A 72,089-nucleotide genomic window follows, 5' to 3' on the forward strand; every position below is an offset into this window, starting at 1 on the left:
TATATGGAAGTGTTGCATCATTTCCTTTTTAATATTTGGAAGAATTTGCCAGTATAATTATCTAGGCATGGAATGACTGTATTTCTCCTGGGCCAGTGTAATCATCTGGGATTGTATACTCTTTATTTTACAATAAAGAGAAACTCATTCAGGTTTGTTTTTCTTCTGATTTCAGTTATAGCAAGTTGTGTTTTTCAAAGGAATTTGTCCATTTTCTCCAAACTGTTATATTTATTCACAACAATTTGTTTGTATTTTAGATATATTATCATAGCAGTATTATATATTTTTCATTGACAGTATTGATCATTTATCTTCTCTCTTTGTCCTGATTAACTTGAAAGAGGCTTTTAATTTTTATTAACCTGATAAAAGAATCATCTATCTCTGTTGATTATTTTGACATGTATTTGCAATTAGATTTTATCTTTATACTTTATTTTTATTTTTATTATTTCCTTCTTTCTACTTCCTCTGGTTTAAGTTTGCTCTTCTGTTACTATCTTCTTAAGTTGGAAGTTGATATCTTTGGTGTCTACCTTTTTGTTAATGTATACAATTATTATCATAAATTTCTCCCTGAACAATGCCTCAGCTCCTCAGCTGAATCCCTGCAAGTGGAATAATGCCCTTGTATTATGAGGGTTAATTTTACTAGGCCTTGAATTGTTGTGGGCTATGTGGAAGTAATAAATGTGCTTAAATGGTAGTCATTACTGGTCAAGAGATGAATATACTGATTAGTGTTTTTTTGTAACCATGTGTCCAAGGTGTAGTCTGGGATGCTTTATAATGGTTTGTCAACATTGTTTATTGATAACGGGGAGACTGATTATTTGTGCCTGATCTTAGGTAAAACCTTGGAGGGCTCTACCATTGAGGATGTCTATGCAGTATGAAAATGCCTACATGATCAGAAGGAAATAGGTTTTGCACTCTATTTTGGGCTCCCTGGTTTCAAGGGTGTTCCATCCACATGTCGGTGCTTTAAGATCTGAGAGAGAAGAATGTCAATTATGACCCTACATAGGGAGAACAATTGGAGATTGTGCCTATCCTCTACAGACTTCTAACTGTGAAGCAGTCTTTGGCTACTGTGTTTATTTTTACTTGTTCCTATTTTGTAATATTTCCTTACAATAAATCATAGATTTATAAACATTGTCATTTGGGGTCCTGTGAATCTTTAACAGTCAAATCCTATTTAACGACTACCATTAGAGAAGACCTGTTTTCATTAACATTCAGTTCAATATATTTTCTCAATTCCATTGTGATTTAGTCTTTGACCCCTAAGTTTTTTTAGCATAGTGTTGTCCAAATATTTAGGAGTTGTCTATCTTCATAACTTAATTTCTATTTTAAGTTTACATAGATAGAACATCATTTAAAATTTTATTACATTTCAACATATGGCATATTTTAATAACTTTCTATATCCACTTGAATGTGTTATATATTTGTTGGAAGTCATGTTTTATGTATTCCAACTGGATCAAGTTGCTAGCAATAATAATAATAATAATAATACATAATCCTTATTTGTTTGATCTACTCATTCTACCAGATACTGAGGTCATTGTGTTAAAATATCAAATACAACTGTGGATTTGTTTGTACCTCCCTTTATTGTTTCATATTTTATTCTTTTGTTTTTCAGGTGCATCCAAATTTAGCATTGTTACGTCTTCCTTTTGAATCAATACACTCGTCATTATAAAATGTTCCTCTTTTTTACTAATTGTATTTCTCCTCTCAAAGTACTCTCTCTTATTTTAGTAGATTAGCTTTCCTTTTATTTAGTGTTTGTGTGGTATTTTTTTTCTGTCCTCTTATTTTCAATATTTCTGTGTCCTTAATATTTATAGTATGGCTTATATATATAACTGCATAAGTTTCCTTTTTTCTTATCCAGACTAAAAATATTTGTTATAGTGTTTAACAGACACACACATACACACAGACACACACAATATGTTTTAGTCATATATTGTATTATTCTTTAATGGTTAACCTATGAACTACAAATATACACTCTTCATTTACTATAGCACTTTTACTATTTTACTATTAGATTGGTGCAAAAGTTATTGTGGTTTTTGCCATTACTTTCAATGGCAAGAAACGCAATTGCTTTTGCACCAACCTAATATTTTTCTAAAGACACTAGAATCATACAACAATTTAATTCCATTTATTCATGACTGCACACTGCATGTTTTTTCATATATTTTACTTTCTCGTGTGGTTTATATTTTATATCATTTGCTATTGTTTTTAAAAGTCAATACAAATTGAAGAATGTTTGCTATCAATATAATATTAACTTTTTTTTTCAACTCACTCATCTTACTCATCACAAAATTGAATACCAACAAAAATAAGTAATTTATTCAAAGTCACACATCTTATTTTTAGCAGAGCCAATACTTGAAGTCTATTCTATTACGCCAGTCCTCATATCTTTACAAAAAGTGCCTTCAAATATTTTGAAACTGACTCACAGGTTTTAAAGCTATGGATATATATATAGCTATGTTATACATAGAGACTAAAATTCATTTTAATATTTATAAGTAAAATACTTACTGAGCAACTTTTATGGGGCCAGGAACCACACTATGCACAAAAGTTATAGTAATGAGTGAAACAACAAGATTCTTGCCAAAATAAGGCATTTTTCTAATTCAGTTTTAAAGTGAAGGAGTTAAGAATATGCCATCCATAATCTGTAATTATTGCATATTAATTATTTAAGTTAAAGGCAATTGAAAAATAGCAAGTATAAGAAGATGACTTTGACCTTTGTGCGTTCTTAAAAGCAAGAGATGAAAGTCTCATGTGAAAGATGTTCTCCCTATCTTAGAAGAAAAATCGCATTATTATCATCAAAAATGTAAAACTGAAGCCAAAGAAAATTTGTGCAAACCTTGTTACACTTAATTCCTATCTTCCTGGCCACTTTTCTACCCAGTTAACTATCCTGGCTCAAGCCCCTTTGCCTTACCACATTTTCATAATTGATTATTCTTTGTCAAATTTGGTATATAAGTGATTGATTCTAATTCCTTCTTTGAGTCTTTATTTTCTTGTGAGGGCTTCATGATCTGTAAAACTTGTATTAAGTAAATTTGTATGCCCTTCTTCATTTTAATCTATCTTATGTCAATTTATTTCTTGAACTGGAAACCCTAAAAGGATGGAGGTGGAATTTTGCCTTCCCTATAACAATTTTATTATCGTTTGCTAAAACCTACTTTATACCAGGCAATATGTTATATCTGTCAATATTTATCACCAGCAACTAGATATCTAATGTGACAAGGTATATAATTCTATTGTTCTTGTCCTGGATACATTGTGGAAAATAGAACCAGAAACTTTAACCTAAATACTAGATCTGTACTCCTAACTTTTTCAAACTTAATGCCATATGAAAGAAAATAGCTTCCAACAGAGTAAGCTCAGGGAACCAGAATCTGGTGTTAGCATTTTATAATTCAGTATTTGTTTTTCTCCTGCCAAGAGGAATTCAACCAATCACTAAATGAGTTTTGTGAAATAGTTCACCAAGTATAACCTGAGAAAAAGTTCCCACACTTCACTTGTCAAATGCCTCATTCCTAGAGGGACTTTGGGATCTCTAAGAGAAATTTATTTATAGATCACAGATGCTCAGTATTGCTTAGAATATGGACATACGTATGCCAGACTTGTTATATTTAAAGATCTTATAATTAAATGTCATATGTGACAGTTTCATGTTGGCTCCCACCATGGATGTTACATGTAGCTTTCTTTGAAAACCAGGTTTCTCAACTTCAAGAATCAATTAAAAATATCAAGTTGTCAGGAAACCACTTCAAGGCATGACAGCCTATATAGATGCTACTCTCTCTTAATATTATATTATTTATAACAATCACTAATCTAATGTGCAACCAAATCATCACCAAGGCAGCAACTTCTCAAAGGGAAAATAAAATTCTACTTTCTGAAGAGCTGTGCAATATCTGAAAATATCATTTGAAAGATGAAGATAATAAAAGAGTAAAAGGTTATTTATAAGAAAGTCTAACAAGGCAATATAGTAAAGTGCAGTTTATTTGAAAAGCATTAGGAGCTCATCTAGACACTAAGCAAATGCCAGGTAAGCAAATGCCTTGATTCAAGGCAGAAAAACTGACTTAGTATTAAACATTCATGGCAAGTAAGGGGAATGGTAAAAAAAAATTATGAAATGTAACATTAAAAAAGGAGGGAGGAAAAACATTTTCTTTTTAAAAGTTACCATATTTTCAAAAGTAAAGTAAATGGGGAAAATATAAATGTGAGATATGATTTAGAAGGTGCAACTCAAGATCTTAGATTATATAGACAGGTATTCCTAAAACACAAAGAAATGTATAATTTTATGGATAAATCAACTATATTTTTTAAGTGTTTACTTTTAGTTGTTATGGATATATACTAGTTTTACATATTTATGGGGTACGTGTGATATTTTGATACAAGCATATAATGTATAATCATCAAATCAGGGTAAGTGGACTATCCTTAACCTCAAACATCTGCCATTTCTTTGTGTTAGGAACATTCCAATTAGATTCTTTTACTTATTTTGAAATACATCATAAATTATTGTGAACCTTAGTAGCCATATTGTGCTACTGAATACTAGATCTTCCTTCTAACTGTATTTTTGCACCCATTGACCAATCCCTTTTCATCTCTCCCTCACCACTACCCTTTCAAGCCTCTGTAATCATCATTCTACTCTCTATCTCCATTATCCAGTATTTTTTAGCTCCCACATATAAGTGAGAATATGTGATATTTGCCTTTCTGTGCCAGGCTTATTTCAGTCAACATAATCTTCTCCAGTTCCAACCATACTGTTGCAAATGACAGGATTTTACTTTTTTATGGCTAAACGATATTCTATCGTGCATAGGCATGACATTTTCTTTATCCTTCAGTCACTGATGGACACCTTGGTTGATTCCATATTTTGGCTATTGTGAATATTGCTTTAATAAACACAGGAGTGCAGATATCTCTTCAATAAATTGATTTTTTTATGTTTACCAGCAGTAGGATTGCTGGAGCATATGGAAGTTCTATTTTTAGTTTTTTGAGGAACTTCCATACTGTCTTTTATAGTGTCTGCACTAATTTACATTCCTGCGAACAGTGTACAAAGGTTCCCTTTTCTCTGTATCCTTGCCAGCCTCCTTTATTTCCTGACTTTTTGGTAAAAGCCATTTTAAAGTGTGTGAGATGATATCACAATGTAGTTTCAATTTGCAGTTGCCTGACGATTAGTGACATTGAACTTTTTTTATGCTTCTTTGTCATTTTTATGCCTTCTTTTGAGAAATGTCTATTCAGATCTTTTGCTCATTTTTAATTTGCATTATTTTTATTGTTATTGAGTTGTTCAAGCTCTTTATATATGCTGGTTATTAATTCCTTGTCGACACATGGGTAGTTTGTAAATATTTTCTCCCATTCTGTGAGTTGTTTCTTTATTGTGTTGATTGTTTCCTTTGCTGTGCAAAGCTTTTTGTTTTGCTTGAAGTGACCTCATTTGTCCTTTTTCACTTTGGTTGCTTAGATCTTACTCAAGAAATCTTTAGCAGTCTTAAGAAATCTTTGCCCAGACCAACATCCTGGGGTGTTTTCCCAATGTTTTCTTATGGTAGTTTCATATTTTCAAGTCTTAGATTTAAGTCTTTAATCCATTTTCATTTGACTATTTATATGGTGAGAGACAGGGGTCTAATTTCAATCTTCTGTATATGGATCTCCAGTTTTCTCAGCACCATTTATTGAAGAGACCATCCTTTCCCAATGTATTTTCTTGGCACTTTAGATAAAAATCAGTTTTCTGTTCTGTCTTATTGGTCTTATGTGTCTATTTTTATGCCCGTCCTATGCTGTCTTGGTTATATTGCTCTATAGTATAATTTGAAGGTTATAATTTATATTGCTCTATAGTATAATTTGAAGGTTATATTGCTTTATAGTATAATTTGAATATAGTATAATTTGATTCCTTCAGTTTTGTTCTTTTGTTCAAGATAGCTTTGGTTTTTCTGGGTCTTTTGTGGTTCCATGTAAATGTTAGCATTATTGTTTTCTATTTCTGTGAAAAATATCATTGGTATTTTGATAGGAGTTCTATTGAATCATTAGATTGCTTTGGATAGTATGGGAATTTTAACAATATTGATTCATCTAATCCATGAACGTTGAATAGCTTTCCATTTTTTGTGTCCTCTTCCTTTTCAATTACTTTCATCAGTGTTTCATGGTGTTCATTATAGAGATCTTTCATTTTTTTAATGAAGTTTATTTCTAGGCATTTTGTTTTATTTGTAGCTATTGTAAGTGGGATTATATTCTTGGTTTCTTTTTCAGACTGTTGGCTGTTTTAATATATAAATGCTACTGATTTTTGTATGTTTATTTTGTATCTTAAAACTTTTATTTTGTATCCTAAAACTTTACAGAATTTGTCAGTTCTAATAGTTTTTGGTGGAGTCTTTACATTTTCCCAAATTTAAGATAATTTCATTTGCAAACAAGGAAAATTTGATTTCTTCCTTTCCAATTTTGGTGTCCTTTATTTCCTTCTCTTGTTTAATTGCTCTGGCTAGAACTTCTAGAACTATGTTGAATAAAGATAGTGAAAGTGAGCAGCATCCTTGTCTTATTTCAGATCTCGGAGAAAAGGCTTTCCATTTTTCTCTGTTCAATATACTAGAGCGGGTTTGTCATATATGGTTATATTTACCTTAGATATAGTCTGTTCCAATCTCTTTATTTTATAGACAAAGGCAACAAATCTTCGAGAGAGTAACTCATTCCCTGAAGCCCTAGAACTAAAATATAATAAAACCAAGCATAGAACCCATAGGAATCTGTAATATTGTGTTACTCCTGTCATACTTTTCAACATAGAACATTTGTAAATATCCCTTTTGAAAAATATTAGACATTTTATCCTTTTTGAGAACTAGATAAACCATTTTGACATGACTAAGTAGAACATTTTTGCTTTTTGGCTTCTAATATTGCTTGGAACTATGTTGATTAGATGTCTTTCATTTTCTTTTTTCTTTTTTTTTTTAATTATACTTTAAGTTCTAGGGTACATGTGCACAACGTGCAAGTTTGTTACATATGTATACATGTGCCATGTTGGCATGCTGCACCCATTAACTCGTCATTTACATCCCTATCTTGTGCCAATTTTCAAATGCTTCAGTTTTTGCCCATTCAGTATGATATTGGCTGTGAGTTTGTCATAAATACTTCTTATTATTTTGAGATACGTCCCATCAATACCGCATTTACTGGGAATTTTTAGCATGAAGGGCTGTTGAATTTTGTTGAAGGCCTTTTCTGCATCTATTGAGATAATCATGTGGTTTTTGTCATTGGTTCTGTTTATATGATGGATTACATTTACTGATTTGTGTATGGTAAACCAGCCTTGCATCTCAGGGATGAATCCCAAGTGATCATGGTGGATAAGCTTTTGGATGTGCTGCAGGATTCGGTTTGCCAGTATTTTATTGGGGATTTTTGCATCGATGTTCATCAGGGATATTGGTCTAAAATTCTCTTTTTTTGTTGTGTCCCTGCCAGGCTTTGGTATCAGGAGGATGCTGGCTTCATAAAATGAGTTAGGGAGGATTCCCTCTTTTTCTATTCATTGGAATTGTTTCAGAAGGAATGATATCAGCTCCTCTTTATACCACTGGTAGAATTTGGCTGTGAATACATCTGGGGCTGGACTCTTTTTGGTGGTTAGGCTATTAATTATTACCTCAATTTCAGAGGCTGTTATTGGTCTATTCAGGGATTCAACTTCTTCCTAGTTTAGTCTTGAGAGGGTGTATGTGTCCAGGAATTTATCCACTTTTCCAGATTTTTTAGTTTATTTGCATAGAGGTGTTTATAGTATTCTCTGATGGTAGTTTGTATTTCTGTGGGATGGGTGGTAATATCCCCTTTATCATTTTTTATGTGGATATTTGATTCTTCTCTCTTTTCATCTTTATTAGTCTTGCTGGCAGTCTATCAATTTTGTTGATCTTTTCAAAAAACCCAGCTCCTGGATTCATTGATTTTTTGAAGGGTTTTTTTGTGTCTCTATCTTCTTCAGTTCTGCTCTTAGTTATTTCTTGCCTTCTGCTAGCTTTTGAATGTATTTGCTCTGGCTTCTCTAGTTCTTTTAATTGTGATGTTAGGGTATCGTTTTAGATCTTTGCTGCTTTCTTTTGTGGGTATTTAGTGCTATAAATTTCCCTCTACACACTGCTTTAAATGTGTCCCAGAGATTCTGTTATGTTGTGTCTTTGTTCTCATTGGTTTCAAAGAACATCTTTATTTCTGCCTTCATTTCGTTATGTACCCAGTAGTCATTCAGGAGCAGGTTGCCCAGTTTCCACGTAGTTGAGTGGTTTTGAGTGAGTTTCTTAATCCTGGGTTCTAGTTTGATTGCACTGTGGTCTGAGAGACAGTTTGTTAAAATTCCTGTTCTTTTACATTTGTTGAGGAGTGTTTTACTTCCAACTATGTGGTCAATTTTGAAATAGGTATGATGTGGTACTGAGAAGAATGTATATTCTGTTGATTTGGGGTGGAGAGTTCTGTAGATGTCTATTATGTCCGCTTGGTGCAGAGCTGAATTCAAGTCCTGGGTATCCTTGTTAACTTTCTGTCTCATTGACCTAATGTTGACAGTGGGGTGTTAAAGTCTCCCATTATTATTGTATGCGAGTCTAAGTCTCTTTGTAAGTCTCTAACACTTGCTTTATGAATCTGGGTGTTTCTGCATTGGGTGCATATATATTTAGGATAGTTAGCTCTTGTTGAATCGATCCCTTTACCATTATGTAATGGCCTTCTTTGTCTCTTTTGATTTTTGTTGGTTTAAAGTCTGTTTTATCAGTGACTAAGATTGCAACCCTTGCTTTTTGTTTTGTTTTGTTTTCCATTTGCTTGGTAGATCTTCCTCTATCCCTTTATTTTGAGCCTATGTGTGTCTGCACATAAGATGGATCTCCTGAATACAGCACACTGATGGTTCTTGACTCTTTATCCAATTTGCCAGTCTGTGTCTTTTAATTGGAGCATTTAGCCCATTTACATTTAAGGTTAATATTGTTATGTGTGAATTTGACCCTGTCATTATGATGTTAGCTGGTTATTTTGCTCATTAGTTGATGCAATTTCTTCCTAGCATCAATGGTCTTTACAATTTGGCATGTTTTTGCAGTGGCTGGTATCGGTTGTTCCTTTCCATGTTTAGTGCTTCCTTCAGGAGCTCTTGTAAGGCAGGCCTGGTGGTGACAAAATCTCTCAGCATCTGCTTGTCTGTAAAGGTTTTTATTTCTCCTTCACTTATGAAGCTTAGTTTGACTGGATATGAAATTCTGGGCTGAAAATTCTTGTCTTTAAGAATGTTGAATATTGGCTCCCACTCTCTTCTGACTTGTAGAATTTCTGTCGAGAGATCCACGATTAGTCTGATGGGCTTCCCTTTGTGGGTAACCTGACCTTTCTCTCTGGCTGCCCTTAACATTTTTTCCTTCATTTCAACTTTGGCGAATCTGACAATCATGTGTCTTGGAGTTGCTCTTCTCAAGGTGTATCTTTATGGTTTTCTCTGTATTTCTTGAATTTGAATATTGGTCTGCCTTGCTAGGTTGGGGAAGTTCTCCTGGATAATACACCAAAGAGTGTTTTCCATCTTGGTTCCATTCTCCCCGTCACTTTCAGGTACACCAATCAGATGTAGATTTGGTCTTTTCACATAGTCCCATATTTCTGGGAGGCTTTATTTCTTTTTACTCTTTTTTCTCTAAACGTCTCTTCTCACTTCATTTCATTCATTTGATCTTCAATCACTGATATCCTTTCTTCCACCTGATCGAATTGGCTACTGAAGCTTGTGCATATGCCACGAAGTTCTCGTGCCATGGTTTTCAGCTTCATCAGGTCATTTAAGGTCTTCTCTATGCTATTTATTCTAGTTAGCCATTTGTCTAATCTTTTTTTAAGGTTTTTAGCTTCTTTGTGATGGGTTCAAACATCCTCCTTTAGCTTGGAGAGGTCTGTTATTACTGATCGTCTGAAGCTTTCTTCTCTCAACTCATCAAAGTCATTCTCCATCCAGCTTTGTTCCATTGCTGGTGAGGAGCTTTGTTCCTTTGGAGGAAAGAGGTGCTCTGATTTTTAGAATTTTCAGCTTTTCTGCTGTGGTTTCTCCCCTTCTTTGTGGTTTTATCTACCTTTGGTCTTTGATGATGGTGACATACAGATGGGGCTTTGGTGTGGATGTCCTTTCTGTTTGTTAGTTTTCCTTCTAACAGTGAGGACTCTCAGCTGCAGGTCTGTTGGAGTTTGCTAGAGGTCCACTCCAGACCCTGTTGCCTGGGTATCACCAGCAGAGGCTGCAGAACAGCAAATATTGCAGAACAGCAAATGCTGCTGCCTGATCCTTCCTCTGGAAGCTTCGTCTCAGAGGGGCACACGGCTGTATGAGGTGTCGGTCAGCCCCTACTGGGAGGTGTCTCCCAGTTAGGCTACTCGGGGGTCAGGGACCCACTTTAGCAGGCAGTCTGTCTGCTCTCAGATCTCAAACTCTATGCTGGGAGAATCACTACTCTCTTCAAAGCTGTCAGACAGGGACATTTAAGTTTCTGCTGCCTTTTGTTCAGCTATGACCTGCCCCCAGAGGTGGAGCCTACAGAGTCAGGCAGGCCTCCTTGAGCTGTGGTGGGCTCCACTCAGTTTGAGCTTCCTGGCCACTTTGTTTACCTACTCAAGCCTCAGCAATGTTGGATGCCCCTCCCCCAGTCTCACTGCCACCTTGCAGTTTGATCTCAGACTGCTGTGCTAGCAGTGAGCGAGGTTCTGTGGGTGTGGGATCCTCCAGGCCAGACGCGGGATATAATCTTCTGGTGTGCAGTTTGCTAAGACTGTTGGGAAAGTGCACTATTAAGGTGGGAGTGTCCCGATTTTCCAGGTACCCTCTGTCAGGGCTTCCCTTGGCTAGGAAAGGGAATTCCCCAACCCCTTTCACTTCTTGGGTGAGGCAATGCCCTGCCCTGCTTTGGCTCACACTCCATGGGCTGCACCCACTGTCCCACAAGCTCCAGTGAGATGAACCGGGTACCTCAGTTGGAAATGCAGAAATCACGTGTCTTCTGTGTCCCTCATGCTGGGAGCTGTATACTGGAGCTGTTCCTATTCGGCCATCTTGGAAACGGACCTCAGACAAAATAGATATCTTTCATTTTCAAAAGGCTGTAAGTTTATTGAGTTCCATTGATGTTATTTATCTTTGATTTTGCCAGAGTCCAATATCATACCTTACACATAGTAAGTGAACAAGACGTTTGAAGTAAATTATGCTTTTGTTCACTTAGTGATTGGTTGAATTTCCTCTCAGCAGAAGAAAAGCAACAGTGAACTATGAAGCGCTACCACTAGATTCTGATTCCCTGAGTTTACTCTCTCTGTCGCTATTTGCTTCCATGTGGCATTTACTTTTGAAAACTGGAGTAGAGATCTAGGATTAGATAAAGACTTCTAAATTACTACATCTGTAATTATTTAAATTAACTTATGTATCAGACTCTGTTCATAAACCATTCCAGATCTGCTCCAGCTGTGTTCTTCCTTGGCCCTAGCAGCTTCTTCATAGGAGACGTTGGGCCACTGTCCTTATTGTCTTATCTCCTCTCACTGCTGGCACTCAGCCCTTTCCAAGTGAGAGGACGTCGGCAGGAAGTCTAACCACACTGGACTCACTGGCTTTTTGTTTTTTTTTAACCACTTCTGAGCCCTGATGAATTGTCTCAACATGGGGAATAAAAAAATGGGATTCTCAAATATGTGTTCAAAGATACCAGATAATACCAACTGCAAATGTATCTGAAGGATAAGACTACTGCCTCTCAGAGTAAGATATGAAGATAGGAAGGAACTGACAGATATTCTTTCCTTCCTTCTCTGTGATGGACTGTTCCAAAAAACAACAGTTTCATATAAACTGACTGGAAGAAGCCATATATGTCTGAGGAGGCAGCTGCATTTTCTTGTGATACTCTGGCCAGCTTAGGAATTCAGCACCTTGTATTTGTTTTCTATCCTCTACCTCAGCATGTCTGTTTTTCACCGACTGTGTTTCCCAGGGAACATAGTCTAAAAGAATTTCAATATGTAGTGGTTCTTATCAGTTGAGCTTCATGATTTTTTTTTTTTTTTTTTTTTGAGACAGAGTCTTGCTCTGTCACCCAGGCTGGAGTGGAGCTTCATTAAATTTATAAAGAGGTTAGTGACCAGTCATAATTCAGAGACCCTTTTGTGTTTCCTTATAATCCTTATAAGATATAAAGTGAATTTTCCATTTGAAGCTTGCTTAAAATAAACGTAAACGTATTCTTAACAAGTGTTTTATGTGTTCTATTTGGGCCTCAGTTTATTTTTATTTAACTGAGTATAAATAGGTAAGCATTTTTTATAATTCATAATTGAATTATGAAGTTTATCTCAGATGTCTCTAGATAATTAAAATGAGTAATTCATGGCATCACTATTTTAATCCTCTTGAAAATTTTAAAACGTTGCTTGAAGCATGAATGACAAGGCCTATTGAAATAAGTTATCTCTTGTGAAGCATACTGTTTTTGTTTTCAACACATAACCCCTCAGTTCATAACTTATTCATATGAGGATCTTGCAAAACAGCTAATAGCAATGCTAAGGGAGGTGGGAGTGGGGTTATCTTAGTACATCTTGCACAATCTCTAACACCTTCCATTTGTTTGATACTTTTCACATTATGTAAAATACCCTTTTACTCCAGCTTCAGTGTTTACCTTCTAACCAGAGTACTTGTAGTTCACTCCCCTGCAGAAATTCTTGAACAGTCACTAGCAAAAAGCTTAACCTCCAAGTCCCATTTATCTAATTTGAACAATTAGAAGTGTATTTTATTTACAAGGTGGCTATAAGAGTTAGAGATAAAGATGGTCTGTAGCCTGTACAGCATAGAGATGTTTATATTATTATTTTATAAGGTTCTTGGTTCCTCTAAGTTTTTTATTTTACCATTCCAGTGTCATCTCATTTACTCTCAAGGCTTCAATTACCTATTGTATGCTAGAGATTTCCAAATATATCTCTAAGACACCTCCTCTTAACAACCCACAAAAATCTCAAAGAGTTTATCAAACTTAAATTAAGTATATTTTTATTTATCCTGCCCTTACTGTCCTTTATCTTTCTACATTTTGCTCAAGTCAAAAACCTGGGTTTCAACCTTGTCTCATCTCTCCCTTGCCAGCTATGTATAATCAATCAACAAGTTCTGTAACGGCACGTCATAAATAGTTCTCAAATATGTCCCATTTACCTTCATCCCTGTAGCTTTTATTATATTTCATGCCATGATGCATCAACCCAAATATTGTAATATGCTCCCAAATTTTCCCCACAGGAATTAAACTGATCCTCTTAAACACAGGTATGTATCACCTCCTTACAGAAAACTACGTTGCAATTAATGGAAAAATCTTGCATAGTGCTTAACATATGCTAGGTGCTGTTCTAAGTTCCTTAAATGTCGTAATTCATTTAGCTCTTATGATAAATTATGAAACAGTTTCCTCCCCATCTTCTTCCTCGTCTTCTTCTTCCCAGTGAGCAAACTAAAGCACATGTGCTAAATAACTGTCCAAGAACACAGAGCAAGAAAAGTGAGCAAAATTAGGATTCCACGTCAAACTTGGAATCTATACTTGCACTGTCCAAAACAGTAGTCACTTACATGTGGCTATTGAGGATGTGTGTGTGTGTGTGTGTATAAATTTTGTCATTAGCCACTTATACACACATAAAAATATAATGGCTTATGGCAATTTTTTTTATATTAGGCCATATATTTAGCTACATATCATACTATTTTATCTAATCTATTCTTACTAAGTATGTCAAAATGAGTTTTTACCCTTTCACTGTATATATTGCTGTTTATTATTAATTTGAAATTCAGCACTTTCAAAAAATTTATATTACAAACTCCTGTCAAAGATAATTTCATGATTTGTGTTCAGTGTCTCAGATAATTCTCATCATAATTCTGATAAAATGGCACTTTCATTTCCATAGGTGAGGGAAGAAAACAACTTTTCAAAGTTAACAGAACAAATGTTGAAATAAAGATTCAAAACTATGATTTCAAAGTTTGTACTTCCTTTTGCTCTTCTTGCTATACAACGTTCTTAATTTTATTTGAGAAAGCTTTGGTTTCTAGTCTACATTTTAATATATTAAAAAACTAGAGCCAGGCACGATGGCTCACCCCTGTAATTCCAGCACTTTGGGAGGCTGAGGTGGGTGGATCATTTGAGGTCAGGAGTTTGAGACTAGTTTGGCCAACAAGGCGAAACCCAGGCTCTACTAAAAATACAAAAATGTGCCTAGTGGTAGTGGGGGTGAGCCTGTAATCCAAGCTACTCAGAAGACTGAGGCAGGAGAAGTGCTTGAGCCTGGGAGGCGGAGGTTACGGTGAGCCTTCTTCTAAACCAAGCCTTGACCTTGGCCTGTGATAAGGTTTGGATCTGTGTCCCCACCCAAATCTCATGTTTAACTCTAATCCCCAGTGTTGGAGATGGGACCTAGTGGGAGGTGATTGGATTATGGGGCGTGGTTTCTCATGAATGGTTTAGTATCATCCTGTTGATACTGCCCTTGTGATAGTGAGATCTGCTTGTTTAAAAGTATGTGGCTCCTCTCTCCTCTCTCTTGCTGTTGCTTTTGCCATGCTCCCTCTTTGCCTCTGGAAGGTAATTTGAAGGCTGTTAGAACTGAGAAGCTTTTAGTATAGACAGCAGCGGCAATTGCTGGTAGGTGCTGGAAATTGCTGATGTTGCTATAGCTCAGATGAGATTAGGTGACTGAGAATTCCAGCAGTCCCATCAGTGGCTAAACTTCCTTAGCGTTTGCTTGGTAAGCAAGCACCAACATAGCTCTGGTATCCATTTTTAGCAGTTTCAGCCCCTGAGCAGCTACCCTACTGCAGACCAGCAGTAAGGCACTGGTTCCTGGATTCTAGTCCAGTGGCATTTGTAGTTTTCTGGAAAACACATGTATTCTCTCTGTTCTGCCAATAACTCTCCCTTTTGCTGCACCAGGCCTTCTAACACTTTTTAACCAATTATCTGTTTGATATCCCCTTGGAAAAGTTAACATATTTCTGTTTTCTAGGCTGTACCCTGAAGATAAAATTTCTCAACCATAAAGCCGTGTTTATTTCTATGAAAGAAAAGAACAATTTTATAATCAGTACATTTGTAGTTGACAAAATCAACATATTTTATAATTTTAAGAATGCTAAAAATATCCACAGAAAGTAAATTTATAATTTTTTTCTATAGGAACAGGCAATATAAAGATTTTTCTCAGGTACATGGGTTTAAAGGGAGTATTAAAATTCTCTATAGCAATGCTATAGACCTCAAAATGAGGTCTGTGAACCAGTGCCAGTCTGCAGACTGTTACCAGTCTTTTAGGCGATAGAGAGCTTTTTCTAGAATGGAAATAAACACACTATCTTTCATAGAAAATGCCTTTCTACAAAAAAAAAAAAAAAAAAACCCACATAGTTTACATATTTTTGTGAGCGCCTTGCCTCCCACACCAGTTGCAATCAGTTCACAAACTAGTGCATAGGCCACCATACAAAAAGATTATGAGATTATAATAAATTATAATAATTAGACTAAAAGTAATTCCTCTGAAATATCAAAATGTAGCACATTAGGCAGGTTTTCTTTTAGATGAAATTTCTTTTAGGTCAATATGTATTTTATTTTTGGAAAAAATATATTCCCAATGATATATGAAATAACAATCACATGAAAGTAAACTAATACCTAAAAGTTATAATGCTGATGTAAAGGGACCAGTCAATACACTAAGAACAGTCCCATTCACTATTCTATAAGGAACAGAAATGACTTGGTAAAGAAATTATATTTTTAAGGAAGAATTGAAAAAGAATGGCATCTCCTTATAAGGAAAATGAAAAACTGATTCCACAGAAAAGGAAACAAAAAGATACAGAGCATTAAAAACAGATAACAAGGCTGTATACTTCCACCTTTCTGTGCTCAACACAGAATTGTGTAAATGAAATAATAAGTAGGAAAAAGAATGAAACATCTAATTTATGTGAGAGAAAAGTAGAAAAAAGTAGAAAATTTTAAATATTAGAGTCAGAGCAAATCTTTACAGTGGATTGTGAAACAATTAAAAGAAATCAGAATGAGGTAAATAGATGATCATTTTAACCTCCTATTAGAGTGGAAGTCTTCTTTTCCAACATCCTATTGAACTACCTGATGAAAAATGATAAATGTCTATATTAGTTTCACATATGCAAATAATAACTTCAATATTATAGTACTCCTAATTTCAACCAGTATTCTTGAGCTCATATTGGAATAATTTTTTGGAAAAAATACAAATATTATACTTGATATAAGTTAAGTTGTTAGAAATTTAATCTCAGGGTAGTGAATAAGTCAAATTTATTATCATATTTGATGTTTGTGTTGTCCCTTTGTACTCACAAGTTCTTTTTCTGAAAATCTGTACCAGCTGCTGAGTACAGAAGAAGCCTGTGATTTTTAAATAATTGCAGCACATTCTATAGCTCAAACAAATAAAGCTTTGATTTAAGATTGTTTAATCTCAAAGAGATCAGTATAGAAAACAGATTAGAAACATGGATGAAGTGGAATTCAAAAAGAATCTCTATTTAGCTCCAAAGCTAAGCAATAGCGTTTCTCAAAAGATGGCTTCATGATGTGAACTAGAATCAAAGAAATTACTACATTTCTTTGAATTTAAGTGAGCTTTTAAATCAGAGGATGAGTGTATCAAAAACTGTTCTTTGTGAAAGATTGAATATGAACCAATGCTAATTTTATATCTCTGTCCTCTCAGAAAACTTACTAATGTTTAGAGTAAAAAGAAAATGAAACTTTCCTTATATTTTTAAATCAAAATCTATTCTGACAAAAATGTTTTATTGTTAAACCTATGTTTCACCACCAAGCTATCTTCATTCACGAGAATAACAACCACAATAATCACAGCAACAGTTGTCAAATTTACTGGGTGCATACCATATGCCAGGTACTCTTTTTAACTATTTTGCATATATTAATTTAATCCTCAAAACAACACTGAACGATTATATCCATTTTACACAAAAAGAGATAGAGCAATGGACATTTATCCTAGAAATTTCTGAGCTATATTCTTTTGGTAATTTACTGCCAAAAATTCTGTTCTTCAGAATTAGCATGTTATGATATGTAACACATAATTCAATATGCCTCTAAAAGCCTTTCACACAATAGGGCTGTTACATTAAAAAATAAAAAAATCTAAATCATAAAAAGAAGTATATACGTCTTGGAAATAATACCAGAAACTATTTTCTTCATATAATTTGGCCTTCCACAGATAAATAGATGTGTTATGTGCATGAAAAAATAAAACAGGCTTTCAATGACACTGTTAGACTAGAAATAGAAGTTTAATATATATCATAAATAATAATTTAACCTATTCCCAGTGCAAAACCATTAAGTGGTGAAAATTACTTAAAAAACACAAAGAAACATTCAAAGTCTCTGAAAATTGCCACAAGGGAATAGAGTAAACCAAGAAACATTTAGTCATGGAAATTTAGTAAATCTCTGTAAGAAAAGCTAGTCTGTCAGACTTGAGTTACAGCCTCATCCTTCTGCCCCCACCCCTCCACCTCAGCATGACAGACTTTCCACTAGGCAGGTGTGGACAAGAAGACAGGAATTCTTTTTGTCCCATCTCCCCATCAAAGGCTACTATATCTCGCCAGAAAAAGTAGACTGCCATCATTTTTCATCTCTTTGAGCTCTGTTTTGCAGAGGCTAAATTCCAGATGAATTTAGCCAAGATATCTCAGACTACAGTCTTTGACCTGGCACCTATCCTTAAAGCAGAGACTCTAACTCAGGCACCACAGACCAAGAACACTAATACTGCAATAGCCATTGACCCAACTCTCTCACAATATGGCAAGCTGGGAAGACAAAAGGATACCACTTATGCTCAAAACTCTGCTCATAAAACAGGTACGTAACTCCAAGAGGATCTGGATCATAACTCTCTTGTCTTGATCATAACTCTGAAGCAATAAATCAGAATTTTTCCTCAGGGAAAGAATACAGGAACAGAATGCACTGCAGCATACCCCAAAGGAACTGACTTTATTTAAGAAAGAGAATGAGGAAATTCAACCCTAAGTTTATGCTCCAACAAAATGGGACGCAAGGCTGGTTCAACATATGCAATCAATAAAAGTAATCCATCACATAAACAGAACCAATCACAAAAACCACATGATTATCTCAACAGATGCAGAAAAGGCCTTTGACAAAATTCAACACCCCCTTCATGCTAACAACTCTCAATAAACTAGGTATCGACGGAATGTATCTTAAAATAATAAGAGCTATTTATGACAAACTCACAGCCAATATCATACTGAATGGGCAAAAGCTGGAAGCATTCCCTTGGAAAACCAGCACAAGACAAGGATGCCCTCTCTCAGCACTCCTATTCAACATAGTATTGGAAGCTCTGGCCAGGGCAATCAGGCAAGAGAAATAAATAAAAGATATTCAAATAGGAAGAGAGTAAGTCAAATTGTCTCTGTTTGCTGATGACATGATTGTGTATTTAGAAAACAGCATTGTTTCAGCCCCAAATCTCCTTAAGCTGATAAGCAACTTCAGCAAAGTCTCAGGATACAAAATCAATGTACAAAAATTACAAGCATTCCTATATACCAATAACAGACAAACAGAGAGCCAAATCATGAGTGAACTCCCATTCAAAATGGCTACTAAGAGAATAAAATACCTAGGAATACAACTTACAAGGGATGTGAAGGACCTCTACAAGGAGAACTACAAACCACTGCTCAACGAAATAAGAGAGGAAACAAACAAACAGAAAAATATTCCATGCTCATGGATAGGAAGAATTGATATCTTGAAAATGGCCATACTGCTCAAAGTAATTTGTAGATTCAGTACGATCCCCATCAAGCTACCAATGGTTTTCTTCACAGAATTGGAAAAAACTACTTTAAACTTCATATGGAACCAAAAAAGAGCCCACATAGTCAAGATAGTCCTGGGCAAGAAGAACAAAGCCGAAGACATCATGCTACCTGACTTCAAACTATACTACAAGGCTACAGAAACAAAACAGCATGGTACTAGTACCAAAACAGATATATAGACCAATGGAACAGAACAGAGGCCTCAGAAATAGCACCACACATCTACAACCATCTGATCTTTGACTAACATGACACAAAAAAGCAATGGGGAAAAGATTCCCTATTTAATAAATGTTGGGAAAACTGGCTAGCCATATGCAGAAAACTGAAACTGGACACCTTCCTTACACCTTATACAAAAATCAACTCAAAATTGATCAAAGACTTAACTGTAAGACCTAGGACCATAAAAATTCTGGAAGAAAACCTGGGCAATACCATTCAGTTCATAGGCATGGGCAAATACTTCATTTATAAAGCACCAAAAGCATGGCAACAAAAGCCAAAATTGACAAATGGGCTCTAATTAAGCTAAAGAACTTCTGCACAGCAAAAGAAACTATCATCAGAGTGAATAGGCAACCTACAGAATGGGAGAAAATGTTTGCAATCTATCACCTGACAAGGGACTAATATCCAGAATCTACAAAGAACTTAAACAAATTTACAAGAAAAAAAAACCATCAAAAATTGGGCAAAGGTTTTCTGTTCTTGTGATAGTTTGCTGAGAATGATGGTTTCCAGCTGCATCCATGTCTCTACAAAGGACGTGAACTCATCCTTTTTTATGGCTGCACAGTATTCCATGGTGTATATGTGCCACATTTTCTTAATCCAGTCTGTCGTTGATGGCCATTTGGGTTGGTTCCAAGTCTTTGCTATTGTGAATAGTGCAGCAATAAACGTACAGGAAGGGGAACATCACACACCAGGGCCTGTCATGGGGTGGGGGGAGGAAGGGTAGTATTAGGAGATATACCTAATGTAAATGACGAGTTAATGCGTGCAGCACACCAACATGGCACATGTATACATATGTAATAAACCTGCACGTTCTGCACATGTACCCTAGAACTTAAAGTATAATAAAAAAAATGGGCAAAGGATATGAATAGACACTTCTCAAAAGTAGACATTTATGTAGTCAACAGACATATGAAAAAATGCTTATGGTCACTGGTCATTAGAGAAATGCAAATCAAAACCACAATGAGATACAATCTCACGCCAGTTAGAATGGCCATTATTCAAAAGTCAGGAAACAATAGATGCTGGAGATGATGTGGAGAAATAGGAATGCTTTTACACTGTTGGTGGGAATGTAAATTAGTTCAACCATTATGGAAGACAGTGTGGCGATTCATCAAGGATCTAGAACTAGAAATACCATTTGATCTAGCAATCTCATTACTGGGTATATACCCAAAGGATTATAAATCATTCTACTATAAAGACACAAGCACACATATGTGTATTGCGGCACTATTCACAATAGTAAAGACTTGGAACCAACCCAAATGTCCATCAATAATAGACTAGATAAAGAAAATGTGGCACATATACATCATGGAATACTATATAGCCATAAAAAATAATGAGTTCCTGACCTTTGCAGGGATATGGATGAAGCTATAAACCATATTTCTCACAAGCTATCACAAGAACAGAAAACCAAACCCTGCATGTTTCTCACTCATAAGTAGGAATTGATCAATGAGAACACATGGACACTGGGAGGGAAACATCACATACCGGGGCCTGTTGTGGGGTGGGGGGCTAGGGGAGGGATAACATTAGGAGAAATACCTAATGTAGGTTATAGGTTGATGGGTGCAGCAAACCACCTTAGCACGTATACACCTATGTAACAAAACTCGACGTTCTGCACATGTACCCCAGAACTTAAAGTATAATTTAAAAAAAGAAGCAATAAAAACAACCTAAATATCTAAAAAAATTAAAAAGAATGAGGAGCAAATATGAATATATGGAAAGATTTTGTGTAAGATAACGTAATGTGTTTTTTTAGAGTAAGATTTAAATACAGAAAATTGAAAACTAAAATCCATGATTTGGCAGTAACCCACAGCTAATAGCATTGAGCGTGATTGGTGGATACCACACTGCTTAGGCCAGCCACTGTGAGTGCATTTTTGCTCCATTATTCTTGCCTCCACTCAGGCCAGATTCAGTATCCCAGCTCCCATGCTTATGCTCTAGGTATCATGTGGTGGGAACAGGGCTTCTCTCAGTGGATGCACTTGGAGTCGTGTCCTCAACTATGACTCACAGACATAGAGAGCAGGGGTGGATGATGATTAGGCAAATACGGGACAAACATCCATTGCAGAGTGAAATGGTTAGATGGTAACATGCCTTACCTGGCTGAAATCATGATTGAGAGATAATGTACAGCAGCATCAATTCCTTCAATATTTAACTAATAGGAGAATTTACTGTGAGTCTGAATCCAGACAAAAACTATCTCCAGCCTAGGATCAATTAAAGTCATCATTAAAACAAAATTTGTATTTGAAGAAGATGTATTTGATTATGAAAGTGAAGTCCACAAATTAGAGAGAAAGATCAAGAGAGGAGAGCCGAAAGGTTTTACTGTTGTTCTTGCGCTATCAGTGGAAGCAGATAGTATTTTGAATATTATGCCGGATGGGACAGTCTACTTAACAAAACAGTACTAAGGTTCTGATTAAAAGTACAGGCTGGGAATAAAATTATGTTGGCAAATGTGAGCACTGAGCCAAAACCTGTGAGACAAAGGATAGGAATAACAAAAGTGGAAGAAGAGGAATCTAGAGTGAACTGCGAAAGATACTAGTTTCTAAATATCTTTACTGGACTAAATATTGTTACCTGCTACTTACTGAGAAAGAATTGAAAATTCATTTTTCTAATACCTCATGTAGTCTTTATGTTTTATTATGTAAAATTTAGGATTAAATTAAATTTACAGAAAATAAAAATAAGGGGAGCAGTATTTTGGATCTTTAATTTATTTATTTGACATCTTCATCTATCTTTACCTGTTGTAGACATCCTCATCTACCTCTACCTATTGTCTTGCCCTGGTACCAATCATAACTAGAAAATATCAAAATGGGCATGGAGGATTCCAAGAACAGTGGGCTAGTAGCCTGCTTCCTCTGGCCTTGCCTGAGGGAGACTGCAGGATGCTAAGAAGAGGCTGCATCCACATGGGTGTCCTACTCATTAGTGAGGGAGGCGGATAGCACTACTTTAGCAGAAGGAAGGTCCCAGCTAGATTAACCCAAGAGAGACTCCCATGAGTAGTGAGTTATCTAGATTGTGTCCAAAAATTCATGTGTGCCTTGTCAGTGCTGCAAAGAAGATGAAATGATAGCAACCGGGTTTCAGTGATATGTAGATACTTTTTAACTGAAGAAAAGGACCAAAAGGACCAAGACTACGTAGTTGTGTGCCAGTACAGTGATTCAAAAGGGCAACTGAGTCTGTTCACACTCCGGGTATTATCAATTTGATGATTGAACAACATCTGTGACTGCCATAAAAATCACCTATATACTCAGACAAATTTTTGGAAAGGAATGAAGAAGTGAAGGAAAGCTGAAGGGCAAGGATGTAAAAAAGAACATGACTAACAATTATCTAAAATAAAGAGCCATTTAAATTAGATTATTTACACTCAAGACTCTGATACCAGTAATTGGCAAATTTAAAATATTTTTCTCTTATTTGTCCTAGTAGTTAAAATGGAATATGTGAAGGAAAAGTTTAGTTTCATCATAGGAAATGAAGTATATTTTGTTTGTACTTACGAGTATAGATGCCATACATTTGCCATGTCATTACATTTAAATGTTTTGTATTCCATAGTGCAGATTAAAAGATAATAAATCCTACTGTATCTTTAGAAGGAATTAGATAAACCCTGTGGTTATTTCCAGATACCTGGACTGGGGATATCCTATCTGATTATCGAAACCCCTAACAGTGCTGAGCTGAATTTTCATACTTGCCAAGCCAAATTGTTTCTTTCTCCCATTCTCAAGAATCATTTTTTTTCAACCTCACAATATAGAGCACCTACAATAGCCTGATAATTCTCAGAGAGAAGATCCATTCATAAGGAGCATCAGAATTCTAGATTTACAGAATTTATTGCATTTACATAAATGCTTGCCTTCCTATCAAATACTAAAATAGCAACAGCATTTATCCTAACATTATACATATAATCTTATTGAATCTCGTTCACTTGGAATCTCATTATATCAAATTTCTCTTATTTCCTCTCATGAAAATGACCTTGCCATTAAGTTTCTAATGAATGTTGTAACATATTCAAGTATCTGTCATATGCAAAGTAAAACCACTTCCAAAAATTTAAATAAACAAAAAAAATAACATTTATGCTATAATGACTATCTTCCCCTTCACAGTAAAATTCTTTAAAAAAAACCTCCAGAAACAAAAAAACGGTAAAACTGATTATGTTTCCTCTCATTCACCTCATTTACCCCTCAACAATGATAATCACTTTCTGTTCTCACCATGATAACCTGAAATTGCTTTCAACTAAACAATTTAAGTGTTCTTAAATAAAATAGAAACTTTGACTTCTCTACAGCATTTGACATTATTCACACTGACTCTTTGGAAAGCGTCTCTCCCCCACTTTTTCTCTCCCTCTCTTAGGACCTTTCAAGTTTTGGATTTCTCTAGTCCGTTTGGCTCCCGCCTTGCAGTTTATTTTAAGGTTTTCATTGATCATCTCACTCCATAAAGAGATTGTAACTATTTAGTATTAATGATGATGCAGAGGGGGAAATGAGCAGTCACAAGCATTTCTTGTCAGACTTTAAAATTAGTTTAACTGTTTGGAAGGGCTATTTGGCAGTATTTATCAAGATACAAAATGAGTAAAGGTCATGAATGAAGTATTTGGATATCTAGGGCATGTAGCAGTTTGAAATTTGTGGGCTACAACCATCAAACAGTATTACTTTTCTTTACTACTTTTAATCACACTGCACTGAATTTCTTTTGCCAGCTGAGTAGCAGTCCCTTTCATTACAACCAGGACATGTCCAGAACTTTCCAGTTACAGTTTAAATTTTATCTTAAATCTACATTTTTATATTACTTGATTGAACTATATTTTATGTACAATAAACTATATACATCAAGCACATAATTGGGTAAGTTTTGGAATCTGTGATATACTTGTGAAATAACTGCAATCAAGACAGTGTACACTTCTTCACCCCCCCAAATTTTCCATGTTTTTCTTTGCAATCAAACTGATCTTCCCATCGCTCCCATCCCCAGCCAATTACTGATCTACGTAGGTCAGATTGAATTTTCTAGAAATTCTTGTAAATGCAATCATATATCATGTGTGCTTTCTGTATCTGACTTATTTCATTTAGCATAATTATTTTGTGATTCATCCATGTTGTTACATGTGTTGATAATTCATTTTTTATTGCCAAGTAGTATTTCATTCTATGGAAAACATTTTGATACATTTATTTGTGGATCAATGTTTGGGCTATTTCCAGTTCTGAGCTTTTACAAATAATGTAGCTGTAAGCATTTATCTACAAATATTGATGGAGATATATGACTTCATCTCTCTTGGATAAATTCCTAGTAGTGGAATTTATATAAACATATAAACATATAATAAGCATATGTTTAAATTTTCATAAAATGGCCAAGCTGTTTTTCAAAGTAGCTGGGCTCTTTTACATTCCCACTAGCAGTATACAAGAGTTTCAGTTGCTCTACATCGTTACCAACACTTGGCACAGTCAGACTTTTTCAGCATTCTATTGAATATTCTTTGATTTTATGTTCACATGTTGATAGATATTTGGGTTATCTCCAATTTTTTGTTATTGTAAATGAAAGGGCTATAAACACTTGTTTCCAAATCTTTGTCATAACATATATTTTCATTTTGTTTTAATGTTGATAATTTTGGACTATGGCACTGTGGATAGTATGTTGTGTTCAATCCAGGATCTTTTATATTCCTCTATGTTGATGCTTTTGTTTTAGCTAATAATTCATCTTTTCAAGTTATTCTGTTAGCTCAGTCTCATCTTCTGTGGATGCTTGTTCAAATCTCCATCCTATTACTTAAGCCTTTGCTGAAGTGATTTGAGTTCATCCCCACTGAAGTGGTTTATGGATCAATCGGAGATTGTGTGCATACCCAGAATCATGGGATCTCATCCTCCATTTTTTTCTCCCCTGCGAGAATTCCCCTCACTTTCTGACAGCTGTCCATGGTTATCCCGGATCCTTTTCCTTTTTTCTATATCCAGAAAGTAAGTGAAGTTTTTAGCAAAATTAGTTGCCTGTCATGAGCTGCTCTGTGTCCGTGGTCAGCCTGCAGGGAAAAACTACAAGAAAATGGGAAACTGACAACTTATTTTTTGTCATTTTTTTAAGTTTGACTCCACTGAATCACTGAATACTGAGGTAGTTGTTTTTGTTTTGTTTTATCTGGAGTTTGTAGTTGCTCTCAGTGGGAAAGATGATCTGAATGAGGGGTTATATTATCACACTGAATGTCAATATCTCAAATCCAATTATAAGACTATGTCCTTCTCTCTCTCAGAAGAGGTTAAAGTATGGCTTGAGGTACTCAGATGGTGGAGGGGAATGAACTACTCTTTAAGTCCCCTTTACAGTCCTCTTTTCTGGTAATGTAGCAGGGCAAACTATTGAAAAAGACAAAATATTGATAAAATATTTGTATTTTATTGGCATTTACTCATCCCTCCTTATTGGTTACTTTCTTTCTTATCCTGGATGGCCATTGGAATCTTTAAATCAACCACTGTTGACAAGTATGTTTGTCAGGGCAAACTCTTTACCATCCTGGTTTATAAAGAAGGGGGATGCTGGCAAGGAGTGGGCTTGAGGACTGGAACGTTTGCAGATGTATAGCTGTGAATGGGATGGTGATTTTCTCTTCCTCAGGCATCTTCAAATTCAGAGAATCAATCTGGACTTTTGGACCTTCTTCTCCTTCAACGTGGATCAAATGTTGGACTTTTCTTCCTCAACTTGGATTGAATGTTGACATAGAGATCTAACAGCAAGTGAACTAATGCTGCTTCAAAGACATCAAGAGAGGGGGTGAAATGGAAGGTGTGATATCACAGAAACCATGGGTAAGCAGAAGCATACAAGCATACTCCCAGTTTATGAAGGAAAAGTTTCAGTATTCTTTGGCAGGCTGACAACTCACAATTACAATATTCTTTCTTTCTCCTCCTATTTAGTACTCATTCTAAGGAAGGATTGGGCCACATCTAAATCATTTTAAGAGGAAGACTAATCCCAGATTTCTGTAGTTTTCCATGGATTGTGACTTACTTAGCTCTGTTGTCGTCAGATTTGTATCCAGGCATGAGAAAAGTCTCACTTGATATCATGCTACTTTTCTGTGAATGAAAAACTGCAAGTAAATAAGCCATCACTTGATATCTTGCTACATTTCCAGGAATAAAAAACTGGAAATAAATAAGCCATAAGTAGAGAAATGATTAAACAAATTCCAGCGTTTCAATGCTTTGAAATACTATTCAATAGTTAACAAGATTGAGGAAGAAATATGTATGCTTACACAGAAGAATAACTATCTAACATAATTGGTAAAATAGCAATTTATGGAACAAATTGTGGGGTATGTTCTCATTTTTTGCAAAAATCATATGCACTTATATTCATGCATTTATCCTTCTTCTCCATTTACTTGTCAGAGCTATTTGGGCAAGGTATTCGACCTCTCTCTCTCTATTATCTCATCTATGAAAGAAATATAAAAATTTTCACAAAACAGAATAATAATAAAACAATTGAAACAAATGTTCTGACTTGTTATAATCAAGAATGAATGAGTATTATTACAATTCTTTATCATGAAATAAAAAACTACTACTCAAAAGCATTCTAGCCATTTGTGTTAGAATTGTCAGATGGGTTCTGAGTAAAAGAGATATGTGTACATAAATGCAGTTAATGAGTCATTGTTTTAAAGCCACCTCCACACCACCAGAGAAGCAAGAAAGAACTATAAAGCCTCAATGGCTGCATGGCTTCATGTGTAATGAAGTTATAATTCTTCTCAGGTTGTGTTCAGTTCTAACCACCTGGTAATCATGTTCTCACCTCACCAGCAGGTGTTCAATGCTTAGAGCTCTATAGTTCCCATTATGGTGATTCAATTATTCTGTTTCTGCTTTTATGTCTACTGACACTTTCAATGATCACCTACTTTCTCTCCCCTATTGCTCCCCTTTGTGGCTTTTGCTTACCCATGGTTTCTGTGGTTTCACAGCTTCCATTTTTACCCTCTGTCTCTTGGTTTCTTTAAGTCTGTGTTAGTTCACTTCTGGTTAGATCTCTATGTCAACGTTCATTCCCTGACCCCCAACAGAGGCAATTTAGTTCGTTCAGTCACTAGATAGTATAGAATCTTTGTTCACCTGTCGGAGTAAACTTGGCCGCCCATACCAATGAGATGTGGCAATGTCACATTGTGTAATACCAGGTAATTTACATATGAGAATTCCTTCAAAACAGAAAGTGGAAGTGACAGAGATTATGTGGTTTCTAGGGAGAATCCCCTTACCTGAACTTTTTTTTCCTTGCATTACATGGTAAGAAATGTCTTATATGCCAGAAGGTCATTCTTATGGCTGACATGGAAAATTCATTCTGATAGTTCTATAATTTTTATCAGCAAGACAATAAGAATTTTGAAAAATATAAATTGTTAATATTTAACTTAGCTTTAAATTATTGATAAAGTTAAGTTCACTTCTTGTTAAATCTCTGACCCCCAACCAAGAGTTATAATTGTTCAGTCAGTAGGTCAGTAGTATAGAATCTCTATTTTAATCAAAGAACTCTCCCATAGCTCACAAATATATTCCAGCAATTAACTGAATGACAATGTACTAGGCTAAATTTGGATTCAAATAAAAATTCTTGTATTTCCACATAAAACAAAATAAATTCTTTTTAAGTAAATTTCTTAATTTTAAAAAATTAGACTTACAAAATCATCATTGGAGATTGGCAAAAGTTCAAATATTGCTAACATACCTATTTTTAAGTGCCACATTCAAATTTTAAAAGTTATTATTCCAAAATTATATTATATGCCACCCTTGGTTTTTTAACATAGATAAATCTCTAAAACAAATGTCTTATTTTTTTACTTTAGTTTAAAAAAATCCTACATTTATTTTCCCTGACCAATTATTTTTACATTTTATTGTTAGAATATGCTCTTAACTATAATGATTGGTAATTCACAGTGCCAGTATGTCACAATATATTCCTACTTATTTATAAGAATTCTAGGAAACAAAGTCTACTAAGAAGCAGTGCAAAGGTAAATTGATGGAAAAGTATTGCTTTCTTCATTTGGAGATCTCTGTTGATTTGGGGTTGGATTATTTTCAAATACAAAAAAAAAATTATCATTCAATAAGACAGACCCAAAAACTGTGTTATACAGCCTGGGCATGCACAATAGCAAAAGCTTTGACTTCTAACAACACCTGGAATAAATGATTCTTCCTCTCAGAGCCAAGAAGATTGATGCACAACTGGAGCCAGAATGGCAGAACTTTCTCAGAAGTGAGGAGTATGTTGGACCAGAAGATCTGAGGTAAAATCTGCTTCAACATACCTTACTGCAAGTGGTCAAATTTGAAGCCCTCCAATCAGACCCTGCCAAGTCAACATTCCTAAATCCTTTCTCTTGCCCTCTGATCTCTTAAAATGTTCCCCACACTTCAAATTGGATAGATATATTTAAGCTCAACAATAGCCTTTCAACAGGCTGTTTCTGCAATACAGCTTTTCTTTTCTCAAAAGCCAGAATCATAAGTATTAATTTCTGTGAGCATTGGGGTATGAGCCTATTTGCTCTGTAACAGGAGCCTGCTATAAAAAGGTTAAAAAAAAAATTTACTATCCTCAACACAAAGTCATCTAATACAGCTTTAAGCTTGGAACTCTAACATGAGTGGAGAAAACAAGAGAGTAGAGATCATTGAGGAGGTTTTTATGGGACAGATTGCCTACATCTGTTACCCACATCTTACTCCCATGGCTGTATCTACCTTTTAAAGAGGCTCAAAAATGTAGTTTTGTTCCGTATCAGAAGAAAAGAGAAATAGCCTACATTTCCATTTCATTCTCCCAACTATACTTAAAAACCACTCATTTCCTTCCCAAGTGAGACAATGCAGACAGCCAGCAGTCACTGGCCCAGCTCAGTCAACGCTCAGGAACTTCAGATTGTAGACATATCCTCTTTAACAGGTCAAGACATGGCTCCATGCACCCAGCAATTATGAACTAGAAAGAAGTTATCTGTTCCCTATACACCAAACCCAATAATTCTATTCAATTATTTAAATATCTCCATTTTGGATGAGTATTTAGCAACGCAGAGAAATGCTCATGACCTCATAAACAACGAGTAACAACAGATGATATATATAACCCTACCTACAATATGAATTCAATTGTGTTTATATTAAAGGAGAGAAAAAGAATGAAAAATAAGTAACATTTGTACTTGGATAGTAATTTTTCTATTATTCTTTATGCAATTGGATACTAAATGTGAATTGTCTTCTTTGTTCAGCATTTTCAAAGAGATTCTAGAGTGTAAAATGAACAACCAATCAATTTTGCAAACCTTGCATCTTGAGGAGTTGCTGCACCTCTTTTCCAGGATTTGCAAAAGATGTAGTCCAAATCAAGTTCAGCTGGAACTGGCCTGTCATTGAGATATGGCTCATGAAAGAGACTGACGCTTAGGAAGCAGGGAAAAGGAAATATTTTGAGAGACTTCGTGTGCTCCTCACATGGAGGTGGCTTCCTTTTGCCTCAGGTGAAGGGAGTTTCAACAAGATCACTCAGAGAGTTTGATCAGTGATCCTAGAATTTGCAGAACATAGGGACTGCCATTTGACTCACCCTTTAGCAAGCAGGAGGAAAGGTTACGTGGCTGGCACTTCTCGTGTCTGGGAAGAAACAACTGTGAAGTGCTGACCTAGATGAATGTTGCACTTCCACTGATGTGTAGGCAATGGCCGATGTTTTCCAGGGTCCAAATGTGGACCCAGCAACAGACAGGCTGTCTGTAATCACTTTATAAGAGACACTAACAACAATGACTACTGGGACTAAAGAGAGCACAACAGAAGTAGTTCTGCCAGAAGGGCTGAGGAGAGGGCTAAGCAACCATCCTCAGGGGAGGCAGACCCACATCAAAGACATCACAGCAGTCCCTTTCCCATGAAACAAAGAGCTAGGAATTGTCCATTTGACACACACACAAACCAGATCCCAGATTGCAAATGATTCAACTAATGAAAAGTTTGTTTTTTTCACTGGCTGTTCTAGCCTAATTGTGTAGGTGTCAGAAGCAGTTGCAAGCTAGGAGAGAAGTCGGAGCAAGACAGAAGCCAGTTCTGCCTTTGCTTCAAGATTCACTGTCCACTTAGAGGCAGGCTGGCACATGGGGGATGAGAACGTTCCAAGAAAGATGTGAATTTGGAATTTTCATTTATGCAGTAGATGGGGATTTACTTACTGAAAGGAGCATGTTTTTGCAACTAATAGTGACCAAAATAATTTGTACTTACTAAAAATTACCTTAAAAACATGGGATTACCCTAGCATTTTGTTTCAGAAACTGAAATTAACAGAAAACTATAAAAGTACTTTCTGCTTGCAACCTAAGAAGGCCAACTCATGCCAAAAACCAGTTACATTCACAATTACCTGGATTTTGTAACTTCCTACAATGAATAAAACTTATTATAAAGCAGAAAAGCCATCACTCTTTGTGTACGTGTTTGTGCGTGTGTGTACATGCATGTGTGTATCTGAGGTGTATCGCTGTAATCACCTGATGTCAAGACAAATGATCAATTCTGGCAATTCAGTACAAAATGTCAAACTAGATGTTTGGCATGAGGTAGGTATAAACAACTTCAGCATTGACTGAATTTTTAACATTTAAACCAGTTATCTGAATGTCATGGAGATCAAAATATGGAATGTGGTGACCTAAAATCTTTAGCCAAAAGGTTGAGCTTTGCAGAAGCTTGCATTTTATGCATTATAGATTAATTTGCTAACTAAACAATTTTGCCCTGCTTAGCCTTTTAATAATTCGTAGGAAGCTCATTGGGTGCAGATAAAAAGTTCACAGCAATTAGTTTCCAACTAATATTTTAGCACACTATAGCATAAGGATTATTTTGCAATAATCAGTATCAAGATTAGAACATATAATTTATCCAGACAAAGCTACAAATAAACTATCTCACATTTTTTTTTCTCCCAACAAAGTATACAGTAAACCTGAATTCCCTATTGAACTACTTTAAAGTTTTGCAATTATACCGACAGAGGTGAAAGAAAAAGTATCAACATCTATACATACTTTTGCTGCATAGTAAGAGCTGTTTTTATTCCCTAACCTTTGTCTCATACTTCACAGCAACTATGTGAAAATATTACTGTTAATAAGCTTCTTGGATCTTCCTTTATTTGCTTTAACTTTTTTCTTTTATCTCTCTCTTTCAATACACATTTTTTCTGAACACCTGCTAAATGTGTGGTATCTTTTAGGTGATAAGAATTCATAAAGAAATGTAAAGTTATGAAAAATGCTGGATATCATTAATCGTTAGAGAACTGCAAATCAAAACCACAGTGAGACACCATCTCATAACAGTTAGAATGACTGCTATTAAAAAGTCAAAAAATAGCAGACGCTAGTAAGGTTGCAGAGAAAAGGGAACCCTTCCTTATACATTGCTGGTGGGACTGTAAATTAGTCCAGCTACTCTGAAAAGCAGTGTGACAATTTCTCAAAGAACCTGAAATGGAATTACCATTTGACCCAGCAATCACATTGCTAGACATATACCCAAAAGAATATATATTGCTCTGCCATAAGGACACATGCAAGCATATGTCCACTGTAGCACTATTCACAAAGCAAAGACATGGAATCAACCTAAATACCCATCGATGGTAGACTAGATTAAAAAAAAATGTGGTAGATATATACCATGGAATACTACACCACCAGAAAAAAAGAATGAGATCATGCTCTTTGCAGTAACATGGATGGAACTGGAGGCCATTGTCTCAAGCAAGCTAACGCAGAAACAGAAAATGAAATATCGCATGTTCTCACTCATAAGTGGAAGCTAAACAACAAGGAAACATAGACACAAAGAGCAGAACAACAGACAACAAGGCCTACTTGAGGGTGGAGGAAGGTAAGAGGGAGAGGGTTAGAAAAATACCTGCTGGATACCATTCTTACTATCTGAGTGATGAAATACTCTGTACATCAAATCCCTAGGACACGCGGTTTACCTATATGACAAACCCGCACATACACTTCTGAACCTAAAATAAAAGTTATAATGAAAAATAAAAAAGAAATGCAGAGTTGGCTCTTCTCACAAAATATCCATAGTCTTGAAAAAAAAGGGATAAAAAGGCTTGAAAACAGTTAAATTTAAGCTAATATATACTACAGTGAGGGTACATATAAGTTTGTATATATCAAAATAAGAGCAAGCTCTTCACGTTTTCTAGAAAAGCCAGACTTTTATTTACTATTTTTATTTTTTCAATAATTTATTTACATAGCCAAATATTTATTTAGTTGTCTACTCCACATTTATTCCTTCTGAATAATATTCTGAGTATTATTTAGTTGTATGCTAAGGCGCTGCCCAGAGTTTACTTTTAACTCGAGGTTAGACTAAGGTAATAATCTGGATTTGTATAGTCAGTTTCAATATTAAGGAGTTCTTGACATTTTTCTTGAAAGAATAGTTAACATTGAACAACTGAATTGGAAGCTATGAACATGGTTTTGTTTTAAAAAGAGCTTAAAATGTTACAACCTCCTTAATTAAACTTAACTTTAGACACAATTATTGATAATAGTTCTTTAGTATAATACTTCACACACAGTTAACAATTCGTTTCTTTTGCTTTGCATATGGAGGAATTAAATCCCAAGCACCTTCTAACTAGGGCTAGCCATTTTCAGAAGCACTCTGTTTTTATTTTTGTTTAATTTGCATTCAGTTTATGAGATATGCTTCTTGCCCCTACTGTTAATCATTTTTATTAAGAAAAGGCAAAAAAATGCACAAATAATTATACAGATACTGTTTTTTAGATAAACATGTTGACAGATTGGAACTAAACTTTTTGCTGGCAGGCAGTGTTGCTATATGTGAGGAAATCAGTTTGCCCCCTCTGGATGGGTGCTGTATTTAGATTGGCATAAAATGATTTCTTCTAATCAGGAGAAAAATTTCATTATCTTACACTTACTAGTCATAGGAAGACATAGAAAGTTGAATTTAGAGTAGAATTTTTCACCCAAAACAAAGAAAAAAATCATATAAATTCAGATTATTTTTACTACCTAAAATAAGGAATAATGAGGTTAACAAAAAATCCATTTGTTAGAAAATAACTATTTTGATCATTCCATGATAACATCATATGATCTTAGAATATTTCTTGTTAATGTAATAGCAGATAATTTTTAAAAAGCAGAAAAATTCTATAACTTTAGAATCCATTTAACAGACGTTAATTCAGTGAGTGCTATATAGGGATTGGACTGAACAACAAGAACATTTCCCTGTCCTCATTTTCAAAGAAATTTCAGAGTATTGAGAGACACGGTTAAGTGCTAGGACTGTGCATTCTTTGCCATAAGAACAAATGCAGAAACTTCTCATAGTGGCTGAGATGAAAAGGGGCAGAGGTTTTCACAGAGGACTATCTAATGATATTTATTTAACTAAACTAAGTTTACTTCCACAAGCAGTATATGAGAGTGACAATTTCCCCACACCATTGTATATTATGGAGAAATAATTTTCTGTTTTGGGAAACTTCCCAAGACGTTAAGTATTTATTGAGCTCTTGTTGGAGAAAATAAAAATAAATGCAATAAATAATAATATAAATTGTAATAAAGGAATATGGGTCACAGTATTTGCTCTTACTTTCAAAGTCTATTAAGAAATTAGAGATACTTACCCCAAAAGTTAAATAATTATACAGAAGGAAGTTAATGCAATATAAGTAATGAAAAAGAGTGTGGCAGCTTTTATGTGACAAAAGTTTATAGAAAATGAAGATCCCATGAACAAACAGATGACAAAAGCTCAGAAAGAAAAGCCATGTCTGCATGGGTGTGGCTGTAATATATGGGACATGCATTGCTAAGGTCATGGGAAAGACGGAGGAAAGCCAGTAAGACACCATGGTATTAAGTATATATGCAGAACATTAAGATACCTCAAGGAAGTGTGCCTCTTCAAAACACTGCATTCATTTTCAAATTCAATCCATAAATATCGATAGAGCATGTACTATGTGCCAGGCACTTGGGACAGAGAGCGCATAGAGCCAGTGGTTGCAGCCCTTGATATTTAGAACCTAAATATTTTCCTACAAAGAAATTTGACACAGAAAAACTGTATGCAACAGAATTATTCAGTGCCCTTTCACAGGTTCAAATTAAAATAATCTACATATGTGTGCCTACACACATACATATATATGCATATATTTACGTTATATATGCTTTGTATATCATGTATGTAAATTGTGTATAGATAAGTAGATGAATGAATACAATGAGGCTAATATTAAAATTATTTATCAACCGATCATTAAATAATTATGCTATACCAAGTACTGTACCAGTAACTTTACATAGGATACTTTATTTGTAGTTTCTACAACTTTAAGAAATAAGTTTGTTAGAGTGATTTTATTAACAAAGCTATCATTATACTCCTGCTATCAATAAGAATGAAAAAATCGCTTAAATAATATTGTCTACTTTTCTATATATTGAAATGAATGTTTTTGTTAATAACTAAAATGTTAATTTTTTTCACAGAAAATGCTTCCAGAATATGCTCAGAACAATTTAAATGTCATAAAGATGTAGCTGAGTTCTTACAATACTGAAGTTTGTCATACTGCCTTATTTCATGTGCATCTGAGTTGGAATTTAGAAATTATAACATCAAATTATATTATTTAATTAATTAGGATATAAAATAATTTTAGGAATTAAAATACTTAAAAATCAACAAATTCAAGTAATATAACCTATTTTGATGCTTTTTATTAAAATTTGGTCCAGTTTCAAATAATTTGCAATAAGTATTTCTAATAGACTTCTGTGATTTAATTAAGTATTTGCTGAACTTTCCTAGTTTACAGTTTGGTGTTAGGCATGGGTCACTGCCCTCACTGTTGCTATTAGACAGAAATATGGTGAAATTTGATTATCTTACAGCAGAACCAGAAGGAAGAGTTATGAGAAGATTCCCGAAGTTGTATCTCCTTTATTTTCACTCCTGAAAATATACATTTATATTTTAAAATTGATATTAAAACCACTGAAATTACGTTTCTGCCTTTCTTTTCACTCTTCCCTCTTCTCTTCTTTTCTGAGACAGTAATTCTTGTCCATTTGATCATACCTATCATTCTTATTGCCCAGCTCTTTTTCCTTCATTATCAGATTATCTCCAAGTTGTATTATAATCACTTCCAAACATGTCTACCTGTCCATATTTTCAAACAAACAGAAACCAAACAGTATCAATGACTACACATTTTCTCCTATCTAAATTTTGTCCTATCTGTCATCATAATGACAGTTTCAAATCCCTCCTATGCTACCCTTTTGTATTCTCTCCTTGATTCTTTCCTGAAAAGAACCGTTCCTGGAAAGATAATTCTCACATGTAATGTCATTTTTATTCTAAGCCTTTATTCAGTAAACAATTCTGAAGGAAGATAAATTTCCTGAAAAAATTGTTTTCAATTATTTAAAATCTAATGCCTTTCTCTTCAGAAGCACTTTAAATATTCTATTCCTGAAGACAGGAGGTATTTTACATGATTGATTTTTCTATCAAGAGTATTCAATGCTGTGAAATTTAGTATAAAAATAAAATTAGCTAGCTCTCTGTTATTCATTAATCAGAATTGAATTCATTCTTTGAGGAAGACATAAGTTTTTTGGGGGTGGGGGGGCTGGCTGAATACCTGACTGCTTTAAAAATATTTTGAATAAATGAAACCTGTAACTTCAATGCGAAGTGATAGCCATATAAACCTTACTCTGTCATAGTTAGCATTTAGCTTTGTTCTGCAGTGCTACAAACATGCACTATTCTCTCCAGCTCCCTTTTTCCCTATCCCTCTTTCTTCTTCCCTCTTCCCCTCCCCTCTTACTACTTTCTTAATTTCCATTAACATAATTTTTCTGATAGCAAAAGCAAAGGATCTCAATTTAGAAGTAAGGTATTTTCGATTCAAGTCAAGAGAAAATTTTGTAAATATCTGAATGACACATTGGCAACACTTTTAGAATTCATGGTAAGCATTCTATTGAATTTAACAATCTTGGAGTGCTAAGGGGTTGCCTTTTAAAAGTTTCTGACTAGGAAAGTTAGAGATTTAGTGAGAATATTCACAGCAACTTAAGGGCATAAATTTTCTAGCTGGAAGGAATTTTAGAGAACTGCTATAATAATCACGTTACAGATGAGATACTGGAGGGGGGCAGGAGTGAGGGGTGACTCCCTCCTTGTTATCTCACTCACCAGTGTCAACATCTACTGGCAAACAAGGCCTGGTTTTGTGTCCAGACACAAAAGGGAAAGGTTTGCACAGCCTCTCTCTATCACAGATACTCCTGTTGTTCAGGTCATAGCACTTCCATACACAGAAGCTGATCCATGAAGAAATGCACTCTGAGCACCTTGATCTTCAAATTTGTCCTACATTCTGGGTTAAGTATACATAAAAGAGGGTGCTTCACTGGCAACTCTTTGCCTTCTATAAAATCTCCAGAATAAAGCAACTAAAGGAAATTAGCTTATTTATGGAACCTATGAAGATTTTAAAATAGTGATTTGTTATTGTTCTTATAATCAACCACATAACACATTTTACAAAATCTTTGCTTAAAAATAAATGCCAAATTAAATGCAGTTGGATAGATGTGCACATACCATCACTGAAATGAAGTCAGAGATCAGTATATTAAACAAAGTTTTTGGATTTGAATCCTGCTCTGTCACTTAAGACCTGGGTGAACTTGTCAAGCAAAACTCTCTAACTCAATCTTCTTAGCTTTAAAATAAGGATAATAAACTTACCTTTATCTTTGTGCTGTTGTGAGGATAAAACAAGTCAATATATAGTGAACTCCTTGAATAGATTCTGAAACTTATTAAGGCTTCAAAGATGGAGTTCTTAATGATTGAATGTCACATTAAAAGTATCCTTATTGTACATGCCTTGTCACATATGGTCTCACAGTCATTCCAGTCAATGCTCTGCTTACTCCATTTGTCTTGCAGTCCCAGGATAGAGATAAGTATATAAGAAATTTGAGCATCTGTAAATTTTGCTATCTTCAAGCAGTCCTGGAGCCAATCCTCTTAAGGATCCCAAAAGATGCGTGCTAATAGGCCTAAATTCTTATATAAACATATACAATATTTTTTCTTTCGGTAGATGAAACCCTTAAGAAATGAGAAATCCACATGTTCTAGGAATGCCCACACAGAGGCCTAACACTTGATATGAGAGAGCTTGTTTTAACCATGTAAATATTTCATGTGGCATAAAAGTTACTAGTTACTTCTACAGTCACCTAAAGTTAAATCTGCTGCCTTATTTCATGTTCCCCATGGGCATGCCCTTGGCAAACACCACAAGTATAGTAATTCCAGAAGAAATTGTCTCTAAGGAAGAATTATAATAATGTGTGTTAAGACTCAAATACTTTAATTTCTCTTGCCAAAATCATGTTTGGTATTTGGTTATGAGAATGTGCTATGTGCTACAATGAATTGATCAGAACGGAAGAAAGAAGAAACAAACTAAGAGAGCAAGAATAAGAGAAGTCATTAAGAAAATTAATTATTCTCTAGAGCACACTCTCAAAAACCTAGACATGTAGACGTGGCCTCCAATTGTCCCAAAGAATCCAAACTGCAACATGTGTGTGTGTGCATGCACTCCCTGTGTGTGTATTCCACTTAGAGAACTAGTTTCTTACCTCTCATTCATCATTATCACCACCAAAGACAGAGAGGCAGAGGGAGAGGGAGATTAGGTGAGATTTGTCTCCAGACTTATTCTGAAAGTAGCTTGGCGATGACTTCAGAGGTACTACTACCAACAAAATATTAGCAATACAAATTTGTATGTTTAATATTGCTCTTTATTTTTTGTATTTTTTGGAATGACTGTCTGAGATTGCAACTGTTTTTCCTGCAGGACATGGAATTCAATTTTCTTTTCCTTATAAAGAATGGATCAACAGAATTAAGTAAATATCAACAAATTGTTTCTTTAAAAGTTTGTTATTTTACTTTCCAAATGGTAGTATCAGACTTTACCTGTCTCACTCAATCTTTAAATATTAATATTGTTGTTGTTTCTAATTTGACAGTTAAGATATTTCATTTTTGTGTTGTGTTTATTTTACTACTACGTTGGGCACGTTTTTATAATTTTATTAATCCTATATATTCCCTCCTTTGTCAATTGTCTCTTTACAGTCTTTGTCTATTAATAGTGGGTTTTGACTTTTTATTTTTATTTTTTTTGGAGACAGGGTCTCATACTGTTGCCCAGGCTGGAGTGCTGTGGTGCAATCTTGGCTCACTGCAATCTCCATTTCCCAGGTTCAAGTGACTCTCATGCCTCTGCCTCCTAATTAGTTGGCATTGCATTTGCCCGCCACCACACCTGGCTAATTTTTGTATTTTTATTAGAGACAGGGCTTCACCATGTTTGCCAGGCTGGTCTCAGACTCCTGACTTCAAGTGATCGTCCTGCCTCAGCCTCCCAAAGTGCTGGGATTACAGCCTGAGCCACAGCACCTGACCTGATATTTTCTTTTGAATGTTAATTTACTATAGATATTATATTTTTTCCTTATTTTTTAATAGTTAATGTTTGTTTTTCAGCTGTAGTTTTAACTTTTTGATATTAAGATAAAATTGTAATGTGTTGAAGTAAAATCTACTAACTTTTAAAAAATATTTTATTATTATTATTATTATTATTGAGACAGGGTTTCACTTTTGTCACCCAGACTGGAGTGCAGTGACAGGATCTTGGTTCACTGCAACCTCTGCCTCCCCAGGCTCAGGTGATTCTTCCACCACAAACTCCCTAGTAGCTGGGACTACAGCCATGCACCACCATGCCCAGCTAATTTCTTGTATTTTTAGTAGAGACAGGGTTTCACTATGTTGCCCAGGCTGTCTCAAACTCCTGAGCTCAAGTGATCTGCCTGCCTTGCCCTCCTAAAGTGCTGGGATTACAGGTGTGAGCTACCACGCTCAACCCTATTTTGTTACTTTTATGCCCCGAAAGTGATTTTCATCTAGAGATGAGGCAAATTTTCACATGCATTTTCATCTAGCCAATTTATTTTCACATTTAAGCACTTCAGAGCAATTAAGTTTTTTGAATGTAGGAGAAATAGACATATTAATTTATTGCTGAACACCATAGTGTCTCAATATATTTTATTGTACAAAGCAAAATTTCACCATTCTGTCATAATATTTATTAAATATCAAATATCAAATGTGAAATCACAGAAGAAAAGTCATGTGCACCCAGCAGTCAATTCAGATATCACCAGGAGAAGGCTATCATGTCACCTCCCAAGACTCTTCCTAGAAAGGTGTTTCCATGATAAATTTACTGTAATACAGGGACTGGCTTTCTGACTGCCATAGTCTGAGTCATGATTTGTCAGTACATCAGAAATAGACTTTTCTAGTTTACACTCCCACCAACAGTGTCACTTCTCCACAATCTTGCCAGCATCTTTTATTTTTTTGATGTTTAATAGTAGGCATTCTGATGGTGTTAGATGGTATCTCATTGTAATTTGTATTTCTCTACTAATCAGTGATATTGCTCTTTTTTTCCCATATGATTGTTGGCCACATGAATGTCTTCTTCAGCCATTGTGGAAGACAGTGTGGCGATTCCTCGATGACCAAAAGACAGAAATACTATTTGATCCAGTAATCCCATTACAGGTATATACCCAAAGGAATATAAATCATTCTATTATAAAGACACACGCATGCACATATTTATTGCTGCACTATTCACAATAGTAAAGACATGGAATCAACCTACATGCCCATCAATTATGGACTGGAAAAGAAATTTGTGGTACATATATATCATGGAATACTATGCAGCCATAAAAAATGAATGAGATCACATCCTTTCAAGAACGCAGATGGAGCTGGAGGCCATTATCTTTAGCAAACAAATGCAGGAACAGAAAGCCAAATACCGCATGTTCTCACTTATAAATGGGAACTCTTAATGACAAAAACTGCAATTGATTTTGCACCAACCTAATAAATGATGAGAACGCATGGACATATAGAAGGAAACAGCAAACACAGTAGCCTATCGGAAAGTGAAAGGTAGCAGGAGGGAAAAGATCAGAACAATAACTAATGAGTACTAGGCTTAATCCCTGAGTGATGAAATAATCTGTACAACAAACACCCTTGATACCTATGTAGCAAATCTGTACTTGTACACTTCAACTTAAAATAAAAGTTTTGAAAAAAGAAACAGTCCAGAAATAAACAACTCACAAGTTTCTGAAACAAAATTTAAAAAAAAATGTATATTGTATAAATATACAAACACTAAATATTGTACACAGTAAAATAAGAAAATTCCAACACACCTTTCTCTCTTGCCAATCTCAGTATGTATTCTAGAGGTAGCCAGTTTTGGGTACTTTCTCTCTCTCTTATTTTTTATTTCTGTCACACACACACACAAACCCACAAATATATGTGTATGCACATACAGACACACACGGGCACATAGACACACAAACATATCTATCATTTAAAAATCTATCATTTAAAAATCAATATTGTAATTTTAAATATATATAAATTAGTTAAAAAAGAAAACAGTAACTATAAATATACAAAATATATAAAAAGTATATTTTCTATAATTTTCAGCAGATAATATATTTCATCTACACTTAATTCACCAAGTTTTTTGCTTTGCCTTTTTTTCTTAAATTAAGAAGAGTTGTTGCATTTGGCAAAATAATTTTTATGTTCATGAGGTGAATTACATTGATAAATTTATGTGATGGTGAATGACATTATATTCATGGTATTTGTACTACTTTATCCTGATATATAAATTCTGGTACTCTGCTTCATTTTTTCTGAAAATATTTTGCATTCAAACTTTTAACTGAAAAAATGTTTGCAAATTTCTTGTATTTTTTCCAATTTTGGTATAAAATCAAGTTGGATACCTTTCTTACTTTGTGTGAAATATTTTGTGTAAAATAGGAATTAACTGCCTCTTGTACTGGTAAACATACCAATAAAAATTGTCCTTTATAAAACTGTTTTACGGCCGGGCGCGGTGGCTCAAGCCTGTAATCCCAGCACTTTGGGAGGCCGAGACGGGCGGATCACGAGGTCAGGAGATCGAGACCATCCTGGCTAACACGGTGAAACCCCGTCTCTACTAAAAATACAAAAACTAGCCGGGCGAGGTGGCGGGCGCCTGTAGTCCCAGCTACTTGGGAGGCTGAGGCAGGAGAATGGCGTAAACCCGGGAGGCGGAGCTTGCAGTGAGCTGAGATCCGGCCACTGTACTCCAGCCTGGGTGACAGAGCGAGACTCCGTCTCAAAAAAAAAAACAAAAAACAAAAAACTGTTTTACTATAAATTCAATTTATTTAATGACTATATTTTGTTTGCTATAAATTCATGAGTTAAAATTATTAATTAATATAATCCTGTAAAACTATCAGTTACATTTAAGTCTTTGAATGTATTGGCGTGCAATTTATCCTGGTGATTGTTTCACATATATTTCAATTTCTACTGTATTACAATTTTGTTTCCTTTTTTATTCCTAATTTTTTTATTTTCTTTTTTAATTCCCCGTGATTATTATTACTCGACATTTGTGTAATATTTTACTTTTTTTTTGGGAAAGAACAAGCACGAAAAATTAATCTTTGTTTTGGGACCAATTTAAGCAATATTTCATTTTATCAACATTAATTGCTGTTAAATTTTCTTTTAATTTGTTTTACTGTTCATTGATTTTTTTAATTGTGTTAATTTTCAAAATGCATTTTTATAGTACTTGTTGCTATATATTTACCTATAATTTCTATCAGTTTGACAAGATTTCTCCTAAATATTAATTTAATCGGTATTACTGTTGCTGAACTTAATAAATTTTGATATATATTTTTCTGAAATTGCTTATTTTCAGTCCTTCAGGGCTCTTTTTATCTACAGGAATTATCTTTAAATAAAGAGTAGATATTAAGAACTTTATTAGTAATAAAGTACAGTCAAAAGAATAAGGCTGAAGACAAGTAAAAACTGAGTGATAAATGAATGGGTTAGTAATGGTGTAATCTTAGTGAGGCAAACTGATATATTTTTTAGATACTTTAAAAAGTTAGTATACACAAAATCATGATTAGAGTTCATTTTTAACTTTAAAAATATAAAAGCTTCAAGAACAAAAAAGAATGCAGAGTTTTAGACGCTCCCGACATACCTACTCTGTGCCAACCATGTTCAATTGTTTTTAAATTTTCCGCAAGGAATATGGAATTATCATAAATTATCAGGCCACCATCTTATCATTCTCCTAATTTCTATCCAAATTGTTAAATCAGAAAGAAGATCACTGAAAACAAATTCAATAAGAAAACAAATCTAGTAAGGAAAGTATCATAATTGCACAAGAACACTATAGGTAGAAAAAGCAAAACTCAAATGAAAGAAAAAATTGCTTTAAATAAGAATCTCATTAATTTCCCAAACATTTATTTACAGATGCTGTAGATATAGGACTAATGTGGTACTTAATAACATTCACCAAACAAAAGAGTTTAAGCATATATTATAAAGAATAATGACCAGATATTCTACATTCAGAAAAAAAAAAGAGACTAGTTTCATCTGAAGCAGAAAATCTTTTTTACATTGTGTAATAATGATCTTCACTTAGGACATTTTAAGGCATTAGAATAAGTTACAAGGAGAATTCATAATGGAAAATTGGAAAAAATACAAATTATAGTTTAATATGAGACATCACTGTTTGCAAATATCTATTCAGGATAGAATTCAAAATGCAATGTTTATAGAAACATTATAATCTTGTATAAGAATTTTAAATACTCAATATAATCCCTTTTGTAAGTATGAATAAACTATAAATACTATATGACTTATAGCTCATGGAATCCTTTCTCTTTATGTCATTAAAAGTCAAGAATCTCTCTGCAGAGTACTTTTTAGGTAGCAGAAATGGTTTTCCTACTGTTATATTCCTATTATGTGTGCATCTGTTTCACAGTATTTTTTATAAAAATATTCACTGTGATGGCCGCAGAGAACCAGCATAGTTGATTGACAAGCATTATGGGTATCTGTGGCTAAGCTAGTAGGCAAAATAAATCCAGACGTGAATAAACCTATTCATTCTTCAATAAATGAAATAACTCAAAAGTGAAATCTTTAACATTATAATTCACATGCTGCTCATATGTCTTTCTAATTTGTGTTTTTGCCTTGGTACTGGGCTTTATAGTAACACTGTGATTGAATGTGTTTGCGTTACATGTGGGGTTATCCTAGTTAGCCAAGTGGAGTCAGTCATTCATACATTGTCATTGCATCAATCTTACAATCAAGTAACAAACAATCTGTCACCCACTGTTCCAAGAACGATGCCTGATGTCTTATTAGTCTTAACATTCTATTTCTCTATCTCAAAACTGCATGTGCTCTCCAATTGTGTTATAGTCTCCTATACCTTGTCTTGATTTGTTGTCCATTGCTTTGCTAGATAATTGAGGAGTTGCATAAAGTATTTGGACATCAAATCTGTAAGAGCATGGAAGCCACAGTTTTGTTAAAAGGTAAACATGATTAGATTTGTAGCAAATGTGTTTGGAACTACTAATTAGTTACTTTAATGCTTTAATATCAAATAAAATGATGTTGGAGCTTTGAGTTGAGAAGATTCTATTTGCCTGATCTAAATCAAATGCTTTCTTTGGTTTTCATTTAATAATTCCATTTAAACTAACCTTAAATGTCTTGTAGTTTTCTGTAATCATTCTGTATGTGGTCTTCATTTTTTATATCAATAATACTATAATTGGTGGTAAGTTAGTGTGATAATTTCCCTAAATATACATCAGATAATACAAAGACTGTTAGGAAAATGACTATTTTTTTGAAGTATGAGATAATCTTGTTGGCTTATTCATAATTAAATTGCCAGTCAAAAAATAAATTAGTCATGGCCAAGTCTCGTTAGTATTAAATAGTAACAGAGAGAAAAATATACATGATACTTCAAATATTTTCTACATTAAAAAATAAAATGTAAATTATCATCGCTGATTTAGGTCTCCTCATTCAACTCCCAGCTTAGTGCCTAATCTTTAGCTCTTCAAATAATTTGGGATTACATTGTATAATCACATATAGAAAGGTCATTGCAAAGTCTTTTTTCCTTTACAATATTTACTTGAATTCTGCCTTATGAAAGAATTATCGTCAACTTAGATTTTAAAGAAATGGAAAACATTTTGGAAAGAGTAAGCATAGGATAGGTACTTACTGGGCTAAAGAGGATCATTTAGATATGCTGATGTAATGGAATGCAAACTGAACAGAATTTACTGCTTGCAGCATTTTTCCTTTTATACATGTCATCATCAGCTTGAAATTTTATATAAAAACAAGATTGTCCCATCAAGATCAATTGTTTCTGCATTAAGGAAATAGAAACATTTTAAAAGGAGAATAGAGCAACATAAAAATACTATAATAAGGATTCAAAAATAGAGGAAAAGTAAGATTTGAAATCAGCTTGTCTTACAAAGCAATAACAATGCATACTTATGGAGCTAGAATGATAGTAATTATTTTGAAGGAAAGAATAACCTCTATTTCTGGAGGTGAAAACCATTATGGATTTACATATTAGTTTAGTTTGACCTCTAAGAATCTGTTTTTACATAGCTGACTTTGTAAATTTACTCAAGTTCACGTATTCTTCATTTACCGTATGTTCACAATTATACTTAAAGTTGAAGTATAATTAGAGCTCCAGGGTCAATTCAGGGTCAGACGAAAATCGAGCTAATGAAAATGATTACTTCAGCAGAGTTTGGTTTGTATACTGTTTGTTCTTTTCTGAATCAGGAGGTACTGTGGCAGAGTTCTAGTCAGCAAAATTTGGACCCTGCAATGGTAAAACTTTCCCTTATATCTTACCACACATTCCGAAGTTTGATTCAAATGGGGCTGAGCTAATTTTCTTAGAAGGAAATTTCTACATGTAGGAAAGCCATATGAATTCAAACATCAGTCTTTTTAGTTATGTTCACCTTGCCATTTGAAAAATTTAGAGTCTGCGTTTCCGCTACAGTGGCATAGCATAACATACTGTCTACTATTCATAAACTAATCATAATTCATGAGATTACATAATCATAGAAAAGAAAATGAAAGTAGAAGAACTAAAATAATTTATTTCAACAATCTTAAATTTTTATTTGAACTCTGATCCTTGTATAAGCCCAAGGATATGATTTTTCATTGTTGTAAATGAAATTCTGTAATTCACTTCTGTAATTCTTGTTCTACAATATCCAATAGTCATTAAACATGGCTATGTGACAATATCAAAACATATTCGAACTGATTATTTAGGCCAACCATTTTGTTTTGTAAAGGAAGAACTTGAAAACCAGAAGGATTGATTTTCCTAGTGTCACACATGTAATCCTGATGTTAAAATATAATAAGAATCTGTGTCTCTTGACTTCTAGATGAAAATTCATTTCCCCATTGTCTCTCAACAGTGTTTTAAGTTCCTAGTCTGCTTGTAGATTTGGCATTTGAATTTTTCCCCTGGTAACACAAAGAAGTAATTCTTTAAAAATAACAAAGTAAATTATTGGTCTTGGAGCTAATTAAGTCTATGCCAGATAGCCAGATAGTTGGTCACAAAAAACATCTGTAAGGCTAACATTGCTCCAAAATATAATGCTTGATTGAAGGCCCATTAGGTTTTGTGCCTGTGATTTCAGTTCATGGTTAAAAATGTTATTTGATAATAATTGATAAACTACAAAACTATATCTGTGTGTAATTTACACAAATTTTATATTTTCTCTTGTAATTTATATGCAAATGCATTCCTAGAAATTTTAAAACAAAAGAGTAAATAAATGTATAGGATGTTCCTCTGTGCCAGAAAAATTAAAAGTATATATTAGCCATATATTCAAAAGCTGCTCCAGTGACAACATAATTCCTTTTCTTCTCAAATTAGAAGCACAACAGCACCAATAACATAGTGAAGAATTACAGCCCCAGCAAGCCAGAGGCTGTAACTTTACTGATGATTCTGTGATACCCCAGCAGTACTTCCCCATGTCTTTCTGGAATTTTTTTTTTTTTTGTATTTTCATACAATTGTGACTTGTTGCTGAAATAAGGGAGCAACAGGGCAAACAACACTGCTCTGTTACCCCATCAGATACATATTGCCATACTGTTTACCCCAGACTAGAAAAAAATATGAAAACAGAAAGCTGAATATACATTATATAGCAGTTCTAACTTAGAATATGTTGAGTGTGTGTGTATATATGTGTGTGTGTGTGTATGCATGTGTGTATATATGAACATATAAAAAGAGATATTGCAGACAAGAAGTGCAATGAAGCCTGAAATTTTCCTGGGCTCGGTGTTAAAAAGGTGAATGTCAATTAAATCAATAGATTTTGACATTATTTTACTTGGAAGAGATCCATGTCTCTTCAAAACAGTTATGTTCTGTATGGAAATCGTGTTAACTCTGTTTAGATAAATACTAGTATATTAGCCCCTGTATATAAAAAAATTACTTTTACATCCATCAAAGTTTTGGGGTTCACAGCTCATGGCTTCCCAGGTCATGTATTGCTTTCTTATATTATACATTTTCAACATCGTCACCCAAAAATAATCAATCATCACTTAAAATTTTCTGAAAGTAGAAAGAAAGGCTTTTATACTACTATACTCCAAATGAATATCTATGATTTTTATAGGATCTATCTATATTCACAGATGGATTCTTTGCCCCAAAATTCAAAAATCTCTAAACTGTGATGCCTAGAGACAAGTCTTTTTGGCATGATAAATTTTAAGAATAATATAATATCTGTTGAAAGTAGTAATGCAAGACTTTATTATATATACTGTCTGGAAAGGGTAAGGGGATAGCAAGAGTTTGGTTAATATACACAAAATTACAGCTAGATTGGAGGAATAAGTTCCAGCATTCAATAGCACTGTAGAGTGACTATAGTTAACAATAACTTAGTGTGTATTTTCAAATAGCTAGAAAATAAGATTTTGAATTTTTTCAACACAGAGAAATAATAAATGTTTGAGGTAATGGATATACTAATTACCCTGATTTGATCATTACACATTGTATACATATATTGAAATATCACACTGCAACCCATTAATATGCATAATTATGTGGCAATTAAACATTTTTAAGATGTTCAACACCTTATGAATCAAATGAGAGAGAGTGGTTTCACATATTGGAAAGGAAAATCACAGCCAAGCACAATCTATAATTGAAGGTAAGTAAAGTGGTTTGAGGCAAGTCTGTAAAGCATCTCATGGTAATGTACTGATTCTCTAGGCTGCATATTTGTTCTTTTTTTCAATGCCACCTATAATATCCACTTTTTTTTTCTTTTCATCCTTTCCCATTCACTAGAACAAGTTGCCCGCATGCACTGGTTATAAAAGTTCTTTATCTCTGTATCTTCACAGGTTCGCACAATGCCTGCTGTATGGTCATACATCTTCCCTCAATGAATAAAAGCATTTGGATAAAACTGGATCTGGTGGGCATAAATGGGTAAGAATAATGAGATTGTTCAACCAATGGCCTGGATATAAGACCATTTCAAATGGAGACAAAGAACTTTTCCAATAGTCCAATATTCCAGTTCTCCCATAAAGATTTTTTCTGAATACCGGCAATAATACATTACAATGAAAAAAAATCTTGTTCATAATTCTACATGAATACAAAACAGAGGAACATTACGTAAGACCTAAATGAAGAAAATAAAATTTTATTAATATAAAAACCTTGAGTCAATGAAGAAGTAAATCGTGTTTGTGAATGACATGGCCTGAAGGTCTAAACATTTCAGTTATTCTAATATGTATGTAATTCATTTAACTACAATAATAATAATTTTTTTTTTTTTTTTTTTTTTGAGATGGAGTCTCGCTCTGTCGCCCAGGCTGGGTGCAGTGGTGCTATCTTGGCTCACTGCAAGCTCTGCCTTCCGGGTTCATGCCATTCTCCAGCTTCAGCCTCCTGAGTAGCTGGGACTACAGGCGCCAGCCACCACGACCGGCTAATTTTTTGTATTTTTAATAGAGACGGGGTTTCACCGTGTTAGCGAGGATGGTCTCAGTCTCCTGACCTCGTGATCCGCCAGCTTCAGCCTCCCAAAGTTCTGGGATTACAAGTGTGAGCCACCACGCCTGGCCTTACAATAATGATCTTAAAATGTCACTTTTAAAAATTTAAAAACACAAATACTTCTGAAATTATTGTTGAATAAGAAAGAGGCAAAAATAAACAGTTTTGAATAGAAGAGTAAAAATTAAATTTTTCTCTAGATATTAAAATATATTCAACCACTGTCATAGTTAAAGGAGAGTGGAACTGATAAGGATTAGCAGGCAGATTAAAACAAACAAAAAGAGTAAACAGAAACACTGTTATCCTTATCTTGATGTTAAAGTGAGCTATAGCCCTAAGAATTGAGGAATATGAATGCTGCTCTCAGAGACTGAATTGTGAAATCAACACATTAATGCATTATGCATTAAAAATCACCATAAAGAAATCATACAATTGTGTACATTTTAAAGCAGCAGTAGCCTACTTTTAAAAAATCATTTTTTAAGCTGACTCAGCAAGTCATTCTCCCCCCAGCAATCTTCATTTATTAATCTGAACTATGTGCCAGTCTGCCTTATAGAAACAGTATGCACCGATCCTAGACACTGAGTGTGTGGTTATCATGGCAGTATTGATTCTTATTGTAAATGAATCCACTAGTTTAGATACATCACTGCTAAGAGAAAAATCTATTATTTTTAACTTTTATTTTAAGTTCAGGGGTACAAGTGCAGGCTAGTTACACAGGTAAACATGTGTCATGGGGTTTGTTGTATAGATTATTTCATCATGCAGGTATTAAGCCTAGTATCCATTAGTTACTTTTCCTGATCCTCTTCCACTTCTCAGTTTCCAGCTTCCACCTTCCAATAGTCCCTAGTGTTTGTTGTTCCCCTCTATGTGTCCATGTGATCTCATCATTTAGCTCCCCCTTATAATTGAGAACATGTGGTATTTGGCTTTCTGTTCCTGCATTAGTTTGCTAAGGATTATGGCCTCCAGCTCTATCCATGTACCTAAATGGACATAATATCATTCTTTTTTATGGCTGCATAGTATTCCATGACCTATATGTACCATATTTATTTATCCAGTCTATAACTGATGGGCATTTAGTTGATTCTGTGTCTTTGCTACTGTGACTAGTGTTTTAATGAACATATGCATGCATGTGTCTCTGTATCAGAATGATTTATATTCCTTACAACCTACTTATATTATTTTTATTTTAAAAATAAAATCCTAATGTTAAAATATGACAAGAATACACTGAATTTAATTTTTATTTATCTTATCTTTTATATCTAATTGATTATAATACTTTTAATGTCTTTATGCACATCTACATTTGTAAAATTAAAATACCTAAGGTCAAATTATTAAAATGCAGAGGAGACATTTAAAAAATTATTTAAATATTTGAGGAAAAGGTCATGCATTGTATCTTCTACAGAGTCTGGTAAGTAGTTTTTATTCTGTGAGTTCTGTGGGGTTTTTTTGGTACACTACAGGAAACATTATAACTTATGAACATTGATATCATGAGATTTTGAAATGAATGTTTTAAGTAACTCTGGATAATATCTTTATGTAGAGCTTTGACAATCTAAAAATGGTGTGAAAATGTTGAAGTAAAAAAACAGGAAAAATATATTAAGGCCTTAGTATTTAATTTAGAATGATAGAGTGTACTTATAATTAAATATCAATTTATTGTTAAAAATAATTGTGCTAAAATTTATAAAATTAAATATATTTCTATATAATATATGGACTATATAATCAAAGTTTAGTAAAAATTCAGAATTGAAAATTTTAAAATAGTTGATTAAAAAATCAATTTTTAGATTACCTAATACCATGACTGATACACAGTAAATGTTTATTAAATGTTAATTTAAAAACAAAGATGACTAGCATTTACCAACTGCCCACTCTGTGCCTAGAACTATGATAATTATAATACATGTATTATTATCTTGTTGTCCCAACACAAACTTAGGAATTAACAACATGGATCAATAATCCCTGCCTAGGCTACCATCTAGTAGTGATCAATTTAACTTTTAATCAGAATTGTCATTCTGGCACTCCAAGAAAGGTTTGCAAATTCTGTTACAAAGTTATATTGCTCAATGCTTGTTTAGAAAATACCATGAAATCCTAGATTTTAATGGCATTTTAAATTATTTCTGCACATTTTAATATTTTCTCTTTTGAGAAGTTGTGTTAATGAATCTGACCACTATGAAAATATATCAAATTTTGTGGACAACGAGGAAAGTAATTTGCAAATTATTTTTATTTTTATTAAATTATTATGTAATTATCACCTAGAATTAGACATGGTTCAATTCAATAGTCATTATATTACAGAAGATTGAAATAATTTTCTTTTATAGACAAGTGAGAGTAAGAAGAAGAGAAAAATCTGAAATACCTATTTGGATAAATAATCAAAGAAAGAAGTTAAAACTGCCTGTTTTCACAGAAAACTCTCAGTGTACTCAAACCATGACTCATGAGTGCAAACCTGTTGGTATTTGGACGTTTGGGCAACACACATATAACTTGTTTATAAATGGTTTCTATGGCACAACCCAGACACCATCCAAAACCTCCATGCACTTGGAATTGAGCAAGAGATCTCATGAGACTTCACACTCAATTACAGAGTACTCTGAAGGGTGCATTCATGCTGGTTTTCTTAGTTAATTATAGCAAGTGTCACCATGGACAGCTTACAGCAATTAATTGAATTTGACAGGTTAACTTGAGAGCCCTTTTCACTGAATGCAATAGGGAGTTGGGCAAGGAAAAGGGCTACCGAAAACAGAAACAGAAGACTCTAAAACAACAGCAGCAAAATAGTAATGAAATCAGCATTAGGTAGTTTGGGAATCTTTATTTCCAAAAAGAGAGAATGATCAGACAATCAGTGAGATGCCATTTCATTATTTTTATATTCTATTAGACTGTCCTATTTGCTTCTATTTTACAAATTTCTGTACTGAGATGTATAATTTTAGAGACTTTGATGTTATTTTAATAACTGCACAAAATTAAAATATATTGCTCTTCCATTCTTCCTATTGGACACATTCAAAAGCCATAGGCACAAATTTTAAGTTCAAAATTAATTTCATTTTTTTATTCGCCCCACTTTAATATTGTCTCCTCCTTCTGTATTCCTGATGCTTGTCAAAACATTAACAAAAGAACAGTGGATCTAATTACAGATCTCACCTTTGACATTGTTTTCTTTCACAAGCCTGTCACTAACACCATTCAGTAATTCCCACTGCTTCTATTGCTCAAGTATCTCTAAAATCCATTCTAAACTCATTGCCATTTCTCTAATTCAGACTTTCATTGTATTAGCTTATTTAATCATAATACATTTTTCTAAAATCCTCTCTTTCTATATTCCTGTTTTCATTTTCTTATCCTCTGTGTGTTTCTGCCTTGAGTACATCCTTTATAACATTATTAATGTGAATTATTTTCTAAAATGCAAATTTGATTGTTATTTCCATCTCTAGGAAAGTGATAGACCAATTATTATATTAAGTTTAATTAATTAAAATTGAAATTTAAATAGATACATATAGGTACATATAAGCTACTGTATTGAGCAGTACAGTTCAAGAAGGATCCTCTAAAAATGCAAAATAAAATATAAACATTAAACTTGAATCTTAAAGAAGCATTCCACTTACCCAAGGTAAAGCAGAAAAGGAGAAACAGAGGAACACAAAGTATACAGAGATAAATAATAAACAAATAACAGAATGGTAGCTACAAATTCAACAATTTCAACAACTACATTTAATGTAAATGGGCTAAACATGCCACTAAATGGTAGACATTTTGAGACTAGATTTTTAAAAAAGAGGTCAACAGTTATATGGTGACTATAACGCATGTATTTTTAAGATAAAGTCTTAGGTGGAAAGTAAAATGATGAATACAAGATATACAATGCAAACAATAATCATATGAAAGCTGGACTGTTCCAACAAAAACAGGTGAATTTTCAAGACAGGAAGATAATTAGAGATAAAGAAATTAATTTTATAAAGACAAAGAGTAATTTTAAAAAAAGAAGACGTAATAGCCATAAATGTGCATACTTCCAACAGCAAAGCTTCAAAATATATCAAGAGAACACCAACAGAACAGATAAGATACATAGACAATCTGTGGTCATACCTAGATATTTTAATACCCATATTTTAGTAATTACTAGAATAGATAGAAAATAATGGCCAGGCGCAGCGGCTCACGCCTGTAATCCTAGCACTTTGGGAGGCGGAGACTGGCGGATCACAAGGTCAGGAGATTGAGCCCATCCTGGCTAACACGGAGAAACCCCGTCTCTACAAAAAATACAAAAAATCAGCCGGGCGTAGTGGCTGGCGCCTATAGTCCCAGCTAATTGGGAGGCTGAGGCAGGAGAATGGCGTGAACCTAGCAGGCAGAGCTTGCAGTGAGCCGAGATCGCACCACTGCCCTCCAGCCTGGGCAACTGAGCAAGACTCTATCTCCAAAAAAAGAAAAGAAAATTAATAAGTTTATAGAAGTTTCGAATAATACCATCACACATCTTGGCCTAATAAATATTTTTAAATTTTTTAAAATAAATATTTATAAAGTGACACATAATTGTGCATACTGATGGGGTACAATGTGATATTTTGATACATGTATACAATGAGTAATGGTCAAATTAGGGTAATTAGCATAGCTATCCCCCAAAACTTTTGTGTTGGGAACATCCAAAATCCTCTCTTCTAGCTATTTGAAAAAATAAAATAATTATTGTATACTATATTCACTCTACAGTGCTATGGAACACTTGAACTATTCCTCCAATTTAGCTACAATTTTGTATCCATAACCAACTTTCCTAAACACTCTTCTCAGTCACTAGCAACCACTCTTCTGCTTTCTGCTTTCTAATTGTATGAGATCGACTTTTAAGTTTCTACATAGGACTGAGAACATGTTGTATTGATCTTCCCATGCCTGACTTATTTCACTTAACATAATGTCCTCCAGGCCCATCCATGTTGCTGCACACGACAAGACTTCATTCTTTTTATGGCTGAAGAATATGTATGCCACATTTTTTTATCCATTCATGTGTTGATGAACATTAGGTTGACTGCATATCTTGGCTGTTGTGGATAGCACTGTAATAAACATGGGAGTGCAGATAACTCTTTGACAAACAAATTTCTTTTCCTTTGCATATATACCCAATAATAGGATTGCAGGATCATATGACAATTCTATTTTTATCTTTTTGAGGAACATCCATACGAATTTATATTCCCATCTATCATGTATAAGAGTTCCTTTTTCTCTGCATCCTCATCACTGTTTTTTTTAAATAATAGTCATTCCAACCAGAGTGAGATATCTCATTGTGGTTTTGATTTGTTTTCTTTCAGTAATTAGTGATGTTAAACATGTTTTCATATAGTTGGCCATTTGTACGTTTTCTTTTGAGAAATGCCTATTCAGATCATTTGAACATTTTCAATCAATTTTTATTTTTTTTTTTTGCTGTTGAGTTGTTTGAGTTACCTATACTGGATATTAACCAATTATCAGATGAATAGTTTGCAAATATTTTCTCCCATTCTTCAGGTTGTCTCTAAGCTCTATTGATTGTTGCTTTTGTTCTGTAGAACACTTTTAGTCTGATATAATCCCACTATTTTTGCCTTTGTTACCTGTGGTTTTGAGGTATAAACCATAAAATCTTTGCTAAGATCAATATTTTAAAACATTTCACTTATGTTTTATTCTAGTAGTTCCATAGTTTCCAAGTCTTTCATTTAGATATTTAATTTATTTTGAATTGGTTTTGTGTATGGTAAGAGATGGAGGGCTAGAGTTGTTCTTCTGCATATGGATATCCAGGTTTCCCAACACCATTTATTCAAGAGACTGTCCTTTCCCCAATGTTTTTGGCACCTTTATTGAAAAGCACTGGCTATAATATGTGGAAGTATTTCTGGCTTCTCTGTTCTGTTCCATTGGTCTATACATTTGTTTTTATGCCAACACCATGCTGTTTTGACTATTATAGCTTTGTAGCATAATTTGAAGTCAGGTAATTGATGCCTCTAACTATGGTTTTTTTTTTTTTTTTTTTTTTTTTTTTGCTCAGTATTACTTTGGCTACTTAGGGTATTTTCTGGTTCCATATAAATTTTATAATTTTTTTTTCAATTTCGGTGAAGAATGTCTTTGGTATTTTTACAGGGATTGCATTGAATCTGTAGATCATCTTGGGTAGTATGGTCATTTTAACAAAATTTATGCTTCCAATCCATAAACATAGGATGTCTTTCTATTTGTGTGTGTGTGTGTGTGTGCTCTTCAACTTTTTAAATCAATGTTTTACAGTTTTCATTGTAGAGATCTCTAACCTCCTTGGAAAATTTCTTCCTACATCATTTTATTTATTTTGTAGCTATTATAAATGGCATTGCTTTCCTGATACTTTTGTCCACTAGTTCATTGTTGGTATATAGAAATGCTACTGATTTTTATACATTGATTTCACATCCTGAAAATTTACTGAATTCATTTGTCACACCCAAGAGATTTTTGATGGATCCTTTAGGTTTTTCTATTATATGATCATGTCATCTGCAAACAGAGATGATTTACTTTCCTTTTTCCAGTTCCAATATTTTCTATTTCTTTCTTTTCCCTAATTGCTCTGGTTGGGTCTTTCAATATTATGTTGACTAAGAGTGGTAAAAGTGGACATCCTTGTTTTGTTCTAGTTCTTAGAGCAAAAGTTTCAACTTTTCCCCATTCATTATGATGTTGGCTGTGAACTTGTCATGTATGGCCTTTACTGCATTTAGGTATGTTTCTTCTAAAGCTAACTTATTGAGAGTTTTACCATGAAGAAATGTTGAATTTTATCAACTGCTTTCTGTGCATCTATTGAAATGATTACATGATTTTTATTCCTTATTGTGTTGATATGATGTATCACTTTATTGATTTGTGTATACTGGATCATTCTTGCATCCCTAGGAAAATCCAACTTGATCACGGTGTATAATCTTTTTTATGTGCTTATGGATTTGTTTGTATTTCCTTGAGGATATTTGCACCTATATTCATCAGAAATACTGACCTCTAGTTTTTTTCTCATTGTTGTTATTGTTGCTATTTGAGTGTCCTTTTCTGGTTTTGGTATCAGGGTAATGCTTGCCACATAGAATGAGTTAGGAAGAATTCTCTACCCTTCAGTATTATGAAATAATTTCAAAAATGTTATTAATTTTTCTCTAAATGTTAGGTAGAATTTGCCAATAATGTCATCTTGTCGCAGGCTTTTCTTTGTTAGAATGATCTTTTCTTTTCTTTTCTTTTTTACTGATTCAATCTTATTAGTCATTACTGGTCTATTTCTTCCAGGTTCAATCTTGGTAGTATATATCTGTCCAGAAATTTATAAATTTCATCTAGGTTTTCCATTTTTATTTAGCATATAATTGTTCATAATCGTCTGTAATGATCCCTTGTAGTTTTGTGTATCTCCTGTAACATCTCATATTTCATTTTAGATTTTATTTTTTTGGTTTTTCTCTCTTTATTCTTTCTTTAGGTAGTCTAACAGCTTGTTGATTTTATTTATCTTTTCAACAAACAAATTTATTTAATTGATTTATTATTTTTGTCTTTATCTTATTTGTTTCTGCTCTGACTTTTATTATTTCTTTCCTTTTACTAATTTGGAGTTTGGTTTGTTTTCACTTTTCTAGTGTCTTGAGTTGCATCATTAGGTTGTTTAAAACCCCTCTAAGTTTTTGATGTAGGTCTTTATTGGCATAAACTTCACTCTTAGTACTACTTCTGTTGTATTCCATAGGTTTTAGCATGTTGTATTTCCGTTTTTATTTGTTTCAATAAATTTATTTACTTCCTTCTTAATTTCTTCCTTGACACATTAGTTGTTCAGGAAATGTTGTTTGTATTTGTATATTATTCAAAGTTTTTGTTATTGATTTCCAGGTTTATTTTATTATGGTCACAAAAATACTTGATATAATTTTAATTTTTCTTAAATTTATTAATTTTTTTTGGTCTAATATGTGGTTTATCCTGAGAGATGTTCCACGCACCAGTGAGAAAAATGTGTATTCTGCTGTTGCTGGATGGAATGCTCTGTTAATGGTTTTTAGGTCCTTTTATTGTACTGCAGATTAAATCTTATGTTTCTTTCTTGGTTTTCTGCCTAGATGATCTGTCAAATCCTGAGAGAAATCTTCTGTGAGAGCATTCTTCTAATGGACACACCCATGTATGCAACTTGATGCTTTTCTTTACTAATTTTAGAATTCCCTGTCTTTGACTTTTCACAGTTTGACTATAATGTGCCTCAGAAAGGATCATTTTAGGTTGAAACTATTTGGAATCTTTGAGCTTCCTGAATTTAGATGTCCACATATCTTCTAAGACTTGTGAAGTTTTCAGATATTATTTCATTAAATAGATTTTCGAAGCCTTTTCCCATGTCTTGTCTTGAAACTCTAATTAAAAAATTTGTTCACTTACTGGTGTCCCATAGTCCAATAGACTTCCTTTAATCTATTGTATTCTTTTTTATATATGACTGGATTGTTTTAAAGAGTTTTCTTCATTGAGTTCTTCAGCTTCAAGATTTCAATTTGGTTTTTTTTTAGTATCTATCTCATTGTTGGATTGTTTATTCAGATGATAAGTTGTTTTCCAGGATTTGTTAAATTGTCCATCTGCATATTCTTATATTTTTCTGAGTTTTCTTATTACTATTATTTTGAATTCTTTTTCAGGCAATTCATAAATTTCCATTTCTTCCCAAAGAAAAACTGGTATAATTCTCAGTTAATAGAGAATTATTGTGCTTCTTTAGTGGTGTCATGCTTCCTAGCATTTTATGTTTCTTGTATCCATATATTTGGCAGAATACTCATATCTTCCAATTTTGTAGAGTAGCTTTTGTGGGAATGACTTTTACCTGCAGATGTGTCCTAGACTGTTGGTTAGGTAGGGTAAAACTAACGGTTGACTTCATTTTGGGTCAGTGCCATAGTGCAGTTTTGTGCAGTTTCTTCAGCTATAGTTCCTGTCAGTGATACACGTGCATGCTTCAGTAGCTTAGGCTGCAGAGGTTTGTGTGGTTGGTCCATCTATTTTGGTTATACTCTTCTCCTCGGGGTGGAGTGGCAGTCCAGCCCATAATTCCAGGAAGTATGAGGCTGGTCAGCCTGTTGCTTGGCTAAGGTACTCCCCCTGTGGTAGGTGGGCACCAGGCTTTTACATGCTCAATGGAATCATGACTTGGTTACTTGGCAGCTTGTCTTGGGTGCTTTAATAGATATATAGAGTACTTCATCAAACATGAAGAATACATATTTTTTTCAAGTGCATAGGAAAATGTTAATGAAGATAGAGCCATAAAATATTTCTGAACAATTTCAAAACATTGAAATATTATAGTATATATTTTCTGGCCACAGTAAAATTAAATTAAAAATAAATTACTGTCTATGGACACAAAATTTACTAAATATAAAATAAAATAAAATAAATAACAGAATTTATAAAAAATAAAAGGAACTCATTAAAAGATGCAGTTAAAAAATGAAGTCACAAATTCATATAAATTTATTTGTGAGACACATCTGATAAAAAGTGAAACAAGAACAGTTATTATAAGTTTATAAAAAAATAAAAACAGGCAAAATGTTTGAACAAGTATTCCATAAAGATGATATACAAATCATCACAAATAAACACACTTAACGGTTGTTAGATATGAAATCTTCTCCATATCATTATATCATTCCTGATTAGTAAAATAAAATTTAAAATCACAGTGAAATACCAGAGCATCTAAAATGACCAACATAAAAAAAGACAGCATTAAATGTTGGCAAAAATGTGGAAGAACATCTCTTACATTACTAATAGCATTGTACATCATACAATCAATTTGAAAAAGAGTTTTCAATTTCTAATAAACTAAGACCCAGCAATATGACTGTCAGTATTTACCCAAAGAAATTAAAATGTATATATTCACAAAAAGTGTATAAAACATTTGTATAAATTTTTCAAAACAGAATAAAACTGAAATCAGCACAATTATTTACCAATCAGACATACATAAACTAACATTTTAGTCATACAATTAAATACCAATAATAGAAATTAATAAATAAAAATGCATTACTGATACATGCAGCATTTACACCATGGAAAGACTCAAAAATATTTTGTTGAATAAAGAAAGCTAGACACTAAAATTAGATATGAACCCATTTATATGAAGTTTGAGTGAGGCTAATCTAATCTGTTGTGATATAAATTAAAAGAGTGGTTTCTGTGGTTGTTGGAAAGGAGACACAAGAGAACTTTCTGAGGTAATGGAAATATTTTATGCCTTGATTTTGATGGTGTTTATTTGAGTACATACATATATTAAAACTCAATATTTTATGCATTTAATTCTATGTAGATTTTACCTCAATTTCAATAAAATGAATTTTTAACACTCTGATATTAAAGAAAAAATTGTGATTAGCCCATAAAAATTTTCACATTTACTTGGAATAAAAGAAATAAATGCAAAATCCAAAGAAATATATCATTTTTACCTACTTGATACACCAATTTACATTAAATTAGTGGAATATTAAATATACATACTCTTTATGAAAAACATGTACCCTGATTCAGTAATTCAACCTTTACAAATAATAAATTATTCAGGAAAATTTTGATATCATGTATATCAATGTGGCATTTTTTATAATACCAAATTTTAAGCAACTGACATTTCCCAAAATAGAATAACTGCATTGATTAAATAGATGGCAAACCATTTGTCTAGTCTTTAAAGACTAGGTTTTTTTTAAAGTATATTTTATTATTATGAAAAAATATTCCTAATGCAATGTAAAAGAGAAAAAAAGTTCATAGTTTAAAAATATATTCAGTAATGTTGCTACTTAAAAAAAAAAAGATCCTTGCTATACACACTCAGAGACACACACACACACAAGGGTAATTGTGTGATATGTTATAAATAAAAAGCAACTGTAGCAAAACATTCATCATGTCTCCCAGGTAATAGAATTACAGTGAATTTTATATAATTTTCTATATATTTTTGTGTTTTGTGATTTTTTCAATAAATATTCTCTTTATAAATGCTTATATGTATAAACAATCTTAAATTATTACATTTTAAAAATGCTTTACTTTACTATCTCTTGCTGAGATTCTCTTTAGAGCAAATACTCTTTAGAAATTTCTCACTGACCAATTTTTAGGCAACCTGTTGTGATAATACATTGCATTAGAGTTTCTTGGGAGTTAGAAAGATACATACATATATATATATATAGGTATGCATATATATATGTATATGATGATATATATATATATACACACAGATAGATATGATTAAGAAAGAGATACTAAGATTTAAGGGAAAAAGTATCAAATTGAAAAGAATTAAACTAAACTAAAATGCCTATGAGTAAGTAATATATTTTGGATATTAACCCTTTATCAAGTATATGTTTTGAAATATTTTATCCCATTCCTTGGATTGCCTGTTGTTGATTGCTTCCTTTGCTGTGCAGAGGTTTTTCATTTTTAATCCCCTTCTTTTACTTTTGCTTTTAATATTCAAAATATAAGAAGAACTCATACAACTCAATAACAACAACAAAATATACCACATAAACAAAAAACTCTAATAACCTGATTTTAAATGGGCAAATGACCTGAATACACATCTTTTCAACGAAGTCATTAAAATGGCCAACAAGTATATGAAAAGGGCGAACATCACTATTGGGAAATGCAAATCTAAACCACAATGAGATGTTGCCTCACATGTTAGGATAGCTATTACCAAAAAGATGAGAAAGCAAATGTTAAGGAAGTGGAGAAAAGGGAACCCTCATACACCATTGGTGGAAATGTAAATTGGTAAAATCATTGTGTAAAACATTATGAAGGTACCTAAAAATTAAAAATAGAACTACCATATCTAGCAATTCCAATTCTGAATACATATTCAAAGGACCTGAAATCAGTATCTCAAAGACATATTTGCACTCCTAGTTTGTTGTAGCATTATTCACATTAGCCAAGACTGGAAACAACCTAAGAGTCGGCCAATGAATACATGGAAAAAGAAACTGTGGTGTGTATGTAGAGTGGAATATTATTAAATCATAAAAAGAAGACAATCCTGCCATTTGCAACAATCTGGATCATTATACTAAGTAAAATAAGCCAGCCACAAAAAGATAAATACTGTATGACTTCACTTATATGTGAAAACTAAAAGAATTAAACTTATAGAATCAGAGTAGAATGGTGGTCGTCAGAGGTTGGGGCTTAGGGAAAATGGGGAGATACTGGTCAAAAGGGTACAAAAAATCAGTTATAAGATGAATAAAATATAATATTCTAATGTATAGCATGGTGACTTTAGCTAATAATAACGTATTCTTTGTTTGAAATTGCTGCGATAGTAAATCTTTGGGAAAGATCCTTGCTATACACACTCAGACAGACACACACACACACGGGTAATTGCATGATTATATACATTAATTAATTTAATTGTAATCACTTCAAAGTGTATACATATATCAAATCATGTTGTTTAACTTGAATATATACAATTTTTATTTGTCAGTTATACCTCAATAAAACTGGAAAATAGTCAAATGTTTATGTTGATATATAAAGCAATAAGCATTCAATGAAAAATGTTTCTAACAGTTACTTATAATTTAAGTTTTCCTATTATGAAGTTGACCTCCTTTTGACATCTGAATATTCTGTGTACAGATATAAAATATTTTATTTTAATGCAGATTTTAGTATTGTATTCAAGAGCAATTATTTATGACAAATAACCTCCAGTCGTTATTTAGAATTTTTCTTCTACTCACAGTAACATTTCTAGGTAGAGCACAGAAAATAGTTGACCTTGAGTTGGTCTTTTCATTAGTGAATTAGTTATTTAGCATTTATTCTATTTGAACTGACAGCAAGAACCTTTTTTCTGGAATTACAAGAAAACTATGTTTTAAAAAACTTTCTATAACATACGCAGGATCCATAAAACTTATTGACTGCCAAGAAGACCAAATATTTATATGATGTTCTATGAAAGAAATGTGAAGAGGCAGATATTAAGATATTACTTATTTATTATGAACTACAGATGGAGAGTGTTGCAAATGAGAAGAATTAGATGTAGAAATTGTATAAACAAATAATAGTTTAAATTTAATGATCTTGGTAAAGATGTTATATAATCATAGTAATCTATGTTATTTAATAGAATTATTTGCATTAATATGGTTGTGTTTTCAAATGTAAAACCTCAGTATTGACTGATTTACAAAATAAGTGAACTTATAAATGAGAAATCCTAAGATGCATTTTCAATGTAACATTATCTGTTAGTGAAAACAGATGAAGACAATGGATCACCAGTGCTATAACACAACAGATAACAGTGAAAAAAGCAATCAACATGAATTTATTTTATTTAATATAAACTGGAAAATGTTATTTGTATTCTTTTATGTCAAATTTTATGGCAGATTGGACATACTGAAATTGTTTTTACTAAAAATGTTCTGATGTAATATATAATCTATTTTACTTTATTTGCACATGACTGAGCTAGTAAAGAAATAAATAGACATCTCCAAGGTCAGAAGTAAAAAAATTTCTAAGGCTGAGGCTACCAAGGAGCTTCAGCTAATCCCCAGCACTTCTGCATTAATCACTTCACACAGCACAGAAGGTAAATACTAGCCCTTGAACAGCATTGGAAATCTGAACAAAACCTCACATACAAGTGCTGGTAGATTTCATGTTGAACCTAAAATTCATACATTAAGCCATAATATTTAAACAAATTCACAGGGATAAATGTTCTCCAAATGAAGCAGGACATTTTAAAAACTTAATACTCTTTTCACATCTAAGTGCAACACAAGTTAAACAAAATGTAAGAAACATGGCTGGAAATACAGTTTACCAAAATTGACCCACAACCATTAAAAGTTCAGAGAGGTAAACTTTCAGAGGAGAGGTAAGTTATTAATAAATGGCATCTCTCTCGCGCACGCGTGCACACACACATACATGCACAATTCACCCATTTACCAGGTCCAGATGTTTTTACAATGCCAAACTTCAAACACCAGTGAATCCCAATGTTATATAAATTGTTCCAGAAAATAAAAATGGTGAAAAACTTCAAATTTTACATATTAAACCTCAAATGTACATTTAAAATGTAGCATTGATATCCATACTGGATAAATTTTACAAAAAATGATACGAGAAAATGGAAAGAAAGCTAACCTATCTCACAAATATCAGTGTAAAAACCCTAAATAAAATATTAGCACATATATTAAAGCAGTACACTGAGAATTTCTTACCACAAAACCATGTAGGATTTTACCCTAGGAATACAAGACTGAAAGGACAATTCTATATTATGATACAAATTAATATATTTCATCATATTCATTGATATAAAGATAATAATAAAATGCAACTCTCATCCTTGATTGAAAAAAAATAAAAATAGGAATTTATAGATAGTTTATATCTGTGTCTATTCAATTTATCCAATACAATTAGAAAAAAGATAAGAATTTGAGGCAGAAATTAGGAAAAAAAAAATGATCCCTATTTCCACAAGAACTAATAATGTACCTGAAGAATATCTGATAATCATAGAACTAAAAGCAAATAATTCCCAAAGTAACCAAACATACAATTAGCATAGTAGCCCTCATATACTCAAACAAAAAGTAGTTAAGAGTTAAGCCAGAAGGGAAAACTCTTCTAATACTAGCAGTATTCCAAAAATAAAAGAAAGAAAAAAACTTTTAGGAATAAAATTAGAAAAAAAAGTGCAAAATCTATATAAGAAAAACCATACAAAATTCAAATCATATAAAAATAGCTTTAAGCAACTGAAAATGCATCTTTGGATGAAATGCATTGTCATATTGTGAGCTTAGAAAACAGTCCAAAAGATCACTCTAATGCACACACCAACTGAAGAGTTAGTCCTCAAGACCACAGCTTTGATAATTGACTAGAAGGACTCACAAAACTCACAGAAACCTGTCAATACTCATAGATATCATTTATTACAGTGAAAGGGCACGCATTAAAATCAGCTGAGGGAAGAGACCCACAAAGCAGAGTACAGGAAAGCTCCAAATACAGTTTTCAGGTGTCCTTTTCCAGTAAAGTCGTGTACAACATTAACACTGTGTTACAATAGGCATTAAACATTGACAGCCAAGGAAGTTCACCTGAATCTTGGTGTCCAGGATTTTTACTGAAGGTTGACCTCAGTCACTATCCCGTCTGCAGTTCAACCTGATATTGCATGACCCAATGCCCTCACCCTAAGTCACGTCCTAGAATTTGAAGGCAAAGGTCAGACCTCTTTTTGAACAAGGTTGAATTGTTTACTATGGAAACATATATGCTAATTTTTTCTAAATTAATTTATATGTTTTGATATAATGCCGATAAAATATCAGCATTCTTTATCTGAGATTAGGGAACAGTCAGTTCTAAATTATGTAAGGGAAAATGGATATTCGATAAATTCTAGAAAAACTATCAAAAATGAAAGTAATGAGGACAGTTGACCCCTGACAAATATAAAACACCCTTGATAGTATACTCTCTGGTACAGTAGCCACTAGCCACAAATGTCTTTGTAAGTTAAAATTTAAATTAATTAAAAGTAAATAAAATAAAACTTCAGTTTATCAGGCTCTCATTTTGCACAATGCAGCTATTCAACATTTCCATTATCTCTGAAAGTCTACTGGATTGTATTGCCCTAGAGCTTCTATATTAAGCAATATTGCTTCAAGAGTAGAGAGAGGCACAAAATAGAAAGTCAAAATAGACTGACCCACCCAGTAATACGGACATTTAATTTGTGATAAAGATGAAATATCAAGCCAATGCTATAATAATATTTAATAAATGGTATAAATCAGTTGAGTAGCCATTGAAGAAAATGTAAAATTGGATCTGTACCTCAAATCATAAAGAATCAAAAGAATGCATGTATACACAGCATGGGTAGATTCACCTGGGACCTGGATATGGGTAATGACTTTCTTACTGTAATTAAAAATCAAGATGTACTAAAAAAAATGATAAAATCAGACTCCACTTAAACCCCATGATCAAAATTAGCATAATCAATTTTGTACCAATTTCAGTACAAACTGAAATCATGTGCCTTTTAACGTAATACACTGCGAAGTAGATGGCATCATATAGGTCTTATCTATCAAAAACGCTTTACTTACATCCAATCATAACTAAATAATTTGAAAAATCTATATCGAGAAATGTTCTGCAAAAAAATTGGCAAGGATTCTAAAAACTGAAAACACCATAAAATAAAGATATGCTTTTAGATTAAAGCTATTAAAGAGGCATGACTAATAAATTTATTTTTGATCCTTGATTATACCAAATAAAAACTGAAAATGATATAATAACATTACTGAACTAAGAAAACTTCAGTACGCATATTAGATAATATTAATCAGTTAAGTTACTTGAATATGAAAATTACACTGAAATTATATATTCTTGGAAGTTATATGCTGAAGTACTTAATAACAAAGAAGTTTTAGGTCTGTTACTCACTGAGTAATGGCTAAAGTAATCATTTATCGATTGTATCCCTTAGACTTTTCTGTTCCAAATGACCCCAAACTTAATGGCTTAGTGTAACAATCAATTATTAACTCACATATTTCTGGTTGCCAATACGGAAAAGGCTCAGATGGATGATTCTGCTCATCTTCCTGAGCTCAATCAAAATGGAGTCAGTCACCTGACAGTCCTTCTGGGAGTGGATGATCTGGGATCACTGTGTTCACATGCCTAGTGCTTTGTTGGCTATTGGTTTGAGCACCTTAATTATGCTCTACTTGGACTTTGTGAAGGCTAGCTGGAGCATATTCCTATTGTAGCAGATTTCCAATAGGAGGAGAGAGGTAGCTTCTAGGAGTTCATGACCTAGATTGAGGACTCACATGATGTCACTTCTGCTGCATTCCATGGATTAAAGCAAGACAAAAGACCATCCCAGATTCAGGCCGTTGGGATACCATCCTTGCCATTGATACGAAAAGCTAGAAAGTATTTTAAATACACTTTACCTGTATCTATCCATCCATCCATCCATCCATCCAGCTACATATTCATCCATCTATGTATTTATAGGCGAAACAATTGCACACTCTTAGCATTTTGTCAACCTGAGTAAAAAGTGTATGGTTGTTTACTATAAAGTTCTATAGGATTAAAATTTGTTTAAAATGTATTGTTGGGAAAAATTAATGATGAAACAAGATAAAAATATTTTTTCACCTCTTATTTTTTTTCCTGCTTACCTTCTTTTGCTCCCTGTTCCCACATAAGACAAAACTGTCCTGAAATTCTGATTTTGAGGTTCCAGTGAATTCCCATATAGGAAGGTCTATCCATGTAAAAGAAGATGTGATTTGCATGGGTGAAATCTTCATATTACCCTCATTCATTTTCCATTCAGAATGACCTCACTAAGTTTATGTAAGATATTTTTGGACAGATTTCTATAAGAATTTTGCTAACAATTTAAAATATTTCTATTTCCTATTAACTGTAATATTTTTCCATATCAAAAACACTCAGACCATCAATGAGCTTGTTCTTTTCATCCTCGGAGTAAATTTATTCATGTTTACCTACCATTATCTGAGTTTTTTTCTCACATGCTACTAAATTTAGTCCAAAAGTCTCTGCAAATTTAATTTATTACCATTATACACATTTTTGTCTTCTATAAACTTACACTTTCTATAATGGTAAAAGCAGAATTGATATGGTTGTTACTAGATTAATTTCTATGCACTTGTCTCAATTATTTTTCTTAGCCATTACTTGGAAGTGTATATAATTTATATTCAACTATGTAGCAGTATGTACTATGTCAACTTAGTTACGTTAAAACTGTTGCCTGAAATTTCATATTTTATATCCTCCAGCCTAGTGATGCAGGATTTTTCTCAGCCACTTTGCCAACCAGGAACCTCCACAATTAGCAACGACCCCCTGCTACCCAGGCCTCCCTCAGGCCAGGCCTTGCCACAGGAGACACCCCACCCATTTGGTCTGCCTGTGATACAACTTGTACTCGCATTCGGTGGTTCCCATGCTCATGTTCCACATCCAAGCAGAATGAGGATACACTGACAATTCAGAGAGTGAGGAGGGTGGGGAAGAATTTGATTGAGTGACAGAACAGCTTTCAGTGGAGAGGGGACCCGGGAGTGTTTCCTTACCCCCATACTCAGGTGGGTTTCTCCTCTATTGTGGCTATATCCAGGAATTTTATGGACTCAGAATGGGGAGTGCATGCAGATTGGATCTGAGTATGCAAAAAAGGTTAAAGAGAAGACACAGTGCAAAGGTGGGTGCAACTGTAGAAAACCAATTAGGAAAGGGTAGGTATATGTAAAAGAGGCTAAGGGTGGGGATCAATCAAAGGAAAGACTGCCAAATGGCAAGACAGGTTCTTAATCCAGTCTGTGGATTTGACTTGTAGCTTGGCTTTCAGGCTTTAAACTGTCTTCTTTGGAGGTGGGGTTTCACTGGGGACCCGTCCCTATTTGCCTAGGCATTTCACTGCCTCCTGTCACTGTGATTAGAGTTAGCCAAAATAAGAAATTGTTTCACATTTAGAAGACAGAAGTTAAGTAGCTACCATTACTCTTTGAAGGTGATTGAATTAAATGCTGTGACAGACAAAAAGATTGTTGGTTCTGTCTTGTGTTACTCTGTGTTCAGCTCTTCTCACTGCCAGCCCTGAGGCTGAAAAGAAACTGAAGCCCACAATCAGATGTTTTGCTGAAGACCTTTAAAAGTAGGATTTATGCAATGTGGACAATTTCCCCTAATGTTTTCCCTTTACTTCTCCGATGTTTCCACTATATTTGGCAGCTCTACATTACTGGCTTCCCAGAATCCCCTGCACCTCCTGACTTTTTTGCGTAAATCATTATTTAGTAGGACTGATTTGTGACTTTTCCCTGATCTCCCAAATCTCCCTTAGATTTTTTTCTCCTCAGTCTCTCCCACGATTACATAAGACTTTATCCTTATAATAAATCTATACTTTGTAATTCTCATGGCAGATATATTTTCTCATTTAAACTCTATCGTTGCAATTATTTTATAAACAATAGTGAATGTTTCAGAGTCTTACATGTTGGTTTGCAAGATTCTGTACAATATAAAAGTAAGGCATTGTTCTATTTTTACATTTATCAGATTCCTTCAAAGTATGGTTATTCACAATGTATGCTATTTATTTAAGGAAATAGTTGTGAAAATTCCCTTTCCATAAATCTAAGATGTAGTTTCAGCATAAAATTATGTAATTTAATGAATCTTATTCCAAGTACAACATGGATTTGGAAACTTATCTTTGTAAAACAAATAATTAGTTATGGAAATTTTCACTTGATAATTAGAAAAGGAGTCAAAGTTCATTTTACAAAGGCTTAATAGTTCTTTTCACTTTAGATAATTTAAACAAAAGAAAATCTTTTAGTGTTAAGCCTAATTAATTTTTTCTCTTTTGCAGTATACATTTCTCTGTAATTTTTCAAGGTCGTCGTTAAAACACATTGAATAATGCCATTATCTCAACAGAGGACATAATAAATGGTAGATTTACACTTAAAAGCAAAAGCTCTGTTTTCAGTAAGGTGAGATTCAGCTCCTTTCTTTGTATTTCAATTCCCAGTTCTTTGCAGTTTCCTCTCCTATACAAGTATTCATTATCACAGGGAGGAAGTCTTGTCACATGCAGTGACAAATTGTTTCATTTATTTAAGATAGAACCTTTGTATTTCACTCCATATGCTACTGCAGCCACATCTTTAATGATTAGGAAAAGATAATATTCTTACCTATTAGGAGCAGAAATTTCTGTGTTCACAGGTTTATAAGCAAACCACATACTGAGTTGCCAGTCCTGCTGCCTAAACAACAGTCTCCTTTTAATCAGTAAATCATTATGCCAATAACAGCATCAACAACCTTAAAAGCTGTATGGTATTTTGAGATTAGTTTCAAATCTTGCTTTGCACATCCACAAAGATTATACCAGAGAAAAGCCCACCACTCAACTGACTCAAAGCCTGTAGTCCCAGCTACCTGGGAGGCTGAAGCAGGAGAATGGCATGAACCCGGGAGGCGGAGCTTGCAGTGAGCTGAGATCCGGCCACTGCACTCCAGCCTGGGCAACAGAGTGAGACTCCACCTGAAAAAAAAAAAAAAAAAAAGAGAGACTTTAAGGAGTCAAAGAGAAAGAGTCTCATCTTTTGTCTAAACCAAGACTCAAGACTCAAGCTAGTTGACTTAAGAATTTGCCAAACTATGATTGTCAATTCTTCCTTCATCAGTTTGTTACTAGTGGAAGGTATTTGAGTTTCTGGTGGTGAACCCATCTGGGTCTGCAGAACCTCAATTCTTGCCTACTTCAGAAGAAAGAATTCGACTGAGGGGCATAAGGCAGAGAAAGAGACTGAGGCCAAGTTTCAGAGCAGGAGTGGATGTTTATTAAAAAGCTTTAGGGCAAGAAAGAAAGAAAAGTGCACTTGGGAGAGAGCCAAGTGGTCCACTTGAAGAGCAAGTGCTCTGTCTAACCTTAATCCTACAACTTTATAGGCTGGCCCACCTCCAGTGTCTTGCCTGCCTTTCCCATGATTCTTACCTTAGGATGGGCTCCCTGTACGTGCAGTGCACTCCTTGTCCTTGAGAAGTGAGCCTGAGCAGTGTGTTTAGGAAATCGTATGCATGCCCATCTGAGGCTTTCTACCCTTTTCCGATGGAGTGCCCCTGGAAGCTCATACTCCACATTCTGTCTCTTAATGCACATGCTTGGGCTTACTTACCCAACACCTGAGATTTTACTGGAAGCCCTTCTTGCTTCTCCCTGATGCCTGCATTCAATTAACACTTTAATGTTAAGAGCAGTGGATAAGCAGGAGATTGTCTCTCCCTGGTGCTGGCTACCAAATATTATTAATATCAGAGAGGCAATGTGACAAACCTGATTGCCGGACATGCATGGTGAGTGAGTGCCCTGATCATGCCTGTCTAACTACCTGTAACAAGCTTAATCCTGTCAAATGGTTGCTTCTCAAATATCACAAATAGAACCTATTAATATGACAAAGCTAAGTTTATTGCTTACCCTGGTAAGGAAGAAAACCGCCTAAGAGTGATTGAAGAGTGATCCATAAGGCAAAATGCAGAAAAGAATGAAAAAGAGCAAAAATGATCATAATTAGTTTTGATGTATCTTAGTTTATAAGTTACTTACTTCAGCCTAAATCATACTGTCATAAACATCACTTGAGATTTTTTAAAAAAATGAAACTATGGGAATAATGGCCTTCACATACCAAGATACTTGATGAAAAAGGTAAAGCCTTACTGAGGTGTCTTTTCACTTACCCTCAAGTATCTTCTTTCTATGACCTGGCAGCTCCTTTATTTAGCTTCTGGAACTATCCATGCTGCCTTATGCCTGTTCCAAAATCCATACCAGATCTTAATAGAAAAAGCTGAGGTGCCAATGTTATCTCTTTTTTATCAAATATAATAAGCATTCCTTTAGAGTCACAGATAGTGGCTGAGGAGAATTCAGCCGTGAATGGATTCCTAAATTTTCTTCCGTACCTACCTCAAGAAGTCTCCTCCCCTGGGAAATATTGGGTCCTTCACTTAAATTAGATATCCCTCCTATGTTCTCTCATAACATTTATAACTATCCAGTATCAAATTTTTTATAACTATGTGTGTTTTTCTTTATATCCATCATCAGTCTGTTAATTCTTAAGAGTAAAATATGCCTAAGGAGGCTCTGTATCCACAATGTCAAGAAATGCTGCCTTAATGAATGAATGAAGTAATTCCTACTGAAATGTGAAATACAAACCCTTTCCTGAGAAACCTGCTAATAAAAAATATCTCTAATGTTTGAAAGGGGGGAGCTTATAGCCAAATGGTGCCAGATAATCTTAGACAATTTTATTCATATTAAAAGGACTATAAAAAGCATGATATTCAAATTGCTAAAAATAATTATAATAAAAATAATAATCGCATGTTAAAATTTTATTTTTATTTAGAATCAACAGAAAGACAAGATGGGAGTTGATGATTTAGGATGACAAATCCGAAGGGGAAAGGAATACTGAATTAAAAATGTTAACTTAGGGCCGGGCGCGGTGGCTCAAGTCTGTAATCCCAGCACTTTGGGAGGCCGAGATGGGCGGATCACGAGGTCAGGAGATCGAGACCATCCTGGCTAACACGGTGAAACCCCGTCTCTACTAAAAACTACAAAAAACTAGCCGGGCGAGGTGGCGGCGCCTGTAGTCCCAGCTACCCGGGAGGCTGAGACAGGAGAATGGCGTGAACCTGGGAGGCGGAGCTTGCAGTGAGCTGAGATCCGGCCACAGCACTCCAGTCTGGGTGACAGAGCCAGACTCCGTTTCAAAAAAAAAAAAAAAAGTTAACTTAGGTATAACAGATGAACTTTTTTTTAATGGTAAAACCAAAGCCTTCAGGTGTATGTTTCCAACAAGTAAAAATTAAATCACAACTTATAATTTTTCTACAAATTAACCTCAAAAGTTAACTGGCTGTAAAAGATGTGGACTTTTAATCCACTTTACTCAAAACAAAGTTGCAATATCTCAGAGGACTGGAAAACTAGAAAGAAGCCTAATACGAAAACCCTCTAGAACAAAGGTATACAAACTTCTGCTCTGTAAATCATTACTAGCCTACTGAAAGGTAGGAAACTCATTCCGGAATGTAAATTACTTAATCTCTAAACATTCTATTTTGTTTGGCTGACATTTTCTTCTTAGAAAGACTTTGTCGATAAATGTTTATATCCTGGTGCAAATTTCTTGTCTTATTTGAAACTAAATTCACCAGAGTAAAGAGGAAGCAGTGTTTCTCAAGCATCTTT

General features: G+C 33.9%; 1 long non-coding RNA gene across 1 annotated transcript; it reads right to left on the reverse strand.

The window, feature by feature from the left end:
• Nucleotides 1-15,852: 15,852 nt before the first annotated feature.
• On the reverse strand, nucleotides 15,853-45,196 carry LOC117071189. Its single transcript, XR_004432188.1, has 3 exons — nucleotides 45,044-45,196; nucleotides 27,858-27,952; nucleotides 15,853-16,424 (listed from the first exon to the last, which is right to left on the reverse strand). It is a non-coding gene; the product is annotated as an uncharacterized LOC117071189 (long non-coding RNA).
• Nucleotides 45,197-72,089: the final 26,893 nt, after the last annotated feature.

Source organism: Trachypithecus francoisi, unplaced genomic scaffold, assembly GCF_009764315.1.
Source record: "Trachypithecus francoisi isolate TF-2019V2 unplaced genomic scaffold, Tfra_2.0 Lachesis_group3, whole genome shotgun sequence".
NCBI classification, from domain to species: Eukaryota; Metazoa; Chordata; class Mammalia; order Primates; family Cercopithecidae; genus Trachypithecus; species Trachypithecus francoisi.